Raw genomic sequence first — 72,089 nt, forward strand, 5'->3', positions numbered from 1 at the left:
TGGAAGGAGACTCTCATTGTTATACAAAATTACATATATGATGGTGTGAGGGGGAATAAAAAAAAGAGAGAGAGAAATGTGTCACAGTAGATTGGGTAGAGAGAGGTGATGGGAGGAGAGTGGAGGGGAGGGGGGGATAGGAAGGGCAGAAGAATACAACAGACACTAGTATTGCTGTATGTATAAATGTGGCTGTATAACCAATGTGAACCTGCAATCTGTACACGTGGAAAAATAAGAATTCATACTCCATTTGAATCAAATGTATGATATGTCAAGATCATTGTATTGTCTTGAGCAAACAATAAAAAAAAATGCCCCTTGATTCAATCTCTGATACCCCCCCACCCCCCACACCCATACACACACACTAAGGAATGAAGTGGAAATTGACATCGGTATCCCATTTATAAATAATTTAAAATTAATTATATGTACCTATATATTAAAAATCCAAATGTGAAGAGTTTCTCTCCTTAAGTGTTGCTAAAAAGAGATTCCAGAACTGAAAGGAGAGTCAATCTGCCATTGGCTCCTAGCATCTTGCAGTTTTTACAGCACATGACAAGAATGCAAAGACCTGACCATTTCCTGCCCAGGCCATTTCTGGAAGTTGGATTTACTAGCAACCTTGAGAATCAAAAACGCCATCTTACTGACTGCTTGCTATAAAAGCAGTGGACTCTCAAGTTCAAGATTGCTCTCCTGTAACACAACCCATTGCATGTGCAGGCTCCCAACTGGACCCTGTGTGCCACCCCTTGGGAATAGGAGGAAAGCAGATCCAATGCAAATATATTGATGTTTATGCTTGTTGCTGTGCCATAGTAATAAAGTGCTTCCTCTGATGCAGAAGACACATATCTCCTATCACTGTGGATAAAACAGTTGATGAGACAGCAAAAGGCTAATTTATTAACCTTGAAAGTAAGGTAGAACTAAATCCCAGAACTGACAAACTCTGCCTGAATCTCTAATAAAAATTCCAGAATAGACAGCATGAAGTAAATAGCATATCTTACATAATATGTTTCTAAAATTTAACAGTTTTACAGATTTTTTCCACAACAGTGTCTCCAATAATATAAATTGCATTAAAAATCTCACCGAGGTTCAATAAGAAATGACTCCTGAGCCATCAAAAGTAAGTGAACATTATTTTTCATGCAATCTAGACAGTGTAATCTGTCACTTTATAAAGCGTTGCTGAAATCCTATGAGAGCCCAAAGGGTAAATAGATATGATAACAAGATTGAGGGACAGAGTGAAAGCCAAGAGAGTAGAGAGAGATTGATGAATCAAGGAGATGGCTGATGAAGCAAAATGTCACAGCAGGTGGGAAGGAATACAAGGCACACACAGGAGGGCATGGTAGTGAATGGCTGTAATCCCAGGAGCTTGGGAAGCTGAAACAGGAGCCCTGCAAATTCCTTCAGTTTATTTAGCTATAAGCAACGTAGTGAGACCCCATCATAAAATTAAGAGATAAATAAAGTAAAAAGGACTGGGAGTATAGCTAGGTGGTTAAGCACCCCTGGGTTAAATCCCCAGTACTGGGCAGGGGAGGGGGCGGGGCGAGAAGAAAGAAAGAAAAGAAAGGCACAAACATCAGAATTAAGGAAAGAGAAAAACATAATACAGAAACTGTGTTTTCTGTTGGAGCAAAGGGAAATTAAGGGAGTTGATGTGATAGTTCTCAATCTTTTCAATGCAGTAAGAATGAAGAATATTACAAGGAGAAGTAGGGATAGGGTGCTTGAGTGCTGGGATAATATGCAATATTTAGAGATGAATATAAAATTGAACAGCAATGAGGCCATAACTAAGGATGGGGAGCATAAATTAGTAGTATAACCAATTAGTCTGGTTTTAAGTCTAAGTATTAATAATATTTGACAGTCTGAAAACTGGAGTAGGAGAATTGAATTGTGAGGAACCAGACTGAATCCAAGTATGAAAATTTAACTGGATTAGGTAATGCCTAATTAAGTGGCCTCTGCCTACTGATCTGTTGAAACTTTTCTCTCTGTAAAAAGGGCTTTTATTAAACTCACAGTGATCTATAGAGAGTTAAAGCTACTGTGGTACATATCATTGGTAAAAATAAAATAAACCTTGAAGTAGAACAAATGAATTATTTAAATAATTAGAATTTGCATATGCTGGAAGCTAAAGTGAATAGATGGATTAATTTATCATTGTGATGTTATCACTTTCAGATAATTTTACCAGTACAATAATCTGGGCCTAAAAAGGAAATACATTAAGACAGAAATGGCGGAGGGGGGGCAGGGGTATTAAATAAATATGGTATTGTTGATTTTATGCTGTAAATGCCACTGGAAAAGACAGGCTTTCTTTAGCTTCAGGACAATATACTTGTGAATTATACTCAATAGTTCCCGTTACAAAGTTTAAAAGAAAATGCCCCATCAGCTCAAAAACCAATAATTTTTAGCTTTCCTACCAATTCTACCCATCTCTTTTGTGGGCCCCTTTATAATACAGAAACTCTATAATTAACATAAACAAATTATTTAGTCAAGAATAATAAAACATGGGCTGGGGTTGTGGTTCAGTGGTAGAGCACTTGCCTGGATAGTGTGAGGTGCTAGGTTTGATCCTCAGCACCACATATAAATAATTAATTAAATAAATGTATTGTGCCCATCTACAACTAAAAAATATTTTTAAAAACAAATAATAATTTTACTTAATAACCCTTAAGTATCTTCAATGTTTTTATTAGAACTTTTCTTCTCAACAAGCTTATTGCCACTCTGGTTTTCCACCTTTTCTAAACCAATCCAAGATACACACGTGAATAGTTGGGAGAGTATATACCCTACATTTCCCTGACTCCTAATTACAGATGAAATCCAAACCACAATCTTTACCCTTTCAGATAGTAAAAAGAAAGAAGGAAGAAAGAAAAGGAGGGTAGAAAGGCAGGAGGGAGGGACCTGGTCTGTAGTGTAAAAGGATGTGGTTTAAAATCCTAGGCTGCTGTTTTTTCTAAACCAAACCACCATCTGATAAGAAAGAAATACAGTCTACAGTCGGTCCTCTGTGAACTTGGGTTCTGCATCTGTAGGTTCAACCAACTGTGGATGGAAAACAGTTTTTTTTTTTTAAATTGTATCATGTAGGGACTTTTTTCTTGTTATTATTCCCTAAACAATGCAGTATAACTATTTACCTAGCATTTGCATTGTATTAGGAATCAGAAGTAATCTAGAGGTGATTTAAGTATGCAGGAAGATGTGCAAATATCATGCCATTTTATGTAAGAGACTTGAGCTTCAGCAGATTTCAGAACAAATCCCTTACTGATACAGAGGGATAACCGTATTCTTGTATGTCCATATGTGTCAGAAACAGGTACACTAGTTTTTTAATCTATGGAATGTCTCTTGAAAAACTCATACTGTCCTCATTTTGCACAGATGAGTAAACTGTGGTCCAAATAACTTATACGAGGCCACAAATAAAAGTAGTCAATCCAGTTTAGTCTGTTTTAAAAATCATAGATATTTCTCCACTAATATACAACTCAAAGTGAAAAAGTGTACAACATATTAAAACACAGAAAGATAACTGGACTTTGTTCCCAATTCTCTGGTTCTTTACCACCACCACAGCCTACATTCTAGAGGAACACTTTAAATAAACACTCCAAAATGCTCTGTACAAAAGTGTCTCATAGCTGAAGCCGACTCAAGCAAAATCCTAAGATACAAATATTTTCCCCTGCATTAGAATTTGTAATAGACTACCACATCCTGTCTCCCCATCTCCTCCCTCTCATCCCTTCTTCCTTCCTCTCTTCTCTTCTTCCTTCCTCTCTTCTTCTCTCCCTTCAGCTGGACTGCCCCCTCTCAGGGTGATGAGGGCAACAAGACTGTGTCTGCCAGCAGGGTCTATTCAGAGTCAAGCCACATACCCCAACAATAGGGCTGAATCCTGAACCCAGTGTATTGGAAGCTCAGAGATCAGCAAGGTTACCATCTCACTCTTCTGCAATTTCTCAGCATTCTAAGGGAAGTTAGTCACAAGAGTTGCTGATGCACCAGGTCCACCAGACATTGCAGAAATAATAAAAATTGTGCCTCAGAAATCTGAAGGAAACTTGAATCTGGAAAAGTGGAATTTATCCAATGTGGAGATCTGGAATAATCATTGTGGCTGCTGTTTATCATCAGACAAAAGAACAGTCATTATAACGAAGTGACAAATGACAAATTGCATATTAAATAACTTAAATAAATATTGTATTAAAAAATAATTTTAGAAAATTTAGATTAATACTTGTTTTGCCTTGGTCAGCTTCTCCACAAGTTTCTCTAATTATTATGTTCTTTATACTTATTAAAGTAAACTTTTAAAAATGTTGGGCCATTAATTTACTCTTTATTATCAAGTATTACCAGTGATGAAGTATAAAAAGTTTACAACGATTAGTAAACTATCATAGGTTTCCCATAATTTCACTTTTCTTTCTGTTTTTTTTTTTTTTTTTAAGACATGGGAAAATTTTTCGGGCAGAATCACTTTAGGTAAGTAATTTCCTGAAATTAGATGAGGATCAGTGAAATAATGACTCTATGGTTTGTCCTTAATTCTATGATGTTTTTCATTCACAAGACTACATAATTGGGTTAATAAGTGTATCTTACGCTAAATGATAAAAATGTAGCTAAGATAAAACACAGTGACTGTGGTATTAAGACTATAATGCAAAAGTCTTAAAGAAAAAATAAATGTCAGCCAAGCACTGTGGTGCATGCCTATGATTCCAGCAGCTTGGAAGTCTGAGGCAGGAGGATCACAAGTTCAAAGCCAGCCTCAGCAGCTTAATGAGGCCCTGGGTAAGTTAATGAGACCCTGCCTCAAAATTAAAAATGGGCTGGGGATGTGGCTCATTGATTAAGCATCCCTGGGTTCAATCGCTGGTTTAAAAAAAAAGGAAAAAAGAAAAAAATGGAAAATAAGATATCAAAATGAAAACAACATATGAACAAATGTTTTATTAGAACTGTAATTTATTATAGTTAGAAGAATGTGAAAGTCTTATTCTTTGGTTTGGTTTGGTTTGGTTTTGATTGTGATCATGGATGCTATATTAGGTCAGTTCTGCATCACTGTGACAAAATACCTGAGATAAACAACTTATACAGAAGAAAGTTTTATTTTGACTCATGGATTCTGAAGTTTCAAGCTGTTGTTGGTTAGCCCTGTTGCCCTGGCTTATGGTGCTACAATATGTCACAGTGGAAGCATATAACAGAAGAAGTCTATTTACCTCATGGCAACCCATAAGCAAAGAGAAGGAGTCTAAGCACCAGGGTGTCAACATCCCTTCAAAGGCAGGCCCCCAGTGACCTAACTTCCCTCCACTGCACCTCACCGCCTAAGGGTTCTACCACCTCCCAATAGCACCACCCAGAAATAAACCTTAAACAAATGAGCCTATAGAAGACATTCAGCACCAAACTGTAGTATATGCAAATCCTGACAACTATTCACTTTCTCAAACTTAGTATCTGAAAGTCTCATAAAGTCAACCTAAATATTTACTATATTAAGGCAACCTGTGAAACTTTAATAGGATTTTCCTATGCCAACTGTGCCAAGGGTATGTACATTGTGAAAGCCTCATTCTTCCATGCTTTAAATTTATAATAACACTAAAAAGTTACTGTCAAATCACTTCTTAAAGATATAGTTATACATCAAAACAGTGTATTCCCAAAGTATTTTTAATAGCATGGTAATTTAATAATTGCTAAGTCCTGAATACTAGAAGATACTCTGCTGGATGCTGGATAAGGAGCAGGAGAGAAGATAAACATGATTCCTGTCCTCAAAGAACTTACATCTAATGCAGAATAAAGACATTCAAGAAGTACTGAAATAAGTAATATTTGTGCTAAGTACCAGAGAGAAACACAGGATCTATGAGGGTATTTTACAGAATAATTGGCCTATTTGATGAAGTTAAGCAAGGTTTCCCTAGACGGTGGAACATTAGAGCTGAAACCTGAAATAATGAGCCAGTGAGGCTCGAGGAAAGGGTCCAGGATAGAGAAGATATATTATGATTTAAAAATAGTGGAGAAAGGATGCACATAGCTATCTCAACATTAAATAGTTTATGTAAATAGTTAAAGAAATTTATTGCAACCAGAAGTCATTACTTTATATCTATAAGACATCCTAAAAACTAATAGGATAATTTCTCAAAGAGTTTTAAGAAAGAAAATGCAACTTAAGCCAAGCATTAGGCTATATACCTTGCAAGTTTTAATCTATTCTTACAAGAAAATAATTTCCAGATTCTAGATATATTCTCTGTATAAATCTGCTGGGCTAAAATATTGCATATCAATTGCCACACAGAAACTTTTTGAAAGTACATATAACAGAGTAAATATAATTAACAAAAATGCATTGCACATCTCAAAAATAGTTAAAGATAGGATTTTGAGTGTAAATATAAAGAAACTATATAGTGATGGATATACTAATTACCCTAGGTCATAATTCAATGCATACATAAAACAAAATAGCACTTTGGACCTCAGAGATATGTATAAACTCATGCATCAATTTTAAAAATTAATGAAAATGAACTTAAACATTAAATAATAAAGCTATCAGTCCTGCCCTGAATTCCATCTAAATCTTTAAAACCCATACAAAAACATTGCACTTTTATCCAATCTAGCCTTCCTCCTATTTTAGCAAACATGAGATTTCAGACTATATAAACACCCCACTCACATGAAAAGTAAAACTGCAACTATGCCATAGAGACCTCTTAGAGTAGTTCTAATTTTTTGAGAAACCTCTACACTTATCCATAATGCAGAACTCATTTGTATTCCCACAAAAAGAGTGCAATTGTTCCTTTTCTCCACATCTTCACCAACACTTGTCTTTTTTATGGTAGCCATTCTAACTGGAGTGAGATGATATCTCATTATGGTATTTTTATATCCTTGATGATTAGTATGTTAAGCATTTTTTCATATTCTTGTTGCCTATTTCTATGTCTTCCTTTAAAAATGTATATATATATATATATATATATATATATATATATATAAAATATTATATTATATTATATATATTGCCCAATTTTAGTAATTTTTGTCTTGTTTGCTGTTGTTTGGTTTCCTTATATACTTTGAATATCAACCCCTCATTGGACATACAGTTTGCAAATATTTTCTCCCATTCTGTAAGATGTCTCTTCACTCTAATGCTTCCTTTGCTGTGTTAAAGCTTTTTAGCTTGATATAATCCCATTTGTTTATTTCTGCTTGTTTATTGTGTTTCAGGGATGCTAACAAAAAAAAATCCTTGCCATAGCAAACACCATTCTTGCTTTCCACCTCATTCCCACTTATACCATCCTGCCCCTACAAGCAAGCCCCTCTGCCAGCCAGTCAATGCCTCAGTTGTTTCCAACCAGAAATTTGTAAACCCTTCAACATTCAGCAGTAGATATGATAGTTCTGAGTTCAAATGAGTAAAGAGGAGACATATGTCCAGTCCAGGTAAGTAATTTGAACAAAAGAAGTGGCTAAAAATTAATATCCCTACCCAATGTTTTTCCTGTGTCACATGTTGATAATTTCAGGCAGCATAAAGGGAACAGTAACAGGTTTTCTCTGTGCCTGTAAACAATCAGGTGCTTTTTTTCAGGTTTGGAGTCCCCCAGCACCATTTCTTTGTTTTGAATTCATGTTCAGCAAGTTATGATTATTTTGATCTTTGGGAATTTTTTGCATCATATTTCAAGTTTAAAATATTGTTTCAATGTTACTAGCTAAAATGTCTACAAGTCAAAAAGATGCTACTGCCACTCAAATTCCTGTCAGGCAAGAGGGCAAAACCTTTTTGCCTATCTTTGAGGAAGAGATCATCATCGTGATAATAAAAATCTTTGATAGTAGAAACAACTGCTGTATTACACCTATTGAAGGTAATGATTAATGAGCCTCAGTAACCTTCAAGGCCTTCCGATTCCTTCCTAACCTCAGGTACCACCTGTGCCCATGCAAGGCAGACATTTTGCCTTAGGCATTTCACTTGTGGCTAACCTAAGCACAGGCTTGTCCTTAAATCTTCACAGAGCTTGTATATTTGTTTCATTAAAGGTTTAATTCCAAACCTAAAGTTTTTAATCAAAAACTTTTACCAAGTGAATCTCATTATGCCCTTCAAGCTTGTTGATTTTAGTTGCCACAAAAAGTCAAAATCAAGTCTCATCCTCGGGACTCTATTTCTGTAAGGTTTTAAACATCCCCTTTTCTGACACCCTTACTTATCCCTGCCCAACTCCTGGAATCTTTCCACTATGCCCTCATATGAAGATGACTACCCAGGTAGTCATCAGCAGAACAAGCTTCTCTGAACAGGGCTTTCTGTCTTGCTTTTAAACTCTATCAACCCTGTAGCCCTCTTCTCTGCAGCTCTCTTCAAAAGTGTGTGTTATTTCACCCAAAATCCACTATTACTATTCCTAGAGATTAAGAAGACATTCTTGTTCTTTGTTGCTCCTTCCAGACTATTCCTCTTCCCTCTCTGAAGAAACACCCATTTAAATCATGACATCAAAATACATGCTATCTTTTCCTTTTGCAGTGCTCAATCTCCATGTCACTCTCTCTCTACTCCACTCCTTGCAGAATTTAGCTCTTGACTCACTAAGACTGTCTCAGACCCTATTCCTGTCATAATCCTTAGGTGACTTCAAAGCCAACATAGATTATCTTTCTAATATGGTGTCTGTCACTCAGTGGCTTGAGTTCATCTCTTCCAATGTTTTTGCCTCCCTTCCTACTCCAACTACTTACCCTCATGGTTAAAACTCATCCACTGTCATTCCCAACAAATACAGTACCCATCTCAACTTGAAACATCCTATCTTTCCAACTCACTTCCTCCAGTTGGAATCTGAAGGATCCCAATACCCCTTGACCTCACTAGAACCTACAATTAATTTATTGATCCTAACATCTTTTCCATTGTCCCTCACTCAGATCCTCAGTTCTATCTTTATCCAGTTTAAATTCCATGGTTAATCCAATCACTCCCTTGCATACATCTTACCTGTCCTTGTCTTGCTTGATTCCTTGTACTTGACTAAACCACAACCTTGGTTCTATCCCTTTCTCCACCTATTCTACACTTACCTGCACATATTAACATAGCTAGTTTAAAAAAAAAAACATAAATAAATTGACTATTCTCATTAACATTCATGGTCTCTAAAACAGCCCCTTAATGCCAGGAATTATACTGTATTCCCATTCTCCCAAACAACTGTAACATAGTTCCACCTCTCTCCTAAAACCTGTATCCCAGCCTCTCATTTTTAACTGATACTCTTCCTTTATATTTTACTGAGAAAACAGAATCAGAGAACTTCTGCAAACTCTCAGAACCACATTCACCCACCTACATGCACTGTACTCTCTCCTGTTACTGTGAGTGAACTTCATGCTCATAGTAAAAGCAAACCCTCCAATTGTGCACTAAATCCTTTCTCACTTACTCAAGGGTATTGTCTCAGCAATTATATTCTTTTCTAGATATTTTATCTAATAGCCAAAAAACATAATTTTTCTCTTTTGTTAACACTTCAGCTTGATACTACACTTCACTTTACGGCTACCAACACATTTTCCCTCTGCCTTTGGCAAATCTCCTTGAAGTAGTTATTTATCCTTGCTGATTGCAATTTCTTTCCCATTTTCTCTTAAGCCTACAATTAAGCTTCAATACTCACCTCTCCATCCAATTGCTCATTTTTATGTTATTAAACACAGTATTCAATCCTCAAGCCTCATTTTATTAGACTATTTAACAATATGGGACACAGATAATTCTCTTCCTCAAATGTCTTCCAGAATATAACACACTGTTCATGTTCCTCCTACCTCACTGGTTATTTCTTTAGAATACTTTTTTGGTTTTGTCCTCCTCTCTGAGATGATCTGAATGTGTGCTCTTCAAAAATTTATATTTTGGAAACTAACCCCAAAGGTGATGATATTAAGAGGGGGACCTTTGGAAGGAATTAGGTAAAAGAAACTCAAAGGAGCCCCATCTTCTTTTACCATGTGAGCTCACAACAAAGCGCCACCTTTGAAACACAGAGCCCTTACTAGACATTGAATATGCTGGTACCTTGATCTTGGAATTCCAGCATCTTAAACTGTGAGAAATAAGTTTGTTTTTTTATAAAATTACGCAGTCTAAGGCATTTTGTTATAGCTGACTGAATGGACTCCAACTCTCATCTCCCAAATGTCTTAATGTTGGAGTTCAACTAAGAGCTATAACTCTATTTCTCTTTACACTAATTCCTTTACTGATGTCAACCACCTTATGCTTTAAATACCATTATGTGCTGATAACTTTTGAATTTTATCTCCAGCCTTAATCTTTCCCTGTACTTGAGACTCATTCAACTATTAGTTGACACATTCAACTATTTAACATCTTCACTTGATTATCTAGCAGATATCTCAAGTTAACAGTGAAGATCACCTCTCTTAAACATGCATTTTTGGCAATCTTCTTTATCTCAGTTCATGGAAACTCTATCTTCCAAAATGCTCAGGTGAAAAGTCTAGGAGTCATTCTTCTCTCTCACTCTACATCCAATCTAAAAAAATCTTATGAGTGCTACCTTCAAAACATACTTGTAATCTTAATATTTCTCACTACCTCTACTATTAATAGTCCAGATCCAAGTCACAGTCAATTATTCTTCTGGATTATTACAAGTTATTTAACTGATCTCTCTACTGCTACTACTGAAATCCTTCTTGTCCTTCTTTTTTTAGAACAAGATCCAGAACATTGTTGTTTTTTATTTTTTTAATTTTATTTTTACTTTGGTACTGGGAAATGAATTTTATCTCTAGCCTTAACCTTTAATGGGTAACTTTACTATTGAGCTGTATTCCCAGCCATTTTTATTTTTGAGACAAGGTCTCACTAAGTTGCTGAGACTGGCCTTTAACTTGTAATCCTCCTATCTTAGCCTTCCCAGTTGTTGGGACTACAGGGATGTACCCACCATGCCCCACCATCATTATTATCATTCTTCTTTTTCCTCCTCTTCCTTCTCCTCCTCCTCCTCTTCTTCTTCCTTTTTTTGACTTTTATACCTATTATCTATCTTCAACAATTATCAATATGCAGCAATCTTTTTTCAATAAAATCCACAATCCTAATCCCACATCATTCTGAAGTAAATCTATGACATCATTTTATCTTTGAATATTTCAGTGTACATCTACAAAAGATAAGGACTCTAAAACATAATCACATATACCTCAAACACTTTTCATATTTTTCATATCATCAAATATCCCATCAGGGTTCACTTTTTCCATTTTATTTTTTAAATGTTATTAAACTGAAATCCAAACAAGATCTATATATTGTGATTGGGTAATATATTACTTAAGTCTCTTTTCATCTATACCAAAAAATCTCTCCTCCTATTTCCCTCTCTTTCAAAATATCTATTAAAAATTTATCTCTTGCTTATCCTGGAGTTTATCAGAGTTTCGATTCTGCTGATAGCATGTTTGGCATCATGTTTCTTGACTTCTTATATTCTTCATTGATTAATTGACCAATTGATCTAGAAGCTCCATCAGAAACAGATTGTCTTGTATTTATTTTCTACATTATTTAATGGGTTGAATTGTACACTTCTGTCAGGAGATACATAAAGTGGTGATCTCTCTTTTTGTGATTTTTAACACCATGGATGAATCACTAATTCGTTAGTTACAAATGGTGATAATTTACCTTCCCTTCTTCTTTAGCAGAAATACTTCTGTATCTTTCAAACTTCGCGTACTCTAAGGTGAATATTTTATAGATAAAGCAGGAAAAATGTTTGGTTCTTTCCTTTCCACAGTTTTCCAAAAAGAATTTTTAATTTTTAAAAGAGAATCAATAAGCTTTTTAAAAATATATTACTATGGATTAATGAATGCAAACATAATATTAATATCATACTCAACTTTTGCCATCTTTAAACACAAGGAGGTTATTCAAGTTGACTCCTGAATCCTTTAGACATGACCCTGTTAGTCTTTATTGCCATTTTTTCATCTCAAGTTTGACAAGATGTTATAGGATCCTCTAGAACATATCCTGCTCCATCCCTAGAAGAAGCTAATTCTTCAAATTATCCTTGTTCTTTTTAGTGAGAACTAGTAAAGACTGCATTCTGAGTACAACTACATTTGCCTTATTTCTATTGATTCTGGGCCCACTTCTAAATCAGAAGTTGGCAGATAGATGATAAATTTTTAAAAATAAAATCCATCATAAATTCATACTGATACTTCCAATTCAAATTCAGAACAGGATTTTTATGTAACCTTACCATTCATAAATCTGTTTGTTTTCTTTTAAAGATCATGAAAATCTCCATTATTAAAGATATAATTACTCATTTATTATAGGCTTTTCTTACAATAGACACAAAATATTCCACCCAAAATAATATGATTACAATGTGGTTACCAAAAGTTTACAATATTTTGTGGTTCCTTTTGCTCTTGGGGTATATTCAACTAGGGATGTACAAATTACTTTGTTAAAAATCACTTGTAATATTTTCCTTTTGTGCAGTTATAAACAAAGTGTTATATAGAAAAATTCATTCATTTTATTTTTCATTTTAGTAATTATTTTTTATTTCATTTTGTTTTATAATTATATAAAATATATACATGGGTCCAAAGCCAAAAATATAAGAAATTTCCAAAGAAATCAAGCTTTACTAAGCTCTTCTTCCCCTTTGTGTACTCTATTCTGAATAGTTCTTTCAGTGCTTAAAAATTTAAATATATACATATGTGTATTATATATTCCCAGTCCATGCATTCTGAGATAAAAGAAAGCTTACTTTAAATACTAACACTTTTTTCCTACCATGCTTTTTAAAATTAACAATCTATTCTAAAGAAGATTCCTTTTATTCTTTTTCTTTTTTGTGAGAGGGTATCCATTGTATCAATTTATTTTATTCAGTCAGTCCCCTAGGGATAGACACTTGAATTAGTTCAAAGTCCTTGTGCATTTATAGATGTAAATTTTTTTTGACCCATGCATTTTGGGGATAGAATCTTCCAAGTAAGATTACCAATCCAAGGGTAAATGAATGTCATATTATTATATTGCCAAAATGGTATAAACTCCATATGGGTTATACCATTTTTCATTTCATTCCCTTAAACAATGTATGAGAATGCCTGTTTCTCCACAATCTCATCCAAAGGATGTTGTCAAATGTTATTTGCATCTGAGATATGAGAGACACATTTAATTATAATTTTCATTTGTATTTGTCTTGCTAAGAGTGATGGTAAGCATATTTTCATATGACTAAGGGCCATCTACATTTCTGCATAAATTGTTCTAGCCTATTTTTATTTTTTTTCCTAGCTTATTTTTAAATGGAGTTGTTGGTTTTTTATAAGTCTATTTTCAGAAGCTCTTGTTGTATATGGACACCCCTTTTTCTATAATTAACCTGAAAATGTTTTTTTCTCAATTTGTCATCTATCTTGTGACTTTTTCTTTTTCCCCCAATTATTTTATACATACTCAAAATTTTCCATTTTTCCCTTAATGTATCTGTACTTTGAGTCCTATTTTGCAAGATTTCCTCACTTCTTGATTAAGAGAAATTCACCCATATTTTTATTGTATGATTTTATTTTTCCCGTTTAAGTTTCTGATCCATCTGGAATGTATTCAAGAATGGATCTAATTTTATTTTGTTTTCTCACATGGCTATCATTTACTCACTTATTAACAGCCCATCATTTAGTCAATGATTTGAGATGCCTTAGATCATGTACTATATTCCTATATAATTGAGTCTATTTCTAGATTTTCTATTCTGCTCCATTCTGTTCTGTGTGTCTTTTCATGTCCCAATACAAAAACTTTTCCAAATTATAATTTTAAGTCATATGACTTATAATTTTTTCCAAAATAAGTTTTAGAGTATCTGTTTTAATGTCTGGTAGAGCTAGCCCTCCTCCCTCTCCACTGTTCTTCTTTTTTAGAATTTCCTTGGTATCCATGTTTTTTTGTTTTTTTTTTCCAATTGAATTGTATATTCAAGATGGGTCTAACTCCAAGGGGAAAAAAAAGAAACTGAGGGCATTTGTATTGTTATTGTACTAAATTTAAAAGAAAAAACATGGGGAATAATTGACTTTTATGATATTGCAAATTGACATTTTTAAACCATCAAGCCAAATCATGCCATCCCTCTGTTCAAACCCTCCAAGGGAAGAATTGACTTTTATGATATTGCAAATTGACATTTTTAAGCCATCAAGCCAAATCATGCCAACCCTGTGTTCAAACCCTCCAATAACTATCACGTGAGGTATAAACTAGTGTTTTCAACAGTCTGCACTATTTGACTTCAGTTCTTAAGAGCCCACCCCCCCCCCACCCCCGCTGGTTGCTAACTCCATGGTAGAGAAAAGCTGTTCATCTCATGGCAGCCAGGAAAGGCAGGAGGTTGAGGGGAGGGTAGGCACAAGACGACAACCCGATGACCTACTCCTTCCACCTCCTACAGTTACCACCACTTTCTAATAATGTCAGCAAACCATGAATCCATCCATGGATTAGCCCACTGATGACGTTAGAGAGCTCCCATGATCCAATCACTACACAAACCCCCTGCAATGGGAGCCAAGCCTTCAACACATGAGCCCTTTGGGGACATTCCAGATACAAACCATAATGGAAAATAAGTCCAAATCTCACCTCAATTGTAGGTGGTCCATTGAGAAAAACTGGGGGTTTTTTTGTTTGTTTGTTTGTTTGTTTGGATAAGAGCAAGAATATAGTCCACAGGGGGGAAATTTTGGTTTCTACTACAGAGTGAACTGTGTGCCCACCACTACCACCCCAAAATTCATATGCTGAATCCCTAACCCTTAATGTGACTATATAAAGTCTTAAGATGGTAATTAAGATTAATGAGTTAATAATGGTGGGGCGGATTCCAATAGGACTGGTATTCTTATAATACATAGAGAGCCTTCTCTCTCCTTGCACACACATTAAAAAGGTCAGGTGAGGACACAAGAGAGTGTCTACCTGTAAGCCAGAAAAAGGCCTCTACCAACTTCATGTCGAACTTCCAGCTTCTAAAACTGGGGAAAAAAGATAAATTTCTGTTGTTTAAATCACCCAGTCTGTGGTATTTTGTTATGACAACACAAAGATTGTTTCTATCTAGATTATTTTTTACTAAGAATCTGTTGCAGCACTTCCTCATTATAATACGTGCAAACAGTTGAAATCTTTACTATACAGAACTCCAATTTTTATATAAGTAGTCCCTACTTTCTGTTTTTGAGCTTAATATCTAGGAATAAAAACTCACATTTCTGAACACCATGACTTTATTCATACCTTATTTTTCACTTATCTGTAATTAGATAAGAGCAAGAATTCATATAAAATCAGGCCATTGTGTATGAATTGTTGAGAGCCACAGCCAAGTCGGGATGGCGCCTGGCATTTTGCCAGAAGGAGTGGTTGAGAAGTAACGCCAGCGAGCCATTAAGATGATGATAATTAAGTTAAGCTGTGTATAATTATTAAGATAATGACTGATTGCTGTAATTGGATGATGCTAAATTGAAACAAGCTGTGTATTCAGTTGTGTATATAAACCTTTGCTGTCCAGCAATAAGGCGGCTCCTGCTACCTCGGTGCCCGCTACTTTTGAGTTCCCGTTGAATTCTTGTGGAGTTCCCGTTGGTTCTCGAGGAGTTTCTGTGGAGTTCTGGAGAGTTCCCATTGGGTTCAGGCAATAAAGCAGTTCCTGTTTGAACCTACAAGTGGCTTGTGACCTCGCGGTTATTTTGTGCCCAGCCAGACTGCGGCAATGAATAGTCATGATTTCATTTACCTTTTGAATCATGCTGAAAGCTCCAATATCATAGTTTCTAAATGTTAAGGATTTGAGGTTTGTTTTGATGGAGAAAATAAAATAGGATACTATGGAGTTACCTAATTGCATACAGATAAATTATTAGAGTTGGATATTTGGAGGGTTGTTTTTAACTTTTTACTTTGACCTAGATCCACCCAAAGTTTCAAATATAATATAGAGAGATACTCTGTATCCTTAAGATCCATACAAGTTGTTATATCTATAAATAGTTTCACGTTATAGGTACACCAGTTTAACATTTACTTATGGACAACTATTTTGGTTTCCAGTTTTTTATTACAAATAAAGCTGCTGTGAACATTTGAGATGTGTACCTACAAGTAGAATTGCCCAGCCAGACTGCGGCAATGGAATAGTCATGATTTCATTTACCATATGGTAACATTTTCATTTATCATATGGTAACTTTGTTTAAAGTAAACTTTTGATGAACCATTCAACTATTTTTTACAGGAGTGTCACCATTTTACATTTTTTCACATCCTTGCCAACACTTGCTTTTTTTCATTGTTTTGTGTTTTTCAGTAAAGATCATTCCAACATATAAGAAGTGGAATACCACTTTGGTTTTGATTTTGTGTCTCCCTAATAAGTGAGATATTAAGCATTTTTTCACCTTGAGTACTCTATATCTTCTATGGAGTGTCTACTCAAGTGTTTAGCCCATTTTTAAATTGGGTGTTTTGTTTTGGGTATAGGAGTTCTTTATATATTTTGTATGATCCCTTAACAGATACATGCTTTCTATATATTTTTTCCTATTCTATGGGTTGTTCTTCCACACTCTTGGTAGTGTGCTTTGATGCACAAGTCTTTTACTCTGTTGACTTTTGAGAGTACTTTATTCTTGATACAAATCCTTTGTCAAATATATGGTATATAAGTATTTCTTCCTAGTCAGTCAGTTGTCTTTTCATACTATCAACAAAGTCTTTCTTTCTTTCTTCCTCCTTCCTTCCTTCCTCCCTTCCTTCTTTCTTTCTCTTTCTTCTTTTTTTCTAGTAGTTGCATTAAGCCCATATTTCAATGTGGGTAGAGTTTTTCAATCCATGAACATGATTCTTTATTTAGATCTTTTGTGATTTCTTACATTAGTATTTTGTTGCTTTCAATAAGAATCCTGTACATATTTTGTTAATTTACACCTAAGTAGTCTTGATGTTGTGTAATTACCAGTGGTATTATATTTTTAATTTTGGTTTCCATGTGTTCATTGCTAGTATATAAAAGTAAAATTAATTTTTTGTCTGTTATCATGTAGTAGACACAGGAGCAAATTTATGTTGGGAGTTACAGTCAATGATTGCCATTTGGATTTTACTCTAAATGGGATGAGAAGCACCAGTAGATAGTGAAATTAGCTTGGTGTTCATTATAAATCTTTTTTTTTTAAATCCCACCATATTAAATGATTGGTGTTATTTCTTTCCAGTTTTTTTTTCTTTACAACTTAAAAGATATATGTGAACATAAACTGAAAGTTTAAAAATCAGGAGTATTTGCAATTATTTCATATAATGGTTTGCTGATCACAGCTCTCTTTATTCAATGCTTTCACTTTTGATTCTATAAAGTGACATAAATTTCTACGGGACAGTTAACATCATAATAAAGCTGTTGCAACTGGCTGATTCTAACCACTGCTTTTGGAAATGCCTCTTCTCTTTACTCATCATAAACACATAAACACAAATATACTCTTTGTGGTATGATGAAAATAGTAGAGATTCTGGAGTCAAATGTATGTATTTAATCTCTCATGGCTTCAATTATATTTCTACACAATACAGACAGACACTAACACCTATTTCCAAAAGTCTGTTTTGAGAACTTAGGATAAAGTATATAGAGGATCTTTAACAAATGATAATTCTCTCATCACTTAGCTCCCATTCTCAGATCTATTTATAAACACCATTTAATTAGCAATTTGGGCCTTAGGCTAAATCCCTATACAAAATCTTAAAACCCATAGTAATAGCACTTCCTAATCTGATGATGAGTGGCATGAGTCTCTGAAACAAAACCCTTCCACAGACTTCTTACAATATTTTAAAATGTTGAACAGGATCAAAGTAGTGTTGTATGACTTTTGGCTATGCTATAGAGTTGTCCATTTCAAACTGAAATTCTACAAACATAGAATGAAATAAATATATGTGGCAAAATATGTTAAAGTAATGCAAAAGTAAACATGCTTTGAATTCTATGATAATAAAACCTACCATTTTATTTCATGCATATATCACTCAATAGTATTTTAAAAATAGAGTCTCAGTCACATTTGGAAGTCTGATAGTATGAAACTATGTTTTATATATTACATAGCCTGAGAATTGCATTTTTCTCAGACATCTTATTTTACAAGTTCTCAAGATATAATATAAGTTCTCAAGATATAATATTAGCAAAAAGGGAAATATTATGAGTGATTAAAAGTACTATATCAAGTATTTAACTAAATATTTTTTTCCTGTCTGCTCTGGACTAATCATTTCACTGATAGTGTTCAATAATCTTCAGTCATCCTCAGTTGGTTCCTTAGCACAAAAACTAATCCACTTTACCTCAAGCCCACAATCCTACCATTCCTTATTACTTTACTTTCTATGTTACATCTGTAATCCAAGGAAGCTCTATTCCCAGTACAGCTACTTTTCTCTGTAGTTTTACCTTGAACCTATTCAAAAAAGGAAAGTTCCAAAGCCATTCCTGTCCTCTATCATGACTGTCTTTTACATCAATCAATTGCCCCATTCTCTCCTTTTCCTACAAATCCACTCAGTTTTAAGTTCTTTTTACTTAGCTTCTATCTTCTCTAAACTGCTATTCATTTTAAGATTATCCTGAAACGGGTGTGTTAAATATACTGGCATAATCATGTTTGCAACTTAGTTTTTTTTTTTTTAATACCCTTTAGCAAATTGAAACAATTTGCAATTTTGTTCGTTTTGCTGTTGAACATTTTAAATAAACTATTTAAAGTTTTGTCTGTATTACAGGCTGTTAATGTCTGATTTTACAACTATATTACCAAGCCTAAAAGGAGCTATACTTAGGCAATTTTTTTTCATTGTTAAAGACTCTGGTTAAAGTTTTTAAATTCTTGTTGTGAATCATTGAAATTTTAACTTCAAAGAGTTCAAGCATCATAAATCCACCTGTCCTTCCTTATTGCAAACTATCTTCAGTGGCAGCACACACATACATTAAATTTTGTTATTTTCAGGGGATTTTCAAAGTACCCTTTTATATGACACAAGCATACACATAACTCTCTTTCTCACCTGCCATTTTCCTTACTCTCCTTCCCATTTCGAGGGCAGCTTTTGAATTTCCGATACGATACAAAAGCTCACTAACTGAATGCTTACCAGGGGCCTGATAAAAACAAACTGCTGATATTTATTGTCGCTCAACCTTGGTGCCAGGTGTAGTCCTTACTTTAGTAAGTAACCACACGGTAGGAGAAAAGCTAGTCTGGGTCAGACACCCTAGGCGCATTTCTCCATGAACGAACCGGGGCATTAAAAGATCTCTCTTCGTCCTAACTTTTTTTCCGTACTTTCTCCCCAAATGCTCTTCTCGCGCTTCCAAAACCCTCACTCACGAGCTTTTACCTAAACAGCACTTCCTTAGGTTTTCACGAGTAACCTGACCCTGACACACAGAGGTCAGCCCACAGGATTCCTAGAGGCGGGTCACAGGCACAATGCGAGTCCCAGACAGTGCCTCCGGGAAGTCTGCCTGTGACTAGACACACGCTCTCCAGTGACGTTCCGCGACTCGACAGGAGGCGGCGCGCGTGCGCGTCGGCAAAGGGGCGGGGCAGATGAGCGCGGGGAGGGCGTGCACGGGTGGAGGGCGGGGCGGAGGGGTGGGCCCTTCCGGGCGCTCTTTCGTGCTTCACTTCCTGTTTGCCGGCACTTCTGAATCCGGGTCAAGGGTGTCCACCTCCGCCTCGCTTCCCCGGCTGATCCCGGCACCCTCCTTGACAGCCCAGAGTGACAGCGCCTCCTGACTCATCCTTGGGCCGGTTTCTTCTCAACACCAGCCGGAGCCTGGACGCCTACACCTTCTCCAGAACGGGAAGGCGCGCCTCCCCCCGCCTACGGCTCGCAGCCCCGGTTCTGAGCCCCCACCATAGCCGGGGGCCTTGCTGGTCCCTTCGCGCTAATGCCGCAAGGGACCGCCAGCCCGCGGTGGCTGCGGAGTACGGACCTCCATCGCCGTAGGCCCGCCGTGGGTGGTGTCGGTTCTTATCGCGCCCCAGGTTCGCCAGCTCCCGCCCCGATTTGGATGGGCTCCCCTACACGATAAATGTGGCTGCTGAGGCGGCGGTGGCGGTGGCCGGTCCCGCTGCTGCTACGCTCCAAGTTCACCTCCGCCCCGGTGCTCTCCTGCCCTACCTCGGGGCTGCCGCCGCCCGCTCCTTATCCCCTGGCCCTGGCCCTGGCCCTGCGGCATAGCCACAATGGACAAGATCCTGGAGGGCCTGGTGAGTTCTTCGCACCCGCTTCCCCTAAAACGGGTGATTGTGCGGAAGGTGGTGGAATCCGCGGAGCATTGGCTAGATCAGGAGCAGTGCGAGGCCATGTTTGACCTGACTACCCGGCTCATCCTGGAAGGCCAGGACCCCTTCCAGCGACAAGTGGGTCACCAGGTACTGGAGGCCTACGCACGCTACCACCGGCCTGAGTTCGAGTCTTTCTTCAACAAGACTTTCGTGTTGGGCCTCCTTCAGCAGGGCTACCACTCGCTGGACAGGAAAGACGTAGCCATCCTGGACTACATTCACAACGGCCTGAAGCTGATCATGAGCTGCCCATCGGTGCTGGACCTCTTCAGCCTGCTGCAGGTAGAGGTGTTACGGATGGTATGTGAGAGGCCAGAGCCCCAACTTTGTGCCCGACTGAGCGACCTTCTGACCGACTTCGTGCAGTGCATCCCCAAAGGGAAATTGTCCATCACCTTCTGCCAACAGCTGGTTCGAACGATAGGCCACTTTCAGTGCGTGTCCACCCAGGAGAAAGAGCTCCGGGAGTATGTCTCCCACGTAACAAAAGTGAGTAATTTGCTGCAGAACATCTGGAAAGCTGAGCCCTCCACACTGTTACCTTCCCTGCAAGAAGTTTTTGCAAGCATCTCTTCCACGGGTAAGGATTATTTTTAAGGAGACTATCTCTGGAAATTCAGTCTCTCTCACATACATTTCATGTTTGCTTCCAGCCCAGAAAACATTGTTAAGGGAGAGCAAATCCTAGAACCCTCATCCAAAATTTCATTCCAATCCTCTACCTTATTCAGGATGTCACGTTATACCTTAAAAACACCTCCTGTTCCTATTTTAAAAGTTGGGAACATCTAAGTCTAAGACCTTTGGCATTAAACAAGTTACTTAATTACCCAGCTTTCAGGATGACAGCTGCTATGTAAAGCGTCTACTCATTAGTGACTAATGGTAGCATAGTAATAATATTTACCACATAATTATTGTATGTGATTTTGTCATCTTGTTGAGTTTTTTTCCCTGTTTTTGAATTCCCGCATTTATAAATTCATGGATTGTGCAGTTTTATTACTAGGTTATCACAGTTTACTATGTAGATTTTAAATATTGGCATTTTCTGTCTTCAGTAGTGTATGTGAGAAAGGGGATACAGGTAGAATGAGGAAAGCAGGAGTGTGAGGACTTAAATACATAATTTTGTGCTATGACTGAATCCTCAAAAATTGAAGAAGGTCACATAATAATACTTGGCTAGAAAATGCTTTCTTTCCTAGAAATTTTACCTGTATGTCTGGGTTCCTGAAAGCCTTGGAGCTTTCAAGTTTATAGTTGTGAAATAATACGTCCAAAACCAGCATCACTTCTCTACTTAATACAACAATTCTCCTTAATTATTCCACTTGGGTATTCGAACTAGAACTTGTGTCCTCCTTTCATTTTGAGAAACAGAAATAAGGGTGGAGTTTTAGCCTGTTCTTACAATCTGATAAAGAATTTAATGTATGCCAACTGTTTATTTACAGTATTTGTTTGGGTTGATTAGTTTTTTCTTACTGTAATTTTACTTGTATTGTCTGTGTTACCATAGCTGTTAAAGGTGCTCATCTTGGAGTCACTTAATTTTTATGTAATTTAGCAAAGTCTCCCCTCAATTCATCTAAATTTCAAGTTAAAAGAAAGATTTTTTAAAAAATCTTCCTTATAGCTTTGTGATGACTATTATAGTAGTTTTAAATTACCTTCAGTAGTCTTAAAGTGAGAATTGAAATTGATACCTTGCATTTCTTTTCTAATGCTTTGCAAATGAATATCTTAACACAACAATAATTAATATTAAAAATTGGAGGTCAAGTAATAAATGGATTAAAGATGGCAGTACTAAATAACAGTTTTTAAAATTCAATATTCTGTATATAGAATGAGTAAATACTGCTGTTTGCTCTTAGTCTCTCATTTAATATTCATGTAATATTCCTCTTTCATCAGAATCTACTATGATGTATAGTATAACAGCTGCTTCCTGATTAACACCTTTGCTGCAAATAAATATGTATTTTTTGTTCTTTTGGGAAAGTGTTGTTTTCTTTATAATACTTCACTTGAACCTTCTTGCTGTATTTCTTTTTCTTTTGAATTAAAAAAATAGATGCATCATTTGAACCTTCTGTAGCACTGGCAAGCCTCGTGCAGCATATTCCTCTTCAGATGATTACAGTTCTCATCAGGAGCCTTACCACGGATCCCAATGTAAAAGATGCAAGTATGACCCAAGCTCTTTGCAGGTACTCCTTCATTCTACTCATTGTAGATTTGAGAGGAGAAGATATCTTGTGAGTAATGAGAAACTTAGAGAAATAGTTAAAACTAATCAGGGACTCAAATATATAAATGTATTCCAAACTAATTGGAGTGGTTTATCTTATTATAGCCTTGGCAGGGATCCTAGTAATTCATAAATTTTTTTCAATTTAGCTTTTTTATTCCAAAATCCTACACTTGTGTCCATTTATTATACAGATAGAAGTTTATTGTATTATCAATATCCATGTATTTTTCTAATTTCATTGCTCATTTTTATTTCCTACAACCTATTTATTCCCTCCAGGCTTTTTTAATTTTCCCTTCCTATTTTATCTTAAGCATACTTTATCTTTCAGCTGGGCTCAGTGGGTAATATACTCTTTTCTTTTGTCTAAAATTTAGTTTTCTCCTTTAGTTTTAGATAGATAACATATTTTTCTGATTTCAACATGCATCCTGATTTCAAAGATGTTAAAATGTGGAAATGCCCGGTTATGGGTATTCTACTTAAATGAGCATAATTTTTTTCACTTAGTGCTGTATAACTAATTATACATCTTAAAATTGACTTTGTTTTAGATTTAGATTTTGTTTTAGAATATATCATTAATAAGTAAAATAATTTAGTATGTGCAATTGTTTTGGGGAAAAAAGTGGGTAAGAAGAGGAATGTGGTGTGAAGAAGGGGTTTACAATTTTAAATAAGATGGATAAGGAAACCTTAGTTGAGGTGACCATGACAATAAAGACATGAAGGAAATGGAAGGAGCAAACCTGTGGATATTTTAGGGAAAGAATATCAATGTAGGTGGTACTGGACTTAGGATGATTTGTTTTATGATTTTTCAACTTTATGAATGTGCATTCAGTAGAAACCGTACTTTGAATTTTCAGTCTGCTCTTTTCCTCGGTTAGCAATACTTGGTACAATATTTTCTCAAAATATTGGGCAGCAGTAGTGACCCACAGGTCCCAGTCAGCTACATAATCAGAGGGTAAATAATCTTTATGATGTACTGTGTTGCTAAGTTGGAGTGTTTGGCAGGTTGAGTGTCTTGAATGCATTCTTTATTTATATTTTGTTTACAGTGAATTTATCAGGATATAACCCCAACCTAAGTCAAGGAGCATCTGTACTGTCTTACAACTTCCTGATTTTTCTCTTCTAAAGTGCCCATCTATGCGCTTATTCCAGCTATTGAGTTTCTCTTTTCAGTTATTATATGTTTTCTCATTGAATTTTTCCTGTCTGTTTTTGTTCTTTATTTCTTCTTTGTGTATGTATTAAACATATTTAAGTAGAAAATAAGAATTTGCAACAAAATGGTTTTTATGCCATTGTTATAAAATTTACATATATAAATATATGAACTGAAGGATTCATGTTGAGTTCCCAATAGGCTGCATATGTACTCATGCCACTCTCTATTACACAAACTCTAGAAAGTCAGATTTTTTTTCATCTTTTTCACTGCTGTGTTTAAAAAGGTCTTTCTCTTCAAGCTTTTCTTCTTTCTCTGTGCTCTTAAACTTAAGAGAATCATCTTATTTGTAATTTATACTTCTGACTTCTTACTGCTCACTCCTTTATTAATTTCCAGGGACTTGTGAGAATATTTATATATTTGAGAAAAGTCTATATAACTATGTTGTATGGCTTCTGTCACTATTACTTTTAATTTATAGTGAAAGCTTTGCCTTTTTTTGGTAGTCTGTATTTTTTATTTTCATCTTTTTAATGTCTTTGTATTTATTGTTTTTTAATTTCTAGTCTTATAACAGCATGCTTCCTATGTCTGTTCTTTTTCTCCTTCCCTTTCTTCTTATCACTTTATTAATCTGTTGTGTATGTGGTTGATTTCAATCTTTTATAAAATAAAGTTCTTAGTACTCAGGACTGAGGCAGATTACTTGAGCCCAGGAGATGGAGATGGAGAATAGCCTAGGCAACATAGTGAGATTCTGTCTTAAAAAATGAATAAGTAAATAAAACTTAAAATTTAAAAAAAAAAAAATATTCTTATTTCATGGATCTCTCCCTAATGAAACTCCTATTTGTGTCAGTGTGACTGCAACATCTCTTTTGAATGAATATATCAAATTATATTGTCCTCTTAGTAAAATATTGGAACAAATAGACTGTAAGCTAGATCAACCCTCAAAATGTGTCAAAGTGAGTATGTAATTCTCTGAGAATTAGATTTCACAGCTGCAAGTAAAATTAGAATTTAGTTTTTCCATACCCTTTGTTGCATATGTAATAATAGCTATATTGTTTACATGCCAAAAGTCATTCATATTCACCACAGGCTTTTGAGGTAGATCATATTTTTGACCCTATTTTATAATTGAGGAAATTGAGAGATTAAATAATTTACTTAGGTTCACTTAGAAAGGAAGTGGTACATTTGGCTCCAGAGTTATCATCATACCATGTAGACACCAATGAAGAGAGAAACCCAGAATAATCAGATTTATTACTCACGGTTGCTCTTTAAGAGACAGAACTTATCTTCACGGCCTGATAGTGATTTTTATTTATTTATTTTTCTTATTTTGATTCCCATTGACACTTTTAATTCTCCTAGATATCGGCTCACAAATCTAGAAGCAATTTTCAATTCCATCCTTCCATTCCCTTTGAGTAACATCACTGCGTCTTTTGGATTCTTTCTTTAGCACATTTCTTAGAGTGATACTTTGTCTATCCCCACCATTTGTGGAAACACCCACACTGTTGAAGTGGTCTTCTAGTTGTCCTTTTAATTTTTCTTATCTGAACACTCAACCCTACTGATTTTTCCCTCTGACCAAGAAACTATAGTGACTGATACTACTTACTATAAACTATGTGCAGATTCTACTTGTCAGCACTCAGCAAACACTCTTGTTTTAATTTTCTAGACTTTTTTTTTAAACAGTCATTGTATCCAACTTAATAATTTATTTTGTTTTTGAAATGTACTTGGGAATTAATTTTTACCTATTTGTTTCCACAAGAAGATGTGATCCAGTTTTTATACTGCATTTCCAATTTAACCTATACAATCCTTTTTAACCCATAATCTATCCACAGTGATTATTTTTTACATAGAAAGTGCAATTGAAAGGATGTTTATTTTTACCATACTCCTACATTATACTTGCTCATACACTATATTTTTCCAAAAGTACCACTTACCATGCTTCACAGTCATTTTTTGTAATTCAAAAAAGCAAATGTAAGTATCATTGCAGCACCAGATAGATAACATTGAAGTACGAAATAGGCCAGATGTCAGTGAAATGATAGTGAATACAGTACACAAGCATCTTCTGGAGAAAGCTGATCCTCAATTCTAATTGTTTGTTGTCACAGGGATATTTATATTCAATCTTATTTGATCTCATTTTTCAAAAGAAGCCTGAAATCCAGTTTTTTATGTGAAACTTCCCAATTTTTAAAACATTGGGACAAATAAGACTGAAGGCTGAATGTAGACCTCAAACTGCCATGTAAAAGTGAAAATTGATTTTACTCTCCATAAATTATGATTAAATCTGTTTTGTTGCCTTTCATGTCTCCTGCTTTATTGTTAATTTTAAAGTTCCATATATGTATTTTTTTAGCTATAGAAGAAATGGTTTTATTTATTCAGCAAATGAGCTCCTACTCTGTGCCAGGCACTCTGCTGAGTAAGGGGATCCAAAGATATGTAAGATTAAAATAAGAACAAGATCTGCTCTGGAGTTTATAGTCTAATAGAGGCGATAAGATGTTGGAGTACATAAACAACAACCGCAGTTAAAATGTTCTTTAGTTGTAAGCAATTAAATAAAAATTTAAGAAAAATGTCCTTAGAATTCAAACTTATAGTAACCAATATGTGATAGAAATGATCACTATAGTTAACCATAAAAATAACTCATCCTACGATTTCTGTGCCTGAGGGGACTTTGGCATATACCAGTTTAATCAAAATGAAGAAGAAAATGCAGAGGGAAAAGCAATTGCACTGACAAGTTTAATACAGATACCAATACCACTGCTTGATAATTTTGTGATCATTGATAATTTTTAACTTTCTCTTTTCCAATCTGAGGATACAAAACATCTTACTACTATGTTCTTAGCAGCTAACATAGTACTCCCTATATAATACACACTCAAATATTTGCTTCATGAACAACTTCTGTTTAGTCTGCTATAACAAAATACTTTAAACTGAGTAATTTATGAACAACAGAAATTTATTTTTCACAGTTCTGAAGGATGAGAAGTTTGAGAATAAGACACTAGCAAATTCAGTGACTGGTGAGAGCCTGTTTCTCAAAGATGGCACCTTCTGTGCGTGGGTGGAAGTATCTTTTATAAGGGCACTAATCCCACCCGTGATGGCTCCACCATTATGATCTAGCACCTCTTAAAGGTCTCATCTCTTAATACCAATGTATTGGGAATTCAATTTCAACATGTGAATTTTAGAGGGACGCAAACCTTCACACCATAGCAGCTTCTAAAATGTGTAACTACTGATGTGAAGTTTGTTTTAAGATTGTTCTGGAGATTGGATTGGTACACATAGGATAAAGAGTAAGATTTATGAGATGGGAAGAAAATAAGGAGGCTAGAGGAAAAAAATATAAGTAATTGGGAATAATAAAGAGCCATTGCCAAGTGGGATTTTCTTTTTTTTTTTTTTAATATTTTTTTAGTTGATATGGACAAGTATCTTTATTTTTATTTATTTATTTTTATTTGGTGCTGAGGATTGAACCCAGGGCCTCATGCGTGCAAGGCAAGCGCTCTACCAATGAGCTACAACCCCAGCCCCCCAAGTGGGTTTTCTGTTCTCTGCCCACTCACCCTGTATTGTACTCTCCTTAGACTGAATTAAAGAGGATTCTGGTCTTGAGCTCTCTCCGGTTCTTCTGTGACAGTGCCACTCCCCTTAGAGCCACAGTGCCAAATAGAAATGCTCACACATGCCCCTCTAGGCCACATTAGGTTTTTTTGTGTATATTTCCATGTGTATACTCACATTGTTTTCTTTTAAACAAAAATGAAAGATTTTTTAAACTTATTTTAACAACATTTCATATCTTTTCATATTAGATAACCATGGATAGATTCATCTACCTCATTTCTTCAAATTCTGCTTAGTGTTCTGCAGTGTCACTGCTGCAGTGTATTTGGTCTTTTCCTTATTGGTGGTCATTTAGGTTTTTCTGCAGTTTTTCTGTATCAAAAACAGTGCTACATTGAGAGTGAGTGAGTGTGTGTGTGTATTTGTGTGTGTGTATTTTCTTTTGGTTTTGGAATTGAGCCCAGGGGTACTTAACCACTGAATTACATCCCCAATCCTTTTTATTTTTTATTTTGAGGCAGGTTCTCACCAAGTTACTACTTACCAAGGCCCAAGTTGCTTCGGCCTCACTAAGTTGCTAAGCCTGGCCTCAGACTTTCAATCCTATTACCTTATCCTCCCTAGTCTCTAGGATTACAGGCATGCACCACTGTGCCCAGCATATATTCTTAATTCACAAAAGCAAGTATGTCTCTTCTTTTATGTAGAATAGTCACAAAACTTTTGAGAATCAACCTTGAAATAGTTGGAAGATGTAGAATAGCTATCAGGGGCTACTTCAATGACTTGTAACTGTCATTGTTGGAAGAAGCCAGGAAAACAAGAAGTAAATTGAGTATAGGGAATGGAAGGAACATACAGATAACTTGTAGTCAGTGTGTATTGGGACTTTAGGGGCATTTTAATCTTAAAAGGAAAAAACTTAATAAAGACAACACTCCATTATTATTATAGATAGTTATATAATAGCTTTGGTGAAGATGCCCAAATTGATTTAGATGTCAGTCCTTTTAACATGGTAGTTGCTTTTTTGGGGCAGATTTATGACCTCGGCATTGGTAGTTTGACAGTTTGGAGGATGAAGATGTTTATTGTTGCATATGTTAAAAGAGGAATTCACAATGAATATTTCCAGTGTTATATATTAACCCATTTTCTCTTCACAACATCCCTGAAAATGAGCACGCTTACCCACAATCTAGAGATAAGGAATTTGAGGCACAGAGATTATAAGTACTTATAATATATATCATATAATATATAGTTTTCTGGCTAATAAATTATAAATTGAGATCTTTAAACCACTTGCTCTGACTTCAAAAGGTGAGTTTTTTCCCCTACTATTTTCTTATTAGATAATCCTTAAAATCAGTCTGTTAGGTTGAATTGTATGAACATTTGGTCTAATTGCTTTCCAAAAGAGTTGTACCTGCCTTCATTGTGGTAAATATCTAACTTAGGGAGTCTCTTTCAAACCTTGTTTTACTTTATCTTTTTTCCCTTGAACTGGGTTGATATTCAAGAAGAAAGGCATTCATTAATGAAATTAGGCCATTAGCATATTTACACAATTTGTACCCTTTTATATATTTGAAGTTTTCTTTTGTTGTCTTTACATAGTAGAGTTTTGAAAGAGATGATGATACCTGTTCCATAATTGAAAATATATCCTCTTTTAATGGTGTATTACATTAGACTGCACTCATCAGGAAGGAGAAATCTTGGTTGATACCCATATGTTTTCATTTGGATGTCTATATTTCAGCTGTTCTTAGAGTAAGTTTGATAATAAATTCTTGATACCACTATATATAAATTTTTTTATTCTTGCATTTTGTTAAAATTAGAAATTTTTTTAATGGAAATGCATTAAATATAAGAAATTGTCACTGTACAAAATTGAAAACTTCTTGAGGGTAAGCATCCATTGTATTTCATTTCTACATCTTGGTCAGTGCTTTTTACTAGCAAGTTGTAAATAATGAGTTATGAAGTGAGTGATTATTTACTGTAACAAGAGTAGTCTACTCTTGAGTAATGTTGAAAATATTTCCAATACTGGTAGTTTTATTTTTCTTCAATTTTCAGAATGATTGACTGGCTCTCCTGGCCGTTGGCTCAGCATGTAGATACTTGGGTAATTGCACTGCTGAAAGGACTAGCAGCTGTTCAGAAGTTTACTATTTTGATAGATGTTACTTTGCTGAAAATAGAACTGGTAAGTGGGAGTATATGAATGTATTAGAATGCATGAAATCTTATAATCAATATTTTTATAATCAATATTGTCTCTTTAAAAGCATTTGAATGCTTAATTTTAAATGAACCAGTTTTTGGTTTTGTTTTGAATAGGCCTTAGTAATTTAAAAAATGCCATGTAAGTGTAATTAAAATAGTTTTGCTATTTTCAGATACTGACTATGAAAACATTTCTCCCATTATTTCTTGAATCCATCTAATTAGACTTTTACCATTACCTTACCAAAATTACCTTTGATACCAGTGCTTCCCAATGTTGCTACACCAGGGATCATTTCTCAGGGCTCTCCTCTTCAACCTGTCAGCAGCATTTGATACAACTGAACACTCCCTCTTAAAACACTCTTCTTACTCAATTTCCAGGACATTTTATTTCCTTGGGTTTTGTCCTGCTTCACTGGCATATCAGTCTCCAGTTCTTGCTCTTTCCAGTTTTTAGATTGCCTTAGAGTTCAGTCTTTGGTCCTCTTTCTTTTCAGTGCATATTCACAGCATAGGTGTCCCAAGGCTTTATGACTGACAAATGTATATTTCTAGTTCATTGTTCTCCCTTGAATTCCATATTCATATATTCAACTGCCTATACTCAGATATGAAACTCCTAATTTTTTTTCTCCCACAGGTGATCTTTCCCATCTTAATAAAGGGCTACTCCATCCTTTCATTCACTTAGGCCAAACACTTGAAGCTATCCTTATCTCTAACATTCTCTCTCAACCCATATCCTATATATCCTGCTGACTCCACCTTTAAAATATATCCAGAATCCTACCACTTTTAATCAGTTACGTCACTACTACCTCAATCCAAGGTTGTCACCATCTCTTGTTGAATTGATTACCATAGCCTCCCTGCTTTTTGTTCCCTGTAGGTGTCTCACAAGATGCCATGTGATCTGGCCCACTGCTACTTCTCTAATTCCATCTCCCACTTGCCTTAGTCTCTTGCTTCACTTACACTGTCCTCCTTACTATATTCATATCACACCAGCCTAGAGGACTTGGGACCTTTGCACTGCTTTTTGTCCTGTTTAAATTGCTGTTTTCTCAAGATCTACCAAGCTTATCTCTCTCCTTTCCGCTTTATAGTCAGATATCACCTTTTACATGAGGCATTTTTTTTGCACATCCTTTGTAAAAATAGCAAACCCCTCTGCCACCCAGTATTTCCTATTCATGCCCTGCTTTGTATTTTGATAGCACTTATCATTATATGTTCCTTTTTATTATCTCTTCACATCCTTTATACTGAAAGTCCTTTTAGAAATTATTTTTCAGATCTACTGTTTTCCGTTGCCTAGAACAGTGCTGAGCAATAGTAAGTGCTTAATAAATATTTATTGAGTGAATTAAATGAAGAGTGGCCCAAGAAACATCATCATATAAACATAGTTTAACAGATTTCCATTTATCAGGGTATTTTAAGAATTGGGTAGGCCATTACATTCCCCTTGATCTCAGTCATGTTGTTATCTCAAAACTTTGCCCTTCCCCCAAAGTTTAATAACATGTTATGATAGAACTTTTCAGGAATGGGGGCATTCATATAAATAATTTTTGCTCTAGGGAAATAACTACTGATTGAGTTTCTGATTTTCCTCCAAATTCTTAAGATGAGTGTCTTATCTTATTTTGAAGGTTTTTAATCGACTTTGGTTTCCTCTTGTGAGACCTGGTGCTCTTGCAGTTCTTTCTCACATGCTGCTTAGTTTTCAGCATTCTCCAGAGGCGTTCCATTTGGTAAGTTATACCAGAAGCTTCCTATAATTAAAAAAAAAAAATTTCAAAATTTAGTTTCCTATTGAGTCACATTTGTATGTAGTGAAAAGGCTGTAGGTTAGTTCTGAATCTATTTTCACATAGCTTTACCTTTTCTTAGAAAATTGAAGGTGTTTAATTTCTCTCCAAGGAATGTATTTTCAGAATGTTTTGTGTCTCACCAAAACTACCCGACTTGTTACTGCTCTATGTGAGATATGTCACTGATGGATGTCTGCTGTACATATGAACAGTGCAAAAGGATTAAAATAGTTGAAAATCACTGATGGCTTTAAAATTTCAGAACCTTGAAAACATCAGTTTGATTTGTTGTCTTAAAATTAAGTCTTTTTATTCACTCTCAGCCCATATCCTGTTGACTCCATCTTAAAACATATCTAGAATGCTACCACTTTAAACAATTACATCACTGGTTTTGATTTGATTATCAATTTGCAGGTGTTACTTTAGGGACCTGTCCATTGACATTTTTATGGCATCAGAGGAAAGCAGTAGCTTTGTGTGAATGCCTGCTTCCTCCAAGATCTGATCCGAAGTTTTACAGGACAATTAACTCATTATCAGTATACCTACAATGTTGAAATCTTAAGGATACTGATCACCATAACAAAATTCAGAGGAGACTGATGAAGATGTATAGAATCCTAGTTGTTAATTTTTAGGTGACTTTTTTTTTTTTCTTCCAAGCATGATTGTGTGTAGGCCCTTCAAAAAAAAGGCTTGTTTTCAAATTTCTAGGAAGGAGACTCTCTAACATAACTTAATCATTTATTTTATTGTTTATTACTTTATTATACCAAGGACATTTCTTAATCTCTGGGATTAGTCGCTTACTCTATACTCTAAACCTATTTTATTGCTCAGAATGTTTTAAAATAAGTTATCTCCTTACCTTTCCTACTTTAGTAGTACCTAAACTACTTTAACTACTTTTTCCCCCTGAGAAAAATAGTTAAAATAACAAATATTTGACTTTGAAATGTTTGATTATTAATTAAGTGGGTATTAAATCATTTATTTGAGGGATCATTTATTTAAGTTAGATCTGAAACTGAAAATTTTGATCTGGCTTAGTAAAGCCTAAAAACAAAGACCAAATTCTTGTCTAAGTACTGTGTAGAGTTTGACCCTCCACTTAACTAAGAATAACTTGGACATTTAGAAGTGATTTAAATGGTAATTAAATCACATATAATTCCAAACAATTCAGTGAAGGACTGAGATTTAAGGGTGGCTAACTATGAGCAACAATTTGGAATCATCAACATCATTATTCATCATATTTTATGTTTAGAATAGTTTAGGGCAAACCAGGATTGATGTTATAATATGTATTGTAATGAGACAGATTGCTTTTTATATTTTTTTTTTTAAATTTTTTAGTTGTAGATGGACACAATAGCTCTATGTTATTTATTTATTTATTTATTATGTGCTGAGGATTGAACCCAATGCCTCACACATGCTAGTCAAGTGCTCTACCACTGAGCCACAACCCCAGCCCCTCATGTTTTTTATAAGTGGAAAAAATTTAAATAGACACTGTGGCAGATAGTCATATGGGTAAGAAAAAAAAAAAAAACTATTTAAGTTTTATGCATTTCCTCAAATAGTAACTTATGTTTAGTGTTACAGTAATGTCTAGAAACATTTAGTTTCCTCATTCAAAAACTCAACTTTCAAGCATTGAGGAGTCAATATAGCTTGCTTGGAAGTATATCTCTAAGAAAAAGTCTTATTTCTGTGTCAATGATAATATTGATCATTTGGGGCATAGTAATAGAAAACCATATAACCTGATTGCAAAGATCAAATGTACACTAGAAGTGCTTTTGGACAATTTGGAATTATGAATCATTTTTAAATTATTTCCTCTTTTTATTTCTTTCCCTTCATGTCTGAGAAAACAAAATAATTTTAAATTTTTAATTATTTTATCAAAAGAATGTCTGAGAGATGTGGCTTTAATGGGGCAGGGTTGCATTCAGATTTGCTTAAATATGTAGAGATGATAGCAATAGTATGAACTCGTTAGGAGCTGCTAGTTTTATAGTGATATCCATACCTTTGATGGAGGTAAGATTAAAAGTAGTGTAAACCTAAAATGTGATTTAAGACCTCAGGCTCAAGGATAAAGCTAGACAGAAAACAGAAGTAGCACTGTTAATTTAAGAATATGATGATTCTTTTTAGGTGAAAGGAAAAGAAGTTGATTGGGGCATTACTATAACTGTCATTATTTGCCTCATGGCACAGCCCTAATATAACTATAGCTTCACTTTTTTCATGAGATAGCGACCAAAAATATTCCACAAATAGAACATAATAAGATGTCTTTTAGCATGAGAAGTGTAAACATGTAGTTTCATATTATAATTATTTGGAAAAAGTACAGCATTATTCAAATAGAATGAACCATTGCTGAAAAATAGAATTTGTTTCATTTGGGTAATAACTTCTTAAATATGTTATTATGTCTATATTTGTTGGGTTTTTTCCAACTAATTTTACAATGAAAACATTTTTTGTGATGATCATCAATATTAACAATTGTCTACATGTTTACAAGCAATGTACATTTTCAATTTCCTTTTTATTTTTAGCCCCAGTTTCTTAAATATAATAGAAGATTCTGATTCCTTTTATTTTTAGAACCATCTTTATTTGGGTTGAGGAAAGGGTTTGTTAATAAGAATATCCAATCCAACGTTAGACATTGTCCCTCTTCTTATCTAAATGAAAAGTATATTATTTGAGCTATAATTTTAGTTACATTTGTAAGTTATTTCAAAGACTTAAGGTAGACTTTACTGCACAATACGTGTAATTCTTTCAAGCTGAAAATTTTTAAGTTCTCACTAGGTGGAGCTCTTTAGCTAATTCTAGGTTTGCTTGTTTATTTGTTTTTAATTTGTTCAACTGAAGGCATTTCTTTAGAATTGTTGCAATGACTAAGATTCCTATTTGTACCTATGTCAGACATATAATAGTGTAAGAATGAGGAGAGGAATAGTAAATGGAATTACACTTGTATATGACTGAAAACAAGATTTGCCTTGATATTCTTGATATTCTAGAAGATTTTAACTTTATAACTTTTTTAGAAAAGGCTATGACAACACATGGGAAAGAATTTGCTGATCATATACCATTGTACTCTATTTGTAGGCTAGAGAATGTATTGCCAGTTTGTAAACATTTTAAGAAATGTTTATCTTTTTTTCTCTTCAGATTGTTCCTCATGTAGTTAATTTGGTTCACTCTTTCAAAAATGATGGCCTGCCTTCCAGCACAACCTTCTTAGTGCAGTTAACAGAATTAATACACTGTATGATGTATCATTATTCTGGATTTCCAGATCTCTATGAACCTCTTCTGGAGGCAATAAAGGTATGAGAATTGTTATACCAGTATTTATGGAGTTGCAGATTAATAACCATATTTCTTCAATTCTCTGGTACCATCAAATAAGGCATATCTTAGAATTTATAACCACTTTTGGGGAAACTTGTTTTAAAAATATGCTATATTAAATGAATCCATATATCAGATTTGCATCCCATGTGTTCATATATGTAAAGTACATATTAGAATCATGGAAATGCAGATAATAAAGTATTTGACTGATTTTGTCCCTATTTTTAATTCTGCTTTTACTATATACTATTCATGAATGTCTGTATTTCATAGAATCTTTACTTGAATTATTTGTGGTCACTCTGTTTTTCAACTTTGTATAGATAGTGCATCGTTTCTGTTTGTGAAAAATAGATCACAGCAAGCACACTTTTCTCAGTAAATTTACTGCAAAGTCAAGGTAGAGCAAAATAAGAGAGTTTAACTCAGACGTTATACTACTTCATATCTGAAATGGACTCAAATCATATGATTTTTACTGTCTAGTTAGCTTTATCAAAGTAATTTTGGGGTCCAGAAGACAAGACTGTTAAACAATTAATGTGTGTGATGTATAACACTGGTATGACACTTGACCTTTCTAAAGTAAATTATATGAAGGAGCATTTGTCATGGATTTAATAGTAATGATACTCTCTATTGCTGTGTCTATTGATGACTGTTCTTCAGTGCTTTCATATTGAAAATTCTGATAACTCATATAGTCTCAGAAGAAGGAAAGGAATTACTCTTAGCCCAAGGAAACACTTTCTCTTAGCTATCATCAAAACAAAAAAAGCAGAATTACTTTAAAAATGTTTGTTTTCTAAGGTCTAAGTACCAGAAATAACAGTCAATAAAAGATAATTGTAAATTATTTGACCAACTTTCCTTATTCGCCAATGCTCTACTCAAGCTTGAAATCATTTACACTTAAAATCTTTTCTCATTATCACATACTTTACTAAGCAAGTAAGAAAAATCTGTATGTTGTAATAATTTTCTAGATGGTAAAATGTGATTAGTTTTTCGGAGTCAGAGGTCATTATGCCAATGTGTACTTTTTTTTTAATCCCCTAATTACTTTGGACTTTTGTTTCTAAGGATTAATACTAAGTAAATATTAGTAATGAATTAAAAGAAAATATGATTTTTATCCCCAAATTTGAAAAGCAGATTATTTGTTGTTTAACTTATTCAGTTATGGGCCACTTCAAGTCCTCATTCCTACTGCCTTTAAATAGCACAGAATACTCTCTGATCTCAAAGTTTTATGTTGTAAATATTTTGCTAGCATAAGTAGTTCAAATGTGACAATTCGTAAGTATTGTTCAACTTAAGCAACTGTGTTCTGGAGGCATTTATTTTTGCCATGCACTGTAATTTGAATTTTTAGTGACTAGCTAATTACTGCTGTCAGTATTTTAAAACTAAGAAGTAAAATAATGTCAGTGGAAAAATCTTCTTTGTGGTGTTAATTAATTTAATAACAAAAATAGTTTTTACTTTACTTTAAAGTATTTTTCCTATTTATGATGTGTAGGATTTTCCTAAGCCTGGTGAGGAGAAAATTAAGCTGATTCTCAGTCAAAGTGCCTGGACGTCTCAATCCAATTCTTTGGCATCTTGCTTGTCTAGACTTTCTGGAAAATCTGAAACTGGAAAAACTGGCCTTATTAACCTAGGAAATACATGTTATATGAACAGTGTTATACAAGCATTGTTTATGGCTACAGAGTAAGTTTAAATTTGAACATTTTCACTTCAACTATACAATTTGATGAATGCTAACAAAATGTAAGGTGGGGATTTTCTATACATTATTTCTTATAAATGGCATAAATGTTAGTATTTCCATATGCTAGGCTTATTCAGAAGTGAAATTGCTTTTAATGCTCAAGAACTATTGAAAATAATACTTATATAAAGTTTGCTTGATTATATCTAGTGTGCATTCCATTTATTTATAATGCTACTATCTTTTTAATTTCTATGACTTGACATTTAATAACAGAGGGATAGATTTAGTCTGTTAAGTGTCCTAGAGATCTCATTTGCTATTATTATTTCTTATCTTTGTTTCTTTTTTCCCCCTTTCTATTTATTTATTTATTTATTTTGCATTACGATTCTTAATACACCATTATACAATAATTTATCATATCTCTGATTATATATAGGGTATGTTGACACCAAATTCACATCTTCATACATGTATTTTGTGTAATGATGAGGGTCTCCTTTCACCATCCATGCTATTTCCCTTCTCCTTTCCTTTCCCTCTTATCTTTGTTTCTATCTATAAGCCCACTATATGTTTTTAACCCATATATCTTCTTTTTTTTTTTTTAAACTAGGGGCATTTCACAACTAAGCCACATCCCATCCCAAGTCCTTTTTATTTTTCATTTTGAGACAGGGTCTCACTAAGTTGCTGAGGCTGGTTTTGAACTTGTGATCCTCCTGCCTCAGCCTCCTGAGCCACTGGGATTAGCACCACTATGCTCCGTTTAAACCATATATGTTTTGAGGGTATCAAATTTAGTTTTATATGCTTATAGTTATTTCACTGTTTATCAGAACAACTTCTTTGTTGTTTAGAAAACAAGCTCTGCTTCCCACTCCAATATGGTAGTTACTGAACAAATGTATAAATAGACATATTCCTTTGCCTACTTATGAATTTACTTTTAAATCCATTTTCTTTTGCAGCTAAGTGAATAGGGAATAAAAATTGCTAGTTAGAGGAATGCTGTCCATGATGGTACAAAATAATGACCAACTTTTCCTAAAGGCAAAATATGGTTAATATTTTCTCTTTAGTACCAATAAAGATTTCATGGAGCTTTCCCAAAGATGTTTATAAATTGAGTTCCAAGCTTTTATAAGTTGTTATGACTGCCTAGAAGAGACAAAAACTATTAGATATAGAGTTCGTTTTCAGTTATTGCTTAGCCCCAGATTATAGCGTGAGCACTAAGGTGTTTTACATATGGGTTAGTGTTTTGTTTATTTTTTTTTCTTCTTTGTGTGTGTGTGTGTGTGTGTGTGTGTGTCTGTGTATGTGTGTGTATGTTTAAGAAAAGATGTACTCAGGCTCAACTAACCCTAAGCATAAGATTGAAGAATCTATATCTGACCACCAGAGGTCATCCACTGAGCCATCTCATTTTACAGATGACAGAAAGCAGAGACCAAAGCAATTATAACTGGCAAGAAAAATTGAGAGAGTACATTTTGCTGTGCAGTGGCCAATAATCTCAGAATAGGAAGACAGCGTATTTTATTTCTTAGATACTAAATGAATTCTTTTTCATGGCTTTAAAAAAATTACTAAATGTACAAATATATAAAATAAACATCACACACACCCATTCCCAAAGGCACAGTTTTGTGTGCATTATTCATTCCAGATTTTTTTGGTATAGTCATTAGCCTATATCTAATACAAAAACAGTGTCATTGTTTTTTTAAAAAATTTTGCAGAGAATCCTATTTATAAATTCTTTTTTAGTCCACTTGTTTTGTCATTTAATAATTTGTGTTAGAAATGTTCCCATTGTGGGGCAGTACATATCTATGTCACTCTGAATTAAATCATTATCATGATTTATTTAACCATATTCCTGTTGACCAAATTATTAAATTACTTTTAAATCCGTTTTTGGTCATTATGAGCATTTCTCATATGCAGATAGGCAGGATTTTCTTTGAACAGGGTATGCCAGATTGCTCCGCAAAAGGTTGTAGCATTTTGAACTTACATACTAAAATCTGGTTGTACCTATGACTATCTGTACCTCTGGAAGTACGTTATATAATCAGTCTTACTTTTTTCCCAATCTGAGTAATTTCTTTTGTTTTTATGTTTTATAAAAAATAGGGTCAGGCTGTGGCTTAGTGGTAGAGCGCTTGCCTAACATGTGTGAGGCACTGAATTCGATCCTCAGCACCACATAAATAAACAAAATAAAGATATTTAAAATATAAATATACACACACACATACACACAAAAAATATATATATATACATACAAAAAAATAGAGTCTTACTATTTTCCCCAGGTTGACCTGGAACTCAGCCTCCTATGTAGTAGCTGGGACTAAAAGGAACATGCCACTGCACTTTCCTCTTCTTTTTGTTTTAATTTGCATATTATTGACCATTATGGTTTTTTTCTTTTCTATTTTTCTTTGTTCATTTGCTTTTCTTTCTTAATAACCTGTTCTTTTGCATCTTTCTGCTGGGTTTTCTTCTTTTTTGTGTTGATTCATTTATACTCTGCATGATAATCCTTATTACATGCTTTCTTCTAATTACATGAATCAATTTTTTATAGTCTTATTTGTTTGTTTGTTTATTTTTTGTACCAGAAATTGAACTCAGGAGCACTCCACCACTGAGCCACATCCCTAGCCCTGTTTTGTATTTATATTAAAGACAGGGTCTCACTGAGTTGCTAACACTTTGCTTTTGCTGAAGCTAGCTTTGAACTTGGGATCCTCCTGCCTCAGCCTCCCGAGCCACTGGGATTACAAGTGTGCGCCACTACACCCAGCTATTTATATAGATTTTTTTTTAATGTAGTCAAATCTGCCAGTTTTTGTTTATAGCACCTGTGATTTAGAAAGCCCTTACCCTCTAAAATTTCCCCTTTTGTTTTTAAGTACTTTATTAGTTTTGTATTTGCTTTAATTTCTTTATCCAACATGGCATTTGTGATGTTACAAAATCTTGCCTACTTCTATTTTTTCCACATGGGTAACCAATTGTTCCTATACTATTTTTTAATATTCTTTTCCCAAGCTATGCTATACCACACTCTTTAAAATCACTCCAATTTTATTGTGTTTTGATGACAGCATATTTTTATTTCATGCATATTTAAAAGTTTCTTATCTAAGATATAAATGAGTAGCCTAGTTATATATACTAATCCAGGCAATAGGAATAATATGGGAGAGCACATAGGTCATTGCCAGGCCATGTAGTTAAGTGTTCGTTTATTATCATTCCCTTCTTCCCTCTTCACTGTGTTACATACAGTTAGGTAACTTTGTTAGGCAAAAAAAAACTGTCACATAAATAACGTTTTACTCTAAGCATAAGTTGTTTTGTTTGTTTTGTTTTTTGGGTTTTGGTTTGGCGGGGGGAGGTGGGGTTAGTATCGGTGAGTCAATCCAGGAGTGCTTAACCATTAAGCCACATCCCTAGCCCTATTTTTTGTTGTTGTTGTTTTATTTAGAGACAGGATCTCACTGAATTGCTTAGTACCTTACCAAGTTGCTGAGGCTGGCTTTGAACTTTGCATCCTCTTGCCTCAGCCTCCTAAGCCACTGAGATTACAGGCATGTACCACTGCATCCAGCTAAGCATAAGTTTTAATTTAAGAAAATGAATTTATGCTAATAGCTTCTTTTTAGCTTTTTTAAAAATTTTATTATGTAAATTTTTTATTTATATATGACAGTAGAATGCATTATAATTCTTATTACATATATAGAGCACAACTTTTCATATCTCTGGTTGTATACATAGTATATTCACACCAATTCGTGTCTTCATACATGTACTTTGGATAGTAATGATCATCACATTCCACCATCATTAATTACCCCATGCCCCATCCCTTCCCCTCCAACCCCTCTGCCCTATTCTTTTTAGCTTTTTAAAGATACTTTTGTAAAAAAAAAAAAAAAAAAAAAAATGCTTGTGTATATATTTATAGAGATATATTGCATTATATTTTATTCTCCTTCAGTTTCAGGAGACAAGTATTATCTTTAAATCTAAACGGGTGCAATTCATTAATGAAAAAATTACAGCATCTTTTTGCCTTTTTGGCTCATACACAGGTGAGTGTATGTGTGTATAGTAGTATATGCTAACTGTGATGATAATATTCTTTGAACTTCACATATGCCAAACCTTTTTAACTGAAGTAGTACTGCCTAATATATCAGAATATGCCAAGTTTTTATCCCCATTCCCTCCACTTCCCATTCTTATTGATAAATATTATAGAGACCTACTGTTCTAAGAACTGTTATATGTAAAATCCAATTTCCTATCAAATAAAGAATCTATCATGAAGAAATCATTTTAAATGCATTTTTAATAGTTTACAGATACTAAATTAATGGATTTGCATAGAAATGAGCAACTAAAGTAATTGTGTGGTGCCAGACTTTTTTACCCCTCCCTTTTCTTATATATATCCTTCATTATGACTAAAGATTTTTGTAGAACTGTTTATGTGTTGAGTTCTAAAGCTTAAAATTTATCATGATATTTTATGTATATAGATTAATTCAAGGAAATGAATTTATGCTAATAGAAAAAGGTCATATATAGTAAATATTCAACAGAATATTTTTGGAGAGATACAATACATAGTCTATGATAAGCAAAGGGAATCCTATGTTCAGTGAACTTATTGCTTAGGTTTTGAACATACACAGACAAATGATATATATTACTTTAATGTATTATTTTCTGGTTTTCCTCTGATTGCTATTGACTCACAGAAATCTTAAGAGTAGTTGGTAATTAGAGCCAGAAGAAAAAAAAGATTCACAATTGATGAGATTAAGTTGTTTCCCATCTACAAACTGAGAAATGTCTCAAGTCTAACTTCTTACATGAAAATGATTGAAATAGGATTGACAGAATAATGATGGCCTATGAGTACTGATGTTCTCAGAGAGATCATTTTATTGGTCTTCATCTGAGAGAAATATGCCAACAAATTAAATTTAACATATCAGGACCAAGAGAAATGAAAACTCTTTCTTCTCTCCTCTTTGTTTTCCTAGTGATTTTTTTTCTGTACTTGATTTATCGTTACTCTACATTTACTATATTATAGATATATATGTATATGTGTACATATGTATATTTATATAGATATATGTATATTATATTAACTTACTAAATCAGAGCTACTAAGAAAAAACTCTAGGAGGTTCCCCATTCCCAAGAAAAGAAGAAAGAAACTAACGAGAGATCCTAATTAAAGTTCTGTCACAGTTGAGACCTTCTTGATTGGGTAGCAGACTGGCAAGGACTATTTTAGGTAGGTAGATTTCCCTAAATAATTAAAGTTTTTTTCTTATAAATAATAAAGCTAACATTTACTGAGCATTTAAATTTTCTAGCCCTGTGGTAAGTCATTTATCTCTTAATCCTCAAAACCAGTCTATCAGTATATCCCCAGTTTGCTGGAAAAAAAAAAAAAAGTTTAAGTTATCTGCTCAGGGTCATGCAAACAAGTAGCAGGATTAGGATATGAATTAAATAGCTCTGAAACTTATGCTGAATCAGTATGCCAAACTCCCTTCTTGCAAAATGCTATAAACACCCCTAATTTGAATAAAATTTTCTTTAACTGAGGAGGATTCCATTATTATATACCAAATATATTCAAAATATCAAGAGAATTTCAGATTTTTCAAGTTATAATTATATTTTTCATACACCTACTCAGCTTTTTTGTGTGTGTATGTGGAAAAATCCAATATTTGAACCTAGATTAATTTAATCCGGAGTCTAAGATCAACTACTAGATTGAACTGCCTATCTGCGCTTTTAAAAAGAAAACAAAAGCCAGGGACTTTCCTGTAATCCCAGAGGCTCTGAAGGCCGAGACAGGACAATCTTGAGTTCAAAGCCAGCCTCAGCAACTTAGTGAGGCACTTAGCAACTCAGCGAGACCCTGTTTCTAAAAAAGGTGCTAGGGATGTGGCTTAGTGGTAAATTTCCCTGGGTTGGATCTCTGGTATTAAAAGAAAAAACAAAACTAGCAAGGTCCCTAACCAGTGTGTTCACATTCTGTACATTTAAGACATGTACCCAAGCAAGGAAATTTTCAACTAAAGCAGGTAGTTGCCTGGCTCTGTAGACCATTCACCATATTATATTGTCCACAATATATATTCATTACGCTTTCATTTAAAAAAAAATTAGGGACTCAAACACAGTTATCATAGAGAGGTAATAGTATTTCAAGAGTTAGAGAAACCTGGGTTCTAATGTAATCCCTCTACTCACTTAGTTGTATGACCTTGGACAAGCCCCATAGTTTCTGAAGTTTCTGTTCTTTACAGAGTGAGAAGGTGGGACTAAAGATTGCCTATATTTATTTCTAACTAGTTTTATATGCTTTCAGGTTGCTCCATGTCTCTGGCTTTTTTAGAAAAGGCTGAGTGCAATGTAATTTTAAATAATCTTTATTAAACATTAGATATTAAGATTTCAGTTACTTTTGGTTCATGCTATAATACTTCCTTGTATTTTCTGTGCTGCTATCTAAAGAGGGAAGCATATGCACCTCGGATATTCTTTGAGGCTTCCAGACCTCCATGGTTTACTCCCAGATCACAACAAGACTGTTCTGAATACCTCAGGTTTCTGCTTGACAGGTAAAAAGTATTTTTAAAATATAACTTGAATGTGTCTTCTCATAACAGTTTCTTTCTATTTGATATTGTTTTTACTTTTGAAAACATTTCAGGTACTTATCTAGCATTTATTGTGTACTTTTTAAGTTTACTTTTGTTTTTAATTTGGTTTTGTTTCCCACCCCCCACCCCCCGGATTTTTGTACTTCAGATCAGCTGTTATCAAAATGTAATATGAGTTACTATCAAAATAATATAAATGGGTTGCTTAGTTATTTTTAAGAATACAAAGGGGTGCTAGGGCCTCAAAGTTTAAGAACCATTCCTTTAGACCATTTATAATTGTAAGCATAGGGTACATTTTACTGTATCCTTACCACTGAATGAACAAAACTTACAATCTTCTTGTGTCTCCTTGTCTTTGCTCCCTTCTGTCGTATGAATGACAAAGTTAGTTGGTCTTAACCTGTGCAACCTCCCTTTCTTTCAGCTAAGGATATATTAGTGGTTTCTTTGTGCCAAACATCTCTGAGATCTCAAGCAGACAAAAATATATGAGACAATAAGGGACATATATACCTAATTGTAATATAATACATGCTATAAAATAGCCTTATAAAGAAAGTATAATGAGAATATAGAGTAGTAATTACCCCTTAACTTTTCTTCTAGATTCTGTAACTATTCAGTATTCTTCTTGATTAGAAGAAGAGAAACTTGGTTTTTATATTGATTAAAAATAATTTATATTTTAAGCCACCAATATTGTTAAATAGAAATGATATTTTAACGTAAGTGATTTACTGATATATTCTCCCTCAGGCTCCATGAAGAAGAGAAGATCTTGAAAGTTCAATCCTCATACAAGTCTTCTGAAAGTCTGGGGTACAGTGAAACTTCTTTACAGGAAGTAGCCAGTAAGGCAGCTGTACTGACAGAGACCCCTTGCACAAGCGACAGTGAGAAGACTTTAATAGAAAAAATGTTTGGAGGAAAATTACAGACTCACATATGTTGCTTGAACTGCAGGAGTACCTCACAAAAAGTGGAAGCCTTCACGGATCTTTCACTGGCCTTTTGTCCTTCCCCTGCTATGGAAGACTTGTCTTTCCAAGATCCAGCATCATTATCCAATACACAAGATGGCAGCTTAATGCAAGCCAGTGTATCTGGTCCTTCAGAAGAACCAGTAGTTTATAATCCAGCAACAGCTGCCTTTGTCTGTGATTCAGTTATGAATGAAAGAACAATAGGTGGTCCTCCTGATGGGTTTCACTATACTGAAAACAGTTCTGTCCCTAATGAATCTCCCAAGATTCTTATCAATAAAGATGTACCTCAGAAACCAGGAGGTGAGACCACACCTTCAGTAACTGACTTACTAAATTATTTTTTGGCTCCAGAGATTCTTACTGGTGACAACCAATATTATTGTGAAAACTGTGCCTCTCTGCAGAATGCTGAGAAAACTATGCAAATCACGGAGGAACCCGAATACCTTATTCTTACTCTCCTGAGATTTTCCTATGATCAGAAGTATCATGTGAGAAGAAAAATTTTAGACAATGTGTCACTGCCACTGGTTTTGGAGTTGCCAGTTAAAAGAACTACTTCTTTCTCTTCATTGTCAGAAAGTTGGTCTGTAGATGTTGATTTCACTGATATTGGTGAGAACCTAGCTAAAAAATTAAAGCCTTCTGGAACTGAAGAAGCTTTCTGTCCAAAGTTGGTCCCCTACCTATTAAGTTCTGTTGTGGTTCACTCTGGTATATCCTCTGAAAGTGGGCATTACTATTCTTATGCCAGAAACATCACAGGTGCAGAGTCTTCATACCAGATGTGCCACCAGCCTGAAAATCTCACATTAGCACCCTCCCAGAGTCATATACTAAGCAGAGATAGTCCCAGTGCAATTATTGAACAGGATTTGGAAAGTAAGGAAATGTCAAAAGAATGGTTTTTATTTAATGACAGCAGAGTGACATTCACTTCATTTCAGTCAGTCCAGAAAATTACAAGTAGGTTTCCAAAAGATACTGCATATGTGCTTCTGTATAAAAAACAGAACACCACTCATGGTTTAAGTGGTAACAATCCAACCAGTGGACTCTGGGTAAATGGAGACCCACCTCTTCAGAAGGAACTTATGGATGCTATAACAAAGGACAATAAACTATATTTACAGGTAAGTTGAAAATATCTTTATTATTTGTGGAAAATATTACACAATTGATAGGTGGTTAATTGAGTGGCCAGATTTTGAAATCCAACTTGACTTACACATTTTCAAGGAATTCTGAAACTTGATTCTGGATTTATATAAAATGAGCTCAACCTATATAATTCAATTATTATACTTTCTAATTATTGGGAAGTAGTTGTGAAAAGTGGCAATTAGATTCAACATAGAAGACCTATTTTGTTTTTATTTATGAAAGCTCTATTTTTAGTTAGAAAAGATGATGTAAAATCATGCCATACAGAAACCCTTTCCCTTCATCCCCCCTCGGGAAATGACTGGTAAATTTGGTGTTCATTCCTGCAAGTTCTTTGTGTAAATATTTTAAGGTCTGTGTGTTGACATTCAGATGGACAAAATAAAGGATATTAAAAAGGAGAAAATATATAAAGAAAGGGTGTTTGTATTTTTGAGCATCTGGGCAATAAAATCAATGAGATAATAGCACAGTTAGTAAATAAAAGCCATGGCATAAATGCTTCAAATGAGATAAATTTGCTTATTTTAATATATTTTTTTCAAGGAGTATTTTATTTACTTTAAAGTTAGTAATGGTCATGTTACAAGTGTTTTTCTTTGAAACCTTCCAACTTTCGGTTTAAAAAAAAAAAGACCAGTAGCAAATTATAGGTGGAATTGTAGAAAAGGAGATTATAGGTGTAGTAACTGGGTAGTTCAAATTATTTTATGAGTTTAAATTAGTAAATTTCTAAAACTTTTGTGTTTGAAAGTCACAAAACTAAAAGATAAAAGCAGAATAAAAGAAGAAATGGGCATTATAGTACTGATTTTTAGAGGTAAATTTTCTCAAGAGCTTTCAAATTTCCTGCATTATAAAATACCCAAATAATGACACATTTTTAAAGGATGACAGCAATGTTCTGAAGTGACACGTAAATAATTAACTTTACAGAAAAAAAATAGGAATTCAGAATGTTTGTTAGAATTGATTCACTACCAAAGACTAACACCAGTTAAGTGGTTTATTATCTAGATAATAGAAATAGAATGTATTCACTCATATTCTTCTTGTTATATGTAAGCACTAGTTATTAATTATCTTGATTCTTAAAGATTAGAGAAGTAGAGCAGAGAATTAAGTTGAAATAGAAAATTTCTACCAAGTGTAGACAAATAAGGCCCAGGGCGATCCTGACTTTTAGAAATATGCAGAAGGTTATTTACATACCAGTGATTGGGCAGAATATTATATTTATCAAATATTTGGAAAGACAAGGAACTACTCTAATTTCTGTAATTAGAGTGTCAAAGACTATTACAGCCATAATGACTATTGCATTGCCACCTAGATTTTCCAGTTTAACCATCTTGCTATCTTCCCCATTACATCCTGATTATAGTGTTTGAGCATGAGCAGCCATTCTTTTTTTTTTAAGAGAGAGAGAGAGGGAAAGAAAGAATTTTTTAATATTTATTTTTAGTTTTCAGCTAACACAACATCTTTGTTTGTATGTGGTGCTGAGGATCGAACCCGGGCCGCACGCATGCCAGGCAAGCACGCTACCTCTTGAGCCACATCCCCAGCCCCAAGATTCAAACAGGCCATTCTTTTTATTTTTTTTTTTAATATTGTTTTTTACTTATTGATAGGCCTTTATTTATTTTTTTATATATGGTACTGAGGATTGAACCCAGTGCCTCGCACATGCTAGGCAAGGGTTCTACCACTGAGCTACAACACCAGCCACCCATTATTTTTTAAGACTCTTATATTAAATAAAGAAAAGGCATCATGTAGTTTGTGAATAGTTTTTCAGTGTTGTACAATTGTCCTAAACCCCATCTTAAGTCTCAGATTGGTTAGTTGTTTAAAGCAGAAAACGTATTGCCAAATTTTACAGTAAGGTATTTATTTAAGAATATTTAGACTGGCTATTAAAACTTTACTATCAAAATGCCTTTTTAAAGCAAATTATAATGATAAACAGTAAACTTTTAAATAAGAACTTAAATATAATGTAGATTGTAATTATTTACTTTCAAATACAGTGGTGTAATTGATGAAGACTTTAATTGTAAAGTTTCTCATACCATCTAACCAAATCATTCTGGTATTTTAAGTTTGTGGTAAGAGGCTATCTTGTTTATTCTGTTATGCTGATGAACGTATCTAGTAATTGCCAGTAATGGGAATGTCTGTGGTTGAGATCTTACGTACAGCAGTTTTTTAGGTGTCAGTTTTTCAGTTTTGAACACATAGAGTATGTATGTGTATTTTGAGTTTTGCACTTAGTTTTGAGGTATAATTTAAATTTGTGCTTATTTCCTAGCACGTACTTCATATTACAAAGCATTTTGTGCTTTATAATAGATAACTATGTCTAGAATATAGGATGTAAGAAATAGCAATGTACCGATTTATAAAAAGTTGTTGAAACTCAAATAGTAAAAGGATCTTCCTCTTCATATATTTCTTTCCCTTCAATCCAACTTCCACTAGTAGTAGATACTCTGTTGTTTTATTGTCCCAATTACAAAAACTAAGCCTTTGATTAGGATGCAGTAAGATAAAGACTACGTAAATACCACCAGCATTGCAGAATGGAAATCACCAGCCATCAGGCCCACATTGACCACAGGCAGAGTTTTCTAGCTTTTGTTTGTTTTCTTTGTTTCTTTGAAGGAGGTGGTAGTTTAATTTCTTAATTTTTTTATCATACATAAAGAAAAGTATATATAATATATATGGTTTAAAGAAAAATAAAAGGGAGGAATTTAATGTCAACAGTTTTACTTGATGGATAGATCTAAATATACTATAATCTGTCCCAAAGCAACAGTAACGCCTTTCTATAGCTTCAATTTTGGTCTGCTACTGAAATTAGAATTAATTTGAATACTTGCTATAAATTTGTGATATAAATTATATATGCTATGAGAATTGATTTTAACATTGTACACAATGTCTCTTCTTTATTAAAAGAAATAAAATGAAAGGTATATTTTCTGCTTTGATTCATAAACTCATCTTCTGAAAACAGAAAACTATACAAAAAAGAAACATTCTGGGGATGCTCTTATGTCTTGAAATATGAATTTTGTAGGTGTTAGAAGCAGTGGGGTTATTAGCTTAAAACAAAGTCTAGGTTAAAAACTATTATATCTTTTGGAAGCAGAACTTCTGGAACACTACCTTGCATATTCAAGCTCCTTAGGGAATACATCTATATATGAAACTATAGTTCCTTAGATATAGAGTTATGGTTTCATTGCTGATTTGAACAGCTTAATATAAAGATAGAGCACTGAGGATTTTGTTGTTTTTATTTTAGTCTTTTTCTGAGGTATGCTTTTCTGTCAAAAAAATACATTTTTTAATAATATACATTGAATATCTACTATATCATCTGAAAAATGACTATGTGGGAGCTAACAATTATGAATACAGTAAATGACACAGTAGATGAAAACAATGTTTTCAAAAATATTCTACAAATTAAGTTTTAGAAGCCCTTTCAGGTTAATTAGGTCATTAAGGACTTCTTATTCAAAGTTCCTTTTAGCTATAAAAATATGTGATTCATAAAGAGGGATTCATAAAAATTTTAGCTAGAAATTATAAAATAAGATTGCCTTTCCAGATGGCAGAGTCTCGGGGCTTTAAGTTGAAACATGGGATATCATACAGTTGTGGCTAATGTCAGCTGGTTTTCAGAATTCTTCAGGGTAGTTCTGCTGACAAGCAAAGGGCTATGCTTGTTAGCAGTGGCTTTTAGACCTTATTGGATCAACTCCATTTGAAGTCAATAGACCTTCTTCCAGAAAATGGGCACATATCAGTATATTCTGTGTACTATTTAAAGGAGTTTGTGGTTCCCTAATTTTAAAATCCAGTTTCACACCTTGCCAAATGAATATGACATTATTTACTCACATTATTCCTTTTGAATCCATGCACCAACTAGCATTCTAATATGAAATTATTGATATTATTGAACACCTAATATGTGTCATAAATAAATAAGACTGATTCCTGATAAAAGTTCTAATAATCTGGTAGGGAAAAGTAATAAGTACTACTATTATAAAGAGATAGAATTCATTTTACTTCTCAGTTGTTTTTGAAATCTGTCTTAGTGTTAAGAAGTAGCCTAAGGGAAGGGTGAGAAAAAATGCAAGGTGTTTCTTTTTAACTTTTACTGTAATCTCTCACTTCCAAAATAGCTCCAGGTGATAAAGTATAGAAAACCCACGGTTAGAATCTTTGAATTCTGTTTTATGTAGAAGAAGAAATTCTTCCTATAAAAGAGTGTTGCAGGGGCTGTAATATTTTCTATAAAGAAGTTGTATGTCTTAGGGGCTACAGTTTATTATAAAGTGAGATCTTGAAACGTTCTATGTTTTGAGATATGTCATTCTGTGGAGTTACATGAGGATTTTGCTCTCTGCCTTATTTGTTCCAAAGGTGATTATGTACTTCAGTAGGATTTGGTAAGGATTAATGTCAATATTTTTAAAGTAATTGAGATTTGAAAGATGCTTATTAAAGATTAAGGCAGCTTTAGAATATTTGTTTGGCAATATACCTATCCATGTACTTAGCATTTTATCTTTATAAGAACTATTTTTAATTTTAGGAACAAGAGTTGAATGCTCGAGCCCGGGCCTTACAAGCTGCATCTGCTTCCTGTTCATTTCGGCCCAATGGATTTGATGACAATGACCCACCAGGAAGCTGTGGACCAACTGGTGGAGGGGGTGGGGGAGGATTTAATACAGTTGGCAGACTCGTATTTTGATCCCGAGAGTGTCCAAAATGCACTTGGTCACAAAATATCTAATACTACGACTGTTAAAATGTCAGACTGTAACAAATATCATACCTATCTTTTATTTTTCTTTTCATTAGACCCTTGTACTTTAAGAACACACATACAGTGCTTGTTTTTATTTTATTGACAATACATTTATTAACAAAATGCATCATGGGAAAAAAAATCTACCTCTTAAGATTCTATTTGCATTATGGTTAGTCATGCTTGACCAAAAATGTTCAGAGGAAACAATGTACCTGGTCCCTAATTAAGCTGCACTAAATTTGGTAGAAGCATTTATGTGGTCTATCTTGGGTTCTACTGAACAAAAAAATACATAATTCACTTAGCATTCTTTATACAAAAATCAATGCTAGAAGTAAGAAATGTTGTTTTAAAGAAATTCCTTTATTTCTTGGGTAGTTGCCCAGTTATTAAATTCAAGTCTTTGAAAATACTAGAGATGATCCAGTCTCTAATGAAGGCAATAACAAAATTTATCAAACTATAGTACTTTTCAGGTTTCTGTTTAGTGCTATCTTCAGTATCACTGTATCTGCATTTCAAGTACAGATGTTTTTAAAAAAGGATTATTTATACATATTACTGAATTGATTTTAAGAAAGGTGCATGATCCTGTAGAAGCAATGTTTTTACCTAAAAATTGCTAACTTTGTAGTATTTCTAATTGTTCAAGAATTTTAAACTTATATTTCAGGGAGTATCATCTGTGTATTTTGAAGGAGGTGAGTTCTGTATGTGCCTTGCAGTACTGTAATTCAAAAATAGGAATCTTTGGCTGCAGAAAAGTTTTTTAAAAAATGAAATCTTAGGAAGTAATTTTTGTGCTAACATTACAGTTGTAATTTTTTGAAAGGTATTTGATTTTTCCAGAAGCAAAATCTGATGGTTCTAAATCAGTAAGTATAATAGTCAATTTTTAACTTAGAAAAATTCAAAGGAAGTGAACTTAGTTAAGTAAAAAATCTTTTTTGATTTGTTACTTAATCCTCAAAACATTAAACATTGTTAACATATCTTTGGAGTTGTATATTTGGAATTTTTGGGGTTTTTTTGAGTTATGTTTTCCACAATTGTTTCTATTTCTTAGTTTCAGATACAATGTGAAAATGCCAGCCCCTACCATCACACATTATGTTTGGCCAGGAAACTGGAAGCATGTCAGTTCTCCTGGGTTTTGATTATATAGTATTCAAGAGTTATCCCAAATATCCTCCTTCCTGAAGGTTTTAACTTATCCATGGTTGTGCATTGTTCTAAAGATTGGTCGCATATTTATTTTGAAAACATTTTAAGGAAATAAGGTTCTTTGGTGATTCGGGGTTTATCTTTTTTCCCAAGCTCTTGTGGCAGCAGTTAAAAACAACCACCACCTCTTCATTCCACTACTTCCCCACTCCTAACCTGTGTCTAATCACCCAGAAGATTAAGAAAATTGATTAAAACTGGCAATGCTTTACAGAATTAATCAACATTTGTCTTCTCTGTAAATGAACGAACCAGAAAGATTTTTATCATACTTTCCTGTGGCTTCCTTTGACCTAATAGTGATTTTTTAGTTACCCTGAGTGTCTGAGTTACCCTGTGTGTTCAGTTATCCACTGGCTGCAAAATAATTTATAATCAGATTATAGCAGTTTTAGCATTTATTGAAATTAATGAAGTCATTTAATGCTTGAATTAATATTGGGTTAAAATGCTTCTAAAAAATTCTTTATAGTCAATAAGACACAGTTTTATCCTTGAGTATCAAGAATTTCCAGGATTTTTTTTTTCTTTTTTATAGTGCTAGATACTGAATCCAGGGGCTCTCTACTATGAGCTATATCCCCAAACCTTTTATTTTTTCTTTTGAGATAGAGTCTCACTAAGTTATGAGGCTATCCTCAAATTGGTGAGCCTCCTGCCTCAGCCTCCTAGGTAGCTGGGATTACAGGTGTGTACCACTGTGCCTAGCTCAATGATTTTTATGTATTAAGATAATATGTATTGAATTTTCAAAATGATAAAGATTAAATTCTAGCAATATAGTAATACTGAGTTGATTTCAAAGAGTAAAAATACAGTAATACTCTGGACACAAAGGTACACACCTATAATCCCATTGACTTCAGAGGCTGAGGCAGGAGGATCACAATTTCAAAGCCAGCTTTAGCAATAGCGAGGCACGAAGCAACTCAGTGAGGCTTTGTCTCTAATAAAATACAAAATAGGGCTGGGGATATGGCTCAGTGGTCAAGTGCCCCTGAGTTCAATCCCCAGTACCCAAAAAAGTAAGAAAGAACATATTACACTACAAACAAAAATAAAAGGCTGGAAATTTGAGTTTCTTATCCTCAAAGATGTTTGTTGACACATTGAGAAAAGTATTATTTTTTTTCCAGAGAGATATTCTAAGAAGGAAATACTTCTGATGTTGTCTCATAGGCCCTCGTAACCTGTCCGCTAGCAGGTGCTCCTGCAGCTCTGACTTAGGACATTTACAGATCATGTTGGAGGATTCTAGCTCATCCCCCATTCAAGCATTATCCCTCTATGTCAGCTGAATAGTCAGGGAAGCTAAAGGACTAGAGAGCCATGACTTTTGTCTCTGTACTTTAAGATACCAGTAGGATGTAGAAATATAAATCCCTCATGATGTCTAGAGTATCCTTGTGACAGGTTCAAACAGCCTATTAACTCACATCTGGGGAGAAGAAAAATATTGCAAAACTAAATCTCTTCTTTTTATGATAATGCCTTCTACAAAAGTTGTCATCTTTCTTTGTTTTTACCTCTTCAGTGCCGTGCTGTTATAAGTGAGATTGGATGTTTATTCTGTGCCTAGCATAGTTTAAGGAAAAAAATTTGCATAGTCTGTCCAGTTAGTGAAAATCATCATTTTGATGTTTTAGACTTTGTTTCCAAATTTGTACATTATATAATATACTCTATAAAGAATGGTTTTTCAATGAATATTTCAGAGGAAACACTACTGTGTATTTATATATTATCTTATAAGAATGCTATACCTTATATATCCTTTCACAATCTGTGTTTTTTTTCGTATAGAGTTTAGGTTTCTAAAACTAAATATTCCTGAGATGGAGTAATTTATTTACATTTTATAAACTTATTAGGAAATGTGAACTCTTTATTATTAATATCTCAGTGATATCATTTGGAGGAGTAAGGCTAAATCTTGGATAATATAATCCAGTAACTAAAAAGCTTAAATGAAAAATCAGTGGAGTAAAGTATCTCAAGAAAGTTTTTGAAATATTTCTAATCTACAAGGTGTTCCAAATATTCTTAAGTATTTACCAAACTGTCATATGTCTTCAGTGTTGGCCTTATTTTTTTTTTAACTAAGTTAATTTTTGTACAGAGTCCTTTTTTTGAAAATGAACCTCACAATGAATGAGGGATTTAAAAAAAAAAAAAAGTACTTGGAAAAAAAAAACTGCAGCTTTTCCATATGAAAAGGATTCTATAGAAATAATTTTCCAAGAAAGGAGAATCAAAAATTTTATGAGATCAACAATCTGAGTTTCAGAAATTCAAAAAGATTTGTTATATAAAACCTTTGGCCCCGATTTTACATAACTCATGTGGATTTAACATTAAAAATAGAATCTAAGAAGTCAGCCAAGTGTATTGCCAGCTCTCTCAGTGTCTGTTATGGCCTGCAGTTGTTTTTCTCTTAACAGATATGTTTTGATGTTTTGCTTTCTGTGCCAGACACACACACACACACACACACACACACACACACACACCCCTACCTTAATTTCAGAAGAATGAAAAAATTAACCTTCCCAGATTAAATAGCAATTTTAAACCTTGCATTCATGTGAAAATTACTTGGAGAACTTGGAAAAAATAATACTATGTTCAGGCCTCATCCCAGACCAGTTAAATTATGTGGGGACCAGGCATCCTCATTTTTAAAGTTCCTCTTGCAATTTAAATTTGAAATCTGGCTTTAAAATTTCTGCTCGAAAATAAATTCTTTTCCTAGGATTTTTATCTTAGGGGACTAATAGTATATGTTAATATTCTACCATGTCCTGTACACTGGCAGGTATTTATGTCTTTTTAATTTATACTAGCCCTGTAAGCTCATTCCACACCTTTCCTCACCCCTTTATGGATAAAGAAAATAAAGACTCAGATTAGGGAATTTGCTCAACATCATTCAACTAGTGAAAAATCAGAACTAAGATCTTAATCCAAGTCTTTAGGGTTTCTAAGTCAGTGCTTTAGTTTGGAGGAACAGTTACAAAGAGAAAAATGTGAGCAAAGGCTTTAAGCAAATTATATAATAAAGGCTTAAGATAAATATTGTGAAATAAAATTCTTCCAATCTGTCTCACTACATCTTGCACCTCTAACATGATTCCTTTAAAAAAATTATAATCTGCTTTGTTAAAACCTTGATATGGTAATCCAAAGGGTTGGGAAGCATGTTTTAGCAGCTCATTTCTGCACCTGTCTATTATCTGCTTACTTAACTAGCCTAATCTCTTCCATCCTTTCTGTTCCCCCTCAATCATTTTGGACCTGTGCATCATTTGACTCAGACAACATCATGTAATTGCCATGTTTAGGCCTTTGCATATGCCCATCTCAGTAGAGCATACCGTTCTCCTTATCCTACTTTCTCTAATTCCAGCTCACTGTTTAATATATTCAAGTCTTATTCTAACTCCCTAAAATTAGTCCCCCTTTCATCCTAGGTTGTATCTAATATTTCTCTTTGAAAAGTCCGTACTTTTTAAAAAATATTTTTTGTAGTTGCAGATAGATACAATGTTTTTATTTTGTTTATTTATCTTTATGCAGTGCTGAGGATCGAACCCAGAGCCTCACACATGCTAGGTAAGTGCTCTACCACTGAGCTACAACCCAGTCCCAAAAAGTCCATACTTAATAAAGCTAAATTTGCCCACAAAGACTAATCTTTAACACCCAACATAGATTAAAAGCAGGCCTTACAAGGATGGAATTCTGGTTAAATTGTGTAAGTAATGTGACTGCATAGAGAACAAAGTTTAATGGTTTTTAAAGGAATAAACCCATTATATACAAAAGTAAAATTCACAATACCCAGCACCTGAACAAAATTTACCAGACCTTCAAAGGAGGAAGAAAAGGTAATTCATACCAAGGAGATAAACCAATCAATAGAAACAGCTGCAGAAATTATGGGAAAAGGGGAATGGAATTTGCAAACTAGGAGCTTAAAAGGAATGTCAAAAAAAAAACATCAATACAATAGAGAGAGAAATGGCAGATCCAAGAGTTCAGCCAACCTCCAGCGGAATAAACAAAACCACACCAAGGCACTCCACTTTTTAATCACTTTAAAATGGTCATAGAGAGAGAAACTCTTAAAAACAACTAGACAAAAAGAATAAGCATAGAACTGAGGTCAACAAATTATAAAGCTCAGACCAATCTAGCCTATCTCAAGTTTTATTGTAACAGCTTTACCTGTTGGCTTACATATTGTCCGTGACTGTTTTCACACTAGTGGCAGAACTGAATAATTGAAATGGACAGAAAAAGTTCATGACCCTCAATATAGAGAAACGAAAGACAGTAATCAGAAAGTATGCAAGCTGGAAGACAGTGGAATGACATCTAAAAACTTAAGAAAGAAAAGAAAAAAAACTAGTGAATGTTCACTAGATCCAGTAAAAACTTCATTCAAAGTGAAAATGAAATACATTTTGTTAGACAAAAGCTGAGAGAATTATTTTTCTTGAATATTTGCACTATGAGGTTTGTTAAAGAAAAAAATTCTTCAGGCTGAGGGAAAGTGTTACCAGATGGAAACTTGATTCTACACAAAGGAAAAAAGAAGGCTAGAAAATAGACTTGACATAATGGACTCAATTTACAGAACGTCCAGGAAAGAGAGGATAACTGAAAAGCTAGAAGCGCACACTGTGTCCACCAGCAACGATTTCCATCTCCCGCCGCATCTACCATACAGGCTGACAGACATGAGACTCCAAGAAAAGAAGTATAAACATGGATAAAAGAGTTGGCAAATTACAGACTGTGAGCCAGTCACCTACTTCTATTTTTAAAATCCAAAATAATTAACATAAAAATATTTAACTTATACATCAACTCTGTAGAATTAATCAATTCAGTAACTTCCCTAACACAAAGTCAATATGCAAAATTAAAGGGTAACTCTGTACACCAAGGGCAAGTATTAAAATACAAAATTTAAAAACAACACAAAAATCTGTTTTGTATAAATCTAGAAGTTCGATGTTTTAGGGAAAAATCATGCACAAGACCTCCACACACAAAATATTTATTTAGAAAATTAAAGGAGACTTGGAAGTTTTCATATTATAAATGCTAATTTTTCCTCAAACTGATCTACATAATGCAATCTCAGTCTTGGAATTCTTGTTTGTGTTAATTCAGCTGATTCTAAAATGAAAAATTACAAAAAAAAAAAAAAAGACTCTTGGAAAGAAAAGTAGGATGACTTTTTTTAAAACAGGATGGTAAAGAGAGAGTGGGCTTCTTATTCTATTTTAAAAAGATAATCCAGAAGTAAACCTATACTTATATGCATTCGTGATTTATAACAAAAATTAGGTGACCATCCATCCTAGTTCATTAGAGACAGGCTGTTCATAAGACACAGAACTTTTAGAGCTAAAAACAAAAATCCTAGGCAAATTGCAATAAGTTGGTCACCCTGGACATCAAACACTGTACAAACATTAGAGCACTGTAAAAATGGTAATTTTTCTGTTAAATATTAATGAGGCAATTAAATAATCATGTAAAAGAAAAGAAAATTATCCCTTCACGCATTATACAAAATATATTCTTGTGGATTGTAAATCTATGCATTTCTAAAATATCACTTATTAGAATATCTTCAAAATCTAGGCGAATGGAAAGGTTTATTGTTAAATAAGACCCAAAAAGCCTTGGTCATTCTGAGTGCAGTAATACATGCCTGTAATCCCAGTAATGTGGAAGGCTGAGGCAGAAGGATTGCAAATTTGAGGCCAGCCTCAGCAATTTAGGGAGACCCTGTCTCAAAAAGGTCTGGGGATGTAGTGTAGTGGTAAAGCACCCCTGGGTTCAATCCCTAGTGTCAGAAATTTAAAATAAAGGCTTAATCGTGAAAGAAAACAATGATAAAAAGGATTACATTAAAATGGAAATTTCTGTTCATCAGACACCATTAAGGATGAAAAAAGCCATGAATGGAACATAATTGTAGATTATATGACTATATATAACAGCTATAAATCAAAATTTTAAAAAATATTTATTTTTTAGTTATAGGTAGACACAATATTTTTATGTGGTGCTGAGGATCGAACTCAGGGCCTCACACATACTAAGTGAGTACTCTACCTATGAGCCACAACACTAGCCCCCCCCCATAAATCAAATTTTAAAAGATAATTTGTTGTAAAATGGGTAAAAGAGTTGAGAAGGCACTTCAAAAACAAATTTCTAATAAACATCAAAAAAGTGCTGAACTTCATTAATAATCAAGACACAAAACCACAATGATAAGCCATTAAATGCTAATAGAATAAAAAAAATTAGACAAATGTTGATGAAAATGGAAAATGTAAACTCTAATAGATACCTACATATGGGAGTAAAAATTTATATGATTACTTTGGAAAACCAGCAGTATCTTCTAAAGTGAGATATATATATATATATATATATATATATATATATATATATATATATATATATATANACTGATTGACAGTAAGCAAATAAATTATCTTCCCAGATCTACTACTGATTGACAGTAAAGGCTTTAAATACTCACTAACTTCCTTTTCCAGGAGGATCAGTATCAGTTAACCACTGGAGTACTGGTTTTGAATAAATAACAATAACTTACTACTCTCTGCAGAAATTCAACAGAGCTGTTAAACAAAGAGCCATGTGTGTTACTCTTTCACTTTCTGACCCTAATCAATCACCTTTAAGAGATCTTTTATGTGTGGTGTGTGTATATGTGTGTGTGTGTGGCTGGTGTGTTGCTGGGGATGGAACCCAGGGCCTCATGTATGCTAGGCAAGCACTCTACCACTGAGCTACACCCCAGCCCCATTTACTATAATACTCAAAATCACTGTAAGGGGAGTCACCATTCCCAATGCACACAGCATAATTGAGCTGGGAGAAATAAGTAAGCTGGTCAAAGCTAAACAGTTACTCTGAGAGCTGGCAACGAAAAAAAATAATAATAAATCTTGAGGATCATACAAATACATGGGATCTGCGAGAAAACCAGTCTGCCACACTTGCCTCGCCTAGTCCTTATACACCTCCAAGTAAAAAACAAACAAAAAAAAATATAGAACTACCAATATCTTTTGCACAGACACATGGCTAACTCCTCAGATGACCTCTCTTCTGTGTCTTCTCCTCTGTACTTCTTTTTTGCATCATCCTTTTCTCCTGAGGCAGCATTATAGCCATTATAGAAATTTAGCTTAGCAAAAACACCAAGTGTGGATTCTGTCCGCTTATATATTTCTAATGATGACTCTCCTGCTGAATACAATCGTTGATAGCACACGTCCAAGATCAACCATCTATGAAACCACATGCACTAGAGACTCCAGAGTCAGCTGCAGGGGATGCCATTATGGCAAGACAGCTGCACACAACGGAAAAACAACAGACTTCTTATTAGGACTTCTTAATAGCACCTGGATGCTTCATCTTGCTTATCAACTTGATTAGATCAAGAGATTTCTTGAAAATGGGCATACTTCTGGGTGTGTCTGTGAGAGTGTTTCCAGAGACAACTGGCACATGAATGAGAGAAGAGTGGAAGACCTGACCTGAATAGAAATGGCACCATCCCATAAGCTAGGGACCCAAACGGAACAAAAAACAAAATTAAGGGGAAGCTGGCCTTATGTGCAAGGTAGACTTTTCACGTGGGTGGGGCTTTTTTGTTGCTGCTGCTGCTGTCTTAATCCTTGGATATCAGACTGCAGATTCTTCAGCCTTTGAAAGCAGACTTCCACTAACTACTCTCTGGGGGGCTTCCAGGTCTCAGACTGGAACTGCTTGAGGCTTCCAGATTTCTTGAACTAAGCCATTTCTAGTTTCCCCTGGCTCTGCAGCTGATTGATGGCCACTGTGGGATCATCAGGCCTCTACTCATGCTAGTGAATTTAGTACAGCCCCTCTTATAATTATGTATACATTCCACTGTTCTTTTCCTCTGAAGAACCATAACACCCTTCCGCTAGGCAGTATGCACAGGAGAGAGGTGTCCTTAGCAAGATAATGCACTTAGGCAAATCAGAATCATGAAGCAAAATATTAGAGTGCTTCCAAAAAATGTTTTGAGCCCAGATTGTGCTCTTAGCAGGAAGTTTTCCCAGAAGCTGATGATAACCTTGTGATTTTTAAAAATTCATTCAGTATTATTTTAAATTTTGAAAAGAAAACCCTTGAATGGGATCTGTATCTGATCTAATAATGGGATCTGTATCTGATCTAATAATAGTTTGTGATTCCCAAAGTGAGTTGCAGATAACTGAAGAAATGCGAGGCTATATGTCCCTTAACTGGCAGAATAAGACAAAGTATGAAAATTTCAATTTTTGGAGAGGTGGAAGGTTTTTGAGGGAAAGTATTTGGTTCATTTGTGCCTTAATGTATTTAACTAAAAAGCAGAGTCAGAAACCATAGCAAGCAGGGTGTGGTGGCAAACACTTGAAATCCCAGTGCCTTGGGAGGCTGAGGCAAGAGGATCACAAGTTCAAAGCCAGTCTCAGCAACTTTGCAAGGCCCTAAGCAACTTAGTGAGATCCCTGTCTCAAAATAAAACACAAAAGGGCTTGGGATGTGTCTTGGTGGTTAAGCTTCCCTGGGTTCAATCCCCAGTGGGGGTTGGGGGTGGGGGGGAACATAGGGAAAAAATATTTTCTTTATAGATTTTAGTTATATTGCACTTCCTGTGGATTCTCTCTGGCATTTATTTAATTTGTGGATTCTTGATCTTTAGAATATGTTTGTATAATCTCTCTTTAATTTGGTTGGCTGATGGGCTCATGAATTTTCAGAGTAGGTTCATCTACTGTAGGTATAACCTGGTAAGAAACCCACCAGGTTTTTGTCATGGAAAGAGATGACAGAGACAAGGTAGGGTCTAAGACCAGCTTGGATTTGACTTGTCCTTGAGGACAGAGTAATCAGGGTTTCTTAGGAACTAATTGAACTATTGAAAATAAAGACAATGGAGATGTTAAAGGGAAGGGGGATAAAGAGGGGCGGGGGAAAGAAGGTCACCGAGAGAGAGATAGCAGGCTTGAGGACAGTTGCTGGGATTTTACAATTTTATTTCATACTTAAAGGTGTAGTTAGGAATTGGGAGGCTGAAGCAGGAGAATTGCAAGTTAGAGGCCAGCCTCCACAATTTAATGAGACCTTATCTCAAAATTTAAAAGGGCTGGTAATGTGGCTTAGCAGTAGTCCCCCTGGATTCAATCCCCAGTATTGGAGGGGAGTGGGGGGAGGGGTTGTGTCCCAGCTATCTAGGAGGCTGAGGCAGGAAGATTGCAAATTCAACACTAGACCATGCAACTTAGTGAGACCCTGTCTCAAAATTTAAAAGGTCTAGAGATATACCTCAGTGATAGAGTGCCCTTTGATTGAATCCCCAGTCCCTGAAGGGAAAAAAAGAAAAGTGAGCATGGACATCAGGCCATATGGGCCCTTCTCCAATGAGAGGCACTAAGAAGAGAAAGTAGGATACAGGATCCTGAAGGGTAGAACTTGCAAACAAGCAAGGACTTCCCTAGTCTCTTTCCTTCCCACCCCCCAGTCTCTGCCTTCCCCCCATGCTGGAGGGGGGAGAGAGGCTCTGGGCTTCTTCCCTACCCTGCAGTGGTTGATTTAATACACAGTCACTATTCATGGTAGCTTCTAATTAAAAACCCCCATGGTTTGGGTCTTTGTAAAACCCACAATTTTGAAACTAGGAAAATAGGAGGCAAAGTCAGGATGATCTAGTTTTATTTTTGCAAATGTTAAATTTTATGACACTGAAAATTTTATGACCCAGTGAAAAATGTTTGCTGAAATCCAGTAGTGAATTTATGCACATGCTAATTTAAATTTTTATTTATGCAGTCCTGTAAGTATTCATCTGGAAAAATGAAATTGCTTGAGTTGTCAAAACCAAAGGAAAAAAATAAATGTGAGGCAAATGTTATTTCAGAATTGTTTTTTCGTGCTGACTGTATAAATGATAGTCTAAAAGTAAAAAGGAGTCCTAAAAAAAAATCACAGCATTGGGGAAAGTTAAAGATTATTTATTAACTATATTTAATATACTACAATGTGTGTTATGTAAATTATATTTTCTACAAATATATTTAAAGTATCTTTGGAAGAATACACAATAAATTGCTAGTATTAATGCTTTTGAAGACCTGTTTTTTGCAATATATTTTTGTACTTTTTGAATTTTTTATTATGCACATGTGTTTGTACTTGTTTTATTTTTTATTTTATTTTTTTAAAATCACCTTTACCTAATGAGACAGTGAGCCTAAATTCTCATTGTTGCTTTGAAACTATTTTTAATCAATAGTGCCTATTCAAAGCACTGGGGTGTAGCTCAGTGATCCAATTCTCACCTACCATGTGTGAGGCTCTGGATTCAAAGGAAAAAAAAATAGTACCTGTACATCCTATGACTTTTTAGTTTGATTTTTGTTTTAAACATCTGTGTTTAGGGAGGCCTTGGTATGCTTCATTCTATTCTATTCTGTTCTGTTCTTGGGCTATGGGAAGAAATAAAAAGGAAGTTGCTAGAATAGCCTAGGGACAGATTGGAACAGGATGGGATTTGTCTGTTAGCAGCAGGAGGGAAAAAGAGATGGACTGAAGGAAAACAGCTTTAGGACCTGTTTTAAAATCCACTGGCCTGCTACACCTCTGAATTCTGATAGGAGAACAAGAACTTCATTATTCTTTCAGGCCTACAATATATCTAGGAGTTTAAAAACTTGCTAATGTACCCATTCAAGGAGAATGTTAGCTGTCCTGGTGCTATATGTATAACTTATTTTTCAAACTGGAAAATATCAGAAATATAAAAATGGGATGAGGGATGAGGAAAGATTGTCAATGAGCACTAAGTTACAGTTAGCAGGAGCAAAAATTTCTGGTATGCAATTGCTGTAGACTGTAGATAACAATAATACACTGTACACTTCAAAAAGGTAGAAAAATGATTTGGGAAGTTTGCCATAAAAAAATAGTAAATGTTTTAGGAGATAGATGTTCAAACTGATGTAGACCTTATACAAAAAGAAAGAGGGAATCCAGATTCATCAAACTTGTAATGAATCCCAATGTACCCATCTCACCTGCTTCCCTTTGGAATTAATTCAAAGCAATCCCAGACTCTGTAGTCTTTAAATATTTCCACTTTTATCACTAAATTCTAAAAATTCATTTTTTGTCAGTAGTGGTGAATTATAATTATAAAAAGTAGTGATATTCCCTATTACATATTTGAACATGCACAAAATATAACAATATAATTTGGTCAGTTTCATTCCCCAGAACTTCCCTTTACCCTCCCCTCCTGTCTTCCCTGTCCTCTTCCTCAATTCCACTGATCCCCTTCAGTAATCATAGATTCCCCACCACCACCACCACATTTTTTTTTTTACATTTTTCTCTCCAGCTTATGCATATGAGAGAAACATATAATCCTTGACCACATTAGTTTGGTTTATTTTGCTTAACATAATATTTTCACTTTCATCCATTTTCCTGCAAATGACATAATTTCATTCTGCTTTATAGCTGAATAAAACTTCATTGTGTACATATACTACATTTTTTTTATCCATTTATCCACTGGTGGACACATAGGCTGGTTTCATAATTTTGCTATGGTGACTTGTGCTGCTACCAGCATGGGGATGCATGAGTCACTAGAGTATGCTGGCTTTAATTATTAGGATAAATACCAAGAAGTGGTATAGCTAGGTCATGTGGTGGTCCTGTTTCTAGTCTTTTGATTAGACTCCATACTGACTTCCATAATGGTTGTACTAATCAACAATCCCTCAAAGAGTGTAAAAGTATTTCTTTTTCTCCACATCGTCTCTAGCATTTTTTATCATTTGTATTTCTGATGGCTGCCATTTTAAGAGGAGTGAGATGAAATTTCACTGTAGTTTTGATTTATATTTCCAATTGTTAAAGATGTTGAACATTTTTTGTATCTTTGTTAGCTACTTGTATTTCTTATTTTAAGAAGTATCTGTTTAGTTCATTGAGTCATTTATTATTGGATTTTTTGGTTCATTTGATACTAATTTTTTTTGAGTCCTTTATATATTCTGAATATGAATTCTCTCTCAGAATAGTAGCTCGCAAAGTTTTTCTCTCATTCTATAGGCTCTCTCTTCATGCTCTTAATTGTTTCCTTTGCTGTGAAGAAGCTTTTTCATTTGATACCATCCCCATTTATTATTATTTAGTTATTTATTAATTATTTCCTGAGCTTTAGGGGTCCTATTGAGGAAGTCTTTGCTTGCACCTATCTGTTGGAGTTTTAACCCTAGGTTTCCTTCTAGGAGTTGCAAAGTGTCTCGTTGAATTTCTAGGTCTTTGATGCATTTTGAGTTGACTTTTGTGCAGGGTAAGAAAGAGGGAATCCAGTTTCATCTAAGAATTATTTTTTATATAAAAAATTTTCACAACTAAAAAATCAGAGGCAGCACACAGGGCATGGGGGCCACAGGGCACTTGTTGGTAGTCACTGCAGGTCAGAGCTGAGTCTGGCAGCCATGCCAGCAGAGGCTCACTGGCTGACAGCAGAGGAGAAGCACAAGATGATGAGAATTGAGAGAGGTGCCATTTACAAAGAGTTCTTGAAATTTTGAGAGCAGAATGGTGGTTACCAAGGACCAGGAAAAATAGCAGGGAGGGAGGGATGAGGAAAGATTGTCAATGAGCACTAAGTTACAGTTAGCAGGAGCAAAAATTTCTGGTATGCAATTGCTGTAGACTGTAGATAACAATAATACACTGTACACTTCAAAAAGGTAGAAAAATGATTTGGGAAGTTTGCCATAAAAATAATAAATGTTTTAGGAGATAGATGTTCAAACTGATGTAGACCTTATACAAAATACACGTGTCAAAATGCTACATGGGGGCTGGTGTTATGCCTCAGCAGTACAGCACTCACTTAGCACGTGCAAGGTCCTGGGTTCGATCCTCAGCACCACATGAAAAATAAATAAATAAAATAAAGGTTTAAAAATTTTTTTGAAAAATGCTACATGGTTCTCCATTAACTAATATGTATTAATTTTATATTTTTATGTTATAGTCAAAAAAATTTAATTTTAAAATTGTAAAATCATGTTTCAATTGGAAAACAATGTACATGGTTCTAAAATAAAAATTTTGAAAACTACAAAAAGTGTACTTCAAGAACACAAATTTTTATCCCTTTTTTATTCCCTACTCTATTTCCTTCCCCACTGGTACTGTAGCCATTTTTGTTTAATTTCATAGTTTACCCTTCTGGTGTTTTTTTTCTTAAATCATGCAAATTTTGGGAAGGACACAATTCAGCTCATAACCACCATCATGGTGAACACTAAAGTTTGAGGATGCTTCCTTGATGATCAAATAATCATTAGGCAAATTAAAATGTGGCATTGAAAGAACATGTTGCCTTTCCTTTGGCTTGTTGTTAAGTCCTGGGTAGTTTTCCTTTGGTATTTACACAAGTTAAAGGATTCCAGTTTATGCACTGTGTGAGGTTGGGGAGGTTGGGTTTCATAGAAGCAGCGCCTGAGATGAGGATTCTTATTCAAGTGGATTATTGGGGAAGTGCTTTCTCCCTGTCTCCAGGGAAGGAGAGTAGAGGGAATGAGAGAAGCATGGTGGAGCAGGAGGAAAGGTAAGTAAGGATGTGCTGTCCAGAGGCCAGGATCTGACCCTACAGGGAATTCTGGAACTCAAAACCCACAGTCAACCCCACTGGAGGCAGAAGAGCCATCTTTCCTGTGATTGGCTTCCATTTGTGTGGGCAGAAAGTGCCAGCAAGACTGACCAGGCAGGTACAGCAGCTGGATGTGGCAGAGGGAAAACTCCAGACAACTATAAGTTGTCAGCCAACATTCACAGCAGGTGTACCTGCTACTATAGGTAACCTGGGAAGTCACCAAAATCATCCACTACATGACTTTCTGAATGAATATTATATTTCACAAAAAAAGATGGAGAAAGTGGAAGAAGATTAGGAAGGAATGGAAGAAAAAGAGAGGAATGCAGATACTGCAGTAATCTACACCCAGATCATGATTATCTGGGCTAACGTGATCTCAGTGAGATGGAAAGAGGTGAAGAAAGTCAAGAGATACTTAGGAAATAAAATTCATAGACCTATTGATAGATTACGTCTCAGGATATGGAGTTCAGTTTCCATGGATGAGGTCTAGATTTCTGGTTTGTCTAAATGGATTATGTGAGCAATGGAGTAGGGAGCTATGGGAGTGAGTGGCCCAAATATAGAAAAGTGAGGGCAGCAGATTATTCTGAGGGTTAGAGAGGTGAAGTTCAGTGGTAGAGCACTTGCCTCTCAGACATGAAGCCCTGGGTTCCATCCCCAGCACTGAAGAAAAAAAAAAAAAAAAAGATTATTATGGATGTGTTAAGTTTTAGTCTCTATAACAAGACACCTCATTATCCCTTCCCATTCTCATTGAAGTCGCTCTGGGAGGAGTCATTCATATTAACAAGAGGAAATCTCTTTATTTGGAGGTTTTTCCCATTAAGAGTGGGGATAAAAAATATATATTTTAAAAAGGGCTGGAGATGTGGCTCCGAGGTTAAGTCCTCCTGGATTCAATCACTGATACTAAAAAAAAAAAAAAAAAAAAGTGGGGATCTAGAGCCACAGGTCTCCAGCATCAGATGGGCAATGAGCACAGAAGCCAAGGGACATAATCACAAAGAAGAAACGGGAGCGAGAACTTCTATAGCTTCACAAGTGGGGATATCAGCTCCGATTGCAAAGCAATATATGAGGAAAGAAAATAAATGTCTAAAATATCAATCAATATTTTCCATCCTTCCATCCATCTCTAAGTGCTGAACACGTTTACAACTGACTGTAAGGAAGATTTTCTCCTTTCCGTGATGAACCGAAGGGGCACATTCAGCCATTATGGGCCACCAAGAGGGGACAGGTGAACCTGCTACTGTTTTGTTGTTGTTGCTGTTTTGTTTTGAACTGGCATTAAGTTTCAAACATTAAAACAAACAAAAATTTAAGTAAAATGTCTCCCATAAGCAATATTTTTATTTCATTTCTTGCTTATTCTTCTAGAGTGTTTTTATACATTTATTAGCTGATATAGATACACATGTTTTCCCTTCCTTTTTTACACAAATATTAACACATACTGCACTTCATTCTATCTATAATATTTTTTTTACTTAACAATAATCTAGATTTTTTTTTGTATTAAACCAAGAGGGCTGGGCATGGTGGTGATTTTCCTGAAATTAGATGTGGATCAGTGAAATAGTGACTCCATTATTTGTCCTTAGTTCTCTAATGTTTTTCATTGATAAGACTACTGGAGTATAAGTGGGTTAATAAGTGTATCCTACTCTAAATGATAAAAATGCAGCTAAGATAAAACCCAGTGACTGTGGTGTTAAACTGGGAAAATGATACAAAAGATTATTTGTAACCTATACTCAGGGGAAAAAAAAACCTGCCAGGTGCAGTGGCACACGCCTGTAATCCCAGCAGCTAGGGAAGCTGAGGCAGGAGGATCTCAAGTTCAAAACCAGTCTCAGAAATTGAGCAAGACCCTGAGCAATTTAGTAAGACCTTATCTCAAAATAAAAAAATTTAAGGGCTGGGGATGTGACTCAGCAGTTAAGCGCCCCTGGGTTCAATCCCCAGTACCAAAAAAAGGGGACTTTCTTGGTTTTTATAGCTGCCTACTATTTTATTGTAAGCATATATCATAATTTATTTAACCAGACTTCAATTCATATATATTATGGTCATTTACACTATTTCACTATTACAGACAATGGTGTTGCCTTGAATAGGTATCATTTTGCCTGTCAAAATATAGCCTGTCATTTCAATTTCTAATAGAGCTGCTAGCTCGAAGGACATTTGCATTTGTAAGTGACAGTCACTGTTAAACTGCCCTCTACAAAAACTAGAAAAGTTGTTCTCCTAAGCAACGAAAGGCAGAGTTGTGTCCCCAGCCTTGCTAACAGCATGTCATATCTAACCTTTGAATTTTATCCGGCCCAACAGCTTAAAAAATGGTATCTTAGTGTAATTTTTATTTTCATTTTTACTTCTAAATTTTATTTTCCACTTTTCTTGTGAAGGAGGTGAAGCATCTGTTTGTTTGGGGCTTTGGAAGTATTCATATCCTTTGCCCAGTTTTTTATTGGGTTGTTAGTCCTTTATAAACTGTCATAACTCTCTCTTAGGGACATAGCACTTTGCTTGCTGTTGAAGTTGTGGATATGTTTTCCCACTTTTATTGATCTTTTCATCCATGTTTTGATTTTGCTCATGGTGTGTTTGCCAGGAAGAAGGGGTTTTTAATACAGCCAAATATAACAGTTTTTTGTGGATTCTTGTTTCTGTGTCACACTTTAGGAAGGTTTGATGAGAAGAAATTTAATGTGCATTGAAAATATTTAGTAAGTGTTGAGGAAAGAAATATTTAAAAGGCAGAGAGACACTGGCCAGTTGTGGAGTGTTTGAAAGCCCCACCGTAAAGGTGTTTTCAGAATACAAGTCCTCCTGTCCTTGCTTTGGTCTTGGGCAGGGATACAGGCTGCCAAGAAATTGAAGGTGAGGGTTTTTAAATTGGTTTGGTATTTTAAATTGATATAGTAAATTAAATAAAGCTCATCAGTCTATAGCAAGCAACTCAATAAATTTTCACAAGTGTATACTTGTGTAACTACACCCAGATGAAGATCCAGGACTGCCCAGTTCTTGACCACCTGGACACCAAGAAGAAGTGATGCTTAGTTCTAAACACCAGAGGGATGTTTGGTGAATGCAATGGTGTGAATGGAATGAAGGGGTTAATGGAATGAAGAGTGATGGGCAAGGGGTGATTGAGGGTTGTTGGAGTGGCCATTGGCCTGTTCGAAGGGGCCTCTCTGGACTCTGGCCTTGTTAGAATTTATTCACATAGAAGAGAAAACAAGACTATTGAGAATCCAAAAGAACAGGAGAGGGTGGCTATCTTAGTGGGTCAAATGAAAGTAACCATATGGAAGTGGGTTGAGGCCTAGCTTCCTGGTCAGAGAAAATGTACCTGAAGATAAATATTCAGAAGTGAATTGAGATAAACATTCAGGAGAACGGAACAGTATTGAGCTGACATTTATTTCTTTGTTCTTACTTTAATCTTTCCATTGCCTCCTCATCTCTTTCGACCCAACCTAAATCTCCAGTTTGGGTTGAAGGATAAAATAAGAACAAAAATAGGTCAATGTGTGGTTAGGCCCAGAACAAAACCTCTTCGCCTCTTCCTTTTTATTGACATTCTGCCCAAATTTGGAGGGACTCAAAAGTTATACAGGTATAAAAGACAAAGGGGTTTAAAATTAAAATTCTTCTCCCATCCACCCCACATCAAATGCAATTTTGACTCCCTAGAGGCAATTGTGAAGAAGAAAAAACTCCTTAGTCTTGGTGTCTCCCTCCGTATGGAGATGTGACTTACCTGATCTCTCTCTGTCCCACCATGAATTAACTTTAAAAAATGGCTTAACCTGAGGGTAAATTTGAGAAAAATAAACTGTGGGTGCCTGGCTTTGCTCCTTTTCCCCTCTCTCTTGGGAAGGGCATTTGCTACTTTTCCAGGAATAGGCCCTTCCCAAAATGTGAGAAAGGCTGCCCTGGCCCAGTACTTTTATGACTATGGGTGAGGTTCCTCCCGAAGTGCATTAAGCCTGGCTTTTAGCTCTCCCAAGCCACGTACTTCAGCTTTGCCTTATTAATAATATAGTAGCATTAGAATCTCCCAACAGCCTTATTCCTTGCCTTATTCCTCCATCTGTTCAGAAACTGCATGGGGAAGAGGAGCTTTGCTGATCAGTTCTCTGCAGAGGCTCCAAGACCATCTGCTGATGGCTTTGGGGGATTTTAGTTCAAAACAATATCCTTACATTTCTATTTCTTGGTGTGTCCATTTTCGTCGTACCTGTTGATCTTACATCATAAATAACAAAGGATCTTGCTCACTCAGCAGCTACTTCTCCTCCAATACTAACAGTGCTAACTTGCTAGCATCTCCTGCTAATCTTTATAATTTTAATAAACTATATCTTCTATTTCCTAACCTACTTTAGATAGTATTTCTCAACTCTATGATGTCTAAAATGAGGAATTAGTTCCCCACATCCTGCTCCAACTCTCTTCCTCACCATCTTCCAGCCTATCAACTCTAGCTTTAATTTTTACACTCTTAAATTTTATAATATTTGTATTTTATGTTGATTTAAAGACATGTAAGTACATGCATTTGTTATATTTAAATGTCCAAATCTTTGTTGAAAGGCCAAATTATAAAAACTGAAAATCAGTTACTAATATTTAAAATACAAGTTTCAGGAAATGCTGTTCTCAGCAGAACAAAAATGGTACGATCAGACCCACAAAGAGAGAAACATAATCCTATGTCAATAAACCTGGGCTACTTGAAGGAACCTTATCAAGGTCAAATGGATAGTCTTACATTCTATCAATTGCCCAATGCTCTGCCAGATTTTTTTGTTTGCTTTATGTTTAGACAATAAATTTTATACATATTATTGTTCTCCTCATTGTATTAATATGCTCAGACTTCCCTAACAGAATAAATTGTCTTTATTCCAAACTTTGATATGGCTTAAACAATAGAAATTTATTTTCTCACAATTCTGGAGGCTGGAAGTTCAAGATCAAGGTGCCAGCAGGGTTGGTTTCTGGGAAGGCCTCCTTCCTGGGGTGTAGATAGTTGTCTCCTCTGTGTCCTCACATGGACTAGTCTCTGCACATGCATATGGACAGAGATCTCTGGTGTGTCTTCTTCTTATATCCCACTGGGATTAGGACTTCACTCTTAGGACCTCATTTAACCTAATTACCTCTTAAAACCCCCATCTTCAAATATAGTCACCTTGGAGATTAGGGCACCAACCTATGAATTTGAAAGAAAAGGGGATACATTTCAAATTATAACACCTCTGTTTGTTCAAAATCTACAAATTTAGTAAATAGTAAATAATAGAATAGGTATTCCCCTATGTCCACATATGTGAAAAGTATTCATTTGCCAAGAATCTGGAAACTAACCTGGGAATATCCTAAAAGTAAACCATGGATTTCTCTGCTCTGGGAAATATAATAAAGTCTTATAAATTCCAAGGCAAATGACTCTTGGCCTCACATAAGACAAAAACTCTAATTCTCATCTGGGGCCCAGCACTGCTACCCAGATGAACCAGTGTTGGGCCGATGGATACTCCTGAAGGCACTGAGGACTATACTATGTGTCCCTTTCTGTCCATTTGTGTTGCTATAACAAATTACACAACACTGGGTAATTTATAAAGAATAGAAATTAGTCTGTTATCATTTTGGAGGCTGGAACTCCAAGGTCAAGGTGCTGGCAGGTTTGACATCCACGAGGGCTGCTCTGCTTCCAAGTTGGTGCCGCGCTGGCTGCATTTGACATGGCAGAAGATGAAACGGCAAAAGGAGACACCTGCTAGTTTCCTCCAGCCCTTTTGTGAGGCACTAGTTTTTTCTTGAGGAGGACCCCTCCTCCCCCACATGACATCCTTCCCCCAAAGGCCCTAGCTCTTAACACCACCACGATGAAGAGTCCATTTCAACTTTAACTGTGTGTGGGGGGGTGCACATTCAAACCACAACCTCTTCCCATCACTCTGACAGTGAAGTCTAGTGATAAATACTGTGAGGAGCATCCAAGAATGGCTGCCCGATGGTTGTTGAATAAAGGTCCATTCGCCCTTGATAAGAAATAAAAATTGTCTTTATTCCAAACTTTGATATCTAATGGCTGCCAAGAGGTGAACTGGAGAGAGCTGAGCAGACAGGTCCTGAGGTGGTGAAGGAAGACAGGCCAAATTGAATGAAAAGAAACTTTTTATTCTCTGACTGCAGTACACTAGAAGCAAGAGGCCAACCAGGAAGAGGTGTCAGCTCCCGTCTGTGTGCTCACTTTGCCCCCAGAACAGCTCCAGGTGAGCCAGACACAACAGGGCAGATTGTCTCATAGCCCATGGGGACAGCAAGAGGGAACAAGGAGTAGAAGTACTGAAAGTGGAGAAAAGAGACTTGATAAGGAGGCCTGCGCCAGGAGGCACTGGACTAGGAACGCAGTTATTCGTGGGAGTGTGGCTAGTCTGTGTGGTGGAGTCCTTGAAGGAGGCTCTGTCCAGACTGTGCACCCAG

The 72,089-nt window shown here is 35.0% G+C and overlaps 1 protein-coding gene across 1 annotated transcript; it reads left to right on the forward strand.

The window, feature by feature from the left end:
- Nucleotides 1-19,958: 19,958 nt before the first annotated feature.
- Nucleotides 19,959-51,125, forward strand: Usp38 (ubiquitin specific peptidase 38). Its single transcript, XM_015484438.2, has 10 exons — nt 19,959-21,196; nt 22,697-22,832; nt 29,787-29,916; nt 31,595-31,696; nt 34,967-35,125; nt 36,675-36,868; nt 40,894-40,987; nt 43,446-43,552; nt 44,354-45,716; nt 50,369-51,125. Exons 1-10 carry the CDS (start codon nt 20,515-20,517, stop codon nt 50,528-50,530), a joined length of 3,129 nt encoding a protein of 1,042 aa, XP_015339924.1. The 5' UTR covers nt 19,959-20,514; the 3' UTR covers nt 50,531-51,125.
- The last annotated feature ends 20,964 nt before the right edge of the window (nt 51,126-72,089 follow it).

This window comes from Marmota marmota, unplaced genomic scaffold, assembly GCF_001458135.2.
Source record: "Marmota marmota marmota unplaced genomic scaffold, marMar, whole genome shotgun sequence".
NCBI lineage: Eukaryota > Metazoa > Chordata > Mammalia > Rodentia > Sciuridae > Marmota > Marmota marmota.

What these genes read in the sequence shown, in the direction of transcription:
- Usp38 (XM_015484438.2), top strand. Translation starts at nt 20,515, where the DNA reads ATGGACAAGATCCTGGAGGGCCTGGTGAGTTCTTCGCACCCGCTTCCC. An exon ending in CTCCAGAGGCGTTCCATTTG is followed by an intron (nt 31,697 to 34,966) that starts GTAAGTTATACC and finishes TTTTCTCTTCAG; the next exon opens with ATTGTTCCTCATGTAGTTAA. An exon ending in CTCAGGTTTCTGCTTGACAG is followed by an intron (nt 43,553 to 44,353) that starts GTAAAAAGTATT and finishes ATTCTCCCTCAG; the next exon opens with GCTCCATGAAGAAGAGAAGA.